General features: G+C 35.0%; 4 protein-coding genes and 1 pseudogene across 4 annotated transcripts; 2 read left to right on the top strand and 3 right to left on the bottom strand.

Moving 5' to 3' along the window:
- Window positions 1–4,045: 4,045 nt before the first annotated feature.
- Window positions 4,046–11,320, top strand: LOC131652348 (polycomb group protein EMF2B-like). Its single transcript, XM_058922191.1, has 15 exons — window positions 4,046–4,146; window positions 4,283–4,434; window positions 4,995–5,050; window positions 6,239–6,303; window positions 6,452–6,504; window positions 7,244–7,297; window positions 7,378–7,437; window positions 8,170–8,216; window positions 8,312–8,436; window positions 8,671–8,938; window positions 9,612–9,660; window positions 10,319–10,402; window positions 10,490–10,569; window positions 10,654–10,743; window positions 10,897–11,320. Exons 2-15 carry the CDS (start codon window positions 4,309–4,311, stop codon window positions 11,018–11,020), a joined length of 1,281 nt encoding a protein of 426 aa, XP_058778174.1. The 5' UTR covers window positions 4,046–4,146; window positions 4,283–4,308; the 3' UTR covers window positions 11,021–11,320.
- A 4,999-nt stretch (window positions 11,321–16,319) lies between these two features.
- LOC131652350 (uncharacterized) lies at window positions 16,320–18,437 on the top strand. Its single transcript, XM_058922193.1, has 5 exons — window positions 16,320–16,450; window positions 16,545–16,756; window positions 16,870–16,906; window positions 17,179–17,393; window positions 17,699–18,437. The coding sequence occupies exons 1-5, from the start codon at window positions 16,426–16,428 to the stop codon at window positions 18,359–18,361; spliced, it is 1,152 nt and encodes a 383-aa protein (XP_058778176.1). The 5' UTR covers window positions 16,320–16,425; the 3' UTR covers window positions 18,362–18,437.
- A 131-nt stretch (window positions 18,438–18,568) lies between these two features.
- LOC131652349 (G-type lectin S-receptor-like serine/threonine-protein kinase LECRK3) lies at window positions 18,569–21,259 on the bottom strand. The gene has a single exon (XM_058922192.1). It carries the CDS (start codon window positions 21,232–21,234, stop codon window positions 18,832–18,834), a length of 2,403 nt encoding a protein of 800 aa, XP_058778175.1. The 5' UTR covers window positions 21,235–21,259; the 3' UTR covers window positions 18,569–18,831.
- A 7,033-nt stretch (window positions 21,260–28,292) lies between these two features.
- LOC131652351 (ethylene-responsive transcription factor 1A-like) lies at window positions 28,293–29,629 on the bottom strand (annotated as a pseudogene).
- Window positions 29,630–61,478: 31,849 nt separating this feature from the next.
- Window positions 61,479–62,069, bottom strand: LOC131650247 (uncharacterized). The gene has a single exon (XM_058919968.1). The coding sequence runs from the start codon at window positions 62,067–62,069 to the stop codon at window positions 61,479–61,481; it is 591 nt and encodes a 196-aa protein (XP_058775951.1).
- Window positions 62,070–72,089: the final 10,020 nt, after the last annotated feature.

The following is a 72,089-nucleotide window of genomic DNA, read 5'->3' on the forward strand; positions in this document are numbered from 1 at the left end:
TTTGTTTGTTGAATGAAGGTAAGAAAATATTGAAACATTTATTTTTATTGTTCTTTTGAGTTTTGTGTTTGTCCTTTGAAAACCCTAATCTAAAAAATTGTTGCTGAAAACCTAATCTATCACTTTTGCTTTGTTATATTGTCAGTATCCTTATTTTATTTTCTATTGGTATTTGTTTTTAGTTTTGATCTTACCTACTTTTACCATTTCATTGTTAAAGTGGATCAATTATTTTTTAAAGTCTCGAAATTGTGTGAAAAATGTTTAAACTTAAAGTATTTACTAATTGTTAATCCTATGGTTATTGGTACTCACTTATGTTTTATTTTTCTTACTAGTTAAACCTTTTTTCCTCATATGCTTTTACCATCCCTCATTCACATTTTAAGTTTTCTTTCAACCTTCAATTTGTTACAAAATCCACCAATTTTTTTCTCTCCTTTGATTTTAACCTGATGCTTTCGTAGAATAATCAATTCTAAATTCTATAATAGTTTGCTAAGCTTTCATATTCTTGCACCTTAAATTGTATAGTTGGAAAGTTTGAGTATTAAAAAAATTTGAATCTTTCAACTAATTGTAGAAAGTTTTTATTTGCATAACACTTCGAGACCACGGTTAACTATAACAAATAAGATAGCTTTGTCAAGTAAATACTAGTATCAAACTAGATGAATTTGTTATATTTGGGTGAATGAATCGAACTATGCCAAATCATTTAATTATTTATGAAAAATAGTTTTATTTTAAATTTGACTTAATTTTGTATTTTGGTTATTTATTGGGTTTTGTATTTAGCTATTCTGTACTACTTTTCTTATAAGTGCATTTTGTTTCAACTTTAAAAAATAAATTTTTTCTTTTTTTTAAAAATAGATTTTTTAACAGTTTTACAAAAAAAATTACAAATTTTTTAAAATCTACTTTTTAAATTGAAATACTAATTTTGACATTTTATAACATAAACATACATAATTAAAGATCAAAACATAGTCAAAATCGTAATTTTTTTAAAAAATTGTATTTCAAAAATATCTTTTATGAAAATCTAATTGAAACAACTTCAAAATTAAGTGATTTTTTTGAAAATTTGATATCCAATTTTTTTTAATAAAACGATGAAATATCTAAAATAATATTTTAATAATAACTATTCAAATCAAATTTTCATTTGAAGCTTTTATGAAAAGTTTCTTTGTAAATTATTTTTACACAAAATTTTGTAACACTGTTTTTCAAAAAAATTACAAGTTTTTTATACTTTTTTTTTTCTAAATTAAAACATTAATGTTGACATTTTATAACATAAATATACATAATTGAAGATCAAAACATAGTCAAAATCGTAGATTTTTTAAGAAGTTGTATTTTAATTATGATTTGAGATAGCTTCAAAATTACGTGATTTTTTTTTAAATTTTGATGTATAAAAAAAAACTTAAGAATAACTATTCAAATCAAAATTTTATTTAAAGCTTTTATGAAAATTTTCTTTGTAAATTATGAAAAATAACTAATCAAATCAAATTTTTATAAAACTTCTTTGTAAATTTTTATTTAAAGCTTTTATGAAAATTTTTGTAACATTATAAAAATTATTTAAAAAAAAATTAAAATAAACGGGCCCTTTATATAAAAAAAACATGTTTCTTAATTTTGTATTTGGAATATAAATCATAAAATACGTCAAAATTAATCAAGCTTTAAAAGGATGAACAAGTCTAAATAATCCAGTTTTTTAAAATAAAAATAACTCAATATGATAATTCTAAAAAATAAAATTCTCTTTCAATTTTTATATGGACTAGAATTTTGAACAGTCCAATTAAACTCAACCAATAAAAAATAAAAAATAATAGAAAAAGTTATAAATTATGGATTTGGGTCTGAAAATTGAATTTATCCCAATTAATAACTCCACCTTCGCTTCTTATATCCGAACCCGATTTAATATGTACTCATGCAACAATAATATTTACATATAATTGTTATCTATTACTTAACATGCATCTCCATATATACTACACACAACAACATAAGAAAAATATTAAAAAAAAAAGAAAAGGCCAATAAATTTGATACATAATTTTTCAATATTATTTTAAAGAAATTTCTTTCAAATTTATCGATTTTAATTATTTTAAATTTAAGTATAATAAAATGGAGTCAAATTTATAAAAAATTTATAATATTACACACAAGTAAACTCTTATAAAGGGTAGTAAGTTGGTGGTGAATCAATAAACATTGATAGGTAAGGTGAAAAAAAATATAGAAAAGTAAATTTAAAGCAAAAAGTGTATAGTTGACATATTCATGTTTTTTCGAATAAAATTTTTAAATAACAATGTTTAAAAAAAAATTTACCAAAAAAACAAGTTTTTCAGAAAATTTACCAAAGTGTCTAGGTTTTGCAGGACCCCCTAGAGTATGCGCCAAACTATTTGGCGCATTAATACAAATTTTTTTAAAATAGTCAATTCATTTGACGTAAAAGTGTTAGTAAAAAGTAAAAAAAGAAAAAAAAGAAACATCAACATTGGCGCCAAATCATTTGGCGCATACACCTAATTTTTGTACTAATGCGCCAATTCATTTGGCGCATACTTCAGGGGGTCTTGCAAAACATAGACATTTTGGTAAATTTTCTGAAAAACTTGTTTTTTTTGTAATTATTTTTTTAAACCTTGTTATTTAAATTTTTTTTTCTGTTTTTTCAAGTCTTTAAGAGTTGGGATAAAAATAAGATGAACTATTTTAGAGAATTATTTCTACCATCCCAACACTTTAACCTAACACCCTCTAATTTTCGAAAATATCTATATTATCTATGATAAAATTTTAGTAAAAAGGACATATAAAAAATTAGGTATAACAAATAAAATATCTGCTATAAATAAATTTTTTTTTGTTGTTTATTAAAAGTCTGATATTGTGTTTCAAAAAATGGTGCGTGAAAAAATTTAATGATTTTTTTAAAAAACACTATCTTGTATTAGATTTTTACAAAACCTTGAAAAATATGGTAATGTGAAATTACCGGTTTATTTTAAAAACCTCCTTCATTTACCGAAATTTTAAAGGAGCTGCAAAAAATTTGGTACTGTATTTTTTAACGGTTGAGATTTTGTCGATAATTTTGTACGATTATGTTTGCACTAATAGTTGTATGTGGTGCAAAAATGAACTCAAACTTGTAAAAATAGGGATCGTGTGTTATTAAAAAGAACATCGTAAAACACCTCTCTATTCGTTAATGGCACGCGTGTACTTCAGCGGGTGAAACCTCTAAATAATTTTGGGCTCTTGGAAGACACCACATGCCTCGATCTACTGATAGCCAAATTGAATAATATGTCACCTGTCACTGAGAACAAAAAAGTGAGCAAGATCGAGTTTCGTGCACCATGGATTAATATTGATGAGAAGGTGAAATACAATCATATTTAGTCGAAGACTGATAAAGAATTGAAGGTTATGTGGAGAACAAATCACGGCAGGCTAACAAACGACCGATCGCGTTTGATGAGACAATTTTTAGATCTTCCAACGACATAATCAAGATGTTAAAACGTCCAAAATCATCTAGTAGTGTTTAACTTTTTTGTTATTTATTATATTAAGTTATGTAATTGTCTGTGTTAAATTAAGTTAATTATAATGTGTTTAGTTATGTTCATCTTACAATAATAAAAGTGACAAAACATTTTCTAACAAATTTTACGGTGCAAACATAATATACAAATAATTAAAAAACAATAATAATGTCAACTTTTTCACTTTCAGTTTTTTTTAAAAATTCGGTATGTTTGTTTGTATTTTTGAAAAATTCAGTAGTTGAAATTAAAAATCTGATATAAATAAGAAGTTTTTTAAAAATTCAAAATATCACAAATAAATAGTAAAATAGTATTAATTTGACAAGGTTAATATGATAAAATTATAAATATTTTTGGGGTGCCAGGTTAAAAGCTAAAATATGGGGGGTGGCAGTAAAAATTCTATCTATTTTGATTTTGGAACAAGCTAAGCCCAATAAGTATATACCACCCTTCCCTTAAAGCAAAAAAAAAAAAAAAAATCCCTTCTCCGTAGATCTCATCATCATCTCCGAAAAAGACCTCATTCTCGTTCTCTCTCACCTTCGTAAGCTTCTCTCACATCGATTACTCCATTTTCAGCTGCAAAAATCTTTATGATAAACCTTTCGTTTGACCTAACTGTGTTTGCGTGTAAGGTGTTGTAACAATGTGTAATTTGAGTTCGATTTCGTTTTTTGTAGGGTGAATTTCATCAGAGGCATTCAACATGTGCCGGCAAAATTCTCCGGTGCATAATTCCGCTGAAGATGAAATTGCAGCTGATGAGAGTCTTTTGATTTATTGCAAGCCTGTTGAATATTACAATATTATCTACCGTCGTTTTCTTCACAATGTAAATTATATCTTGCTCTTTTATATCTATATCTATTGATTTTGTGCTTTTATCTTAATCTTTACTTTTTGATTCTCATTAATTATGTGCCATAAACACCATTTATTGTTTCTGTGTTAATTTTTCCTCCGGTTATGGCACTTAAGATACTGAAAATGATTTGGTTTACTTAACGGGATTAGCTATTATGGTGAGCTGAGTTTGCTATCTATGTAACATTGACACCTCTGAAAAAAGACAAGTCAGGGTCGGTGTCCAAAACCAACACCAGCACTGACACTTACTTACATTTAATTTATTCTATTTTTCAAATTATTATTGGTGTCAGTGTCGGTGTCGTGTCTCCGGTGTCGGTAACTGAATGCCTAGATGAAATATAGCTGACTGATTTTATCTGATTGTTGAACATTTGAAGGGTCTTAAGCTTTTGTTCTAGGTTTGAATGTTGCTCTTAAAAATTGAAGTTAACATAGATGTGGAAATTTATTACTATTAGATTTGAATGAAAATCTATTGATTGATAGTTTGATACTCTTGGTTGGATTTCATTTCTCTTGCAGCCTAGTTTTCGGAAAAAATGTTTGAGCTATAAAATCAAAGCAAGGCGCAATAGGAGGTAAATCTTTCAACTATTATATACATGTATTAATTCATTTACTTTTAATTTCATCATTCCATTTGTCGAAGTACATTGCTCCTTCTACCATTTCTTTATTTACTGCTAATTTATTAACTCAACATAGTTTTTAAGAGTTGTACTGCTGGACTTTAAATATTTGGGGATTCTTGCAAGGCAACAAATCTCTGTCTTATTTTTTTTTTTTGAGAAAAAAGAATACCCATGGAGTAAAAGAGGAATTTAATTCGTGATGATTGGGAATTCTACTGTAAGAGAAACAAGAAGAATAATTATATAATTCATCAGTTCAAGAGAGAAACTAGCCCCCTTGCTTATAAAAAAAGAATCACAATTTTCAGTTATTTATCTTATGTAATATGCATTGTTTCATTAAGGAGCTGAAGGTGTTGAGGCAACAAAGTCATAAAAGCATATGGCTCACTGAAAAAAGGTGTTACTGTTAACATTAAGAGAAAGAGAAAAAGAAAACAAGACATTGTTTGGTTATTTTATTTTAATTTTTTACACAAACTAACTACTCAAGCATGTTATTCGTGGTAAAAATAAAACAATAAGATGGTCAATTTACAAAACCTTGGACTGCTTATTGCATTTTGTGCCTAGTCTCAAAGACATAATCAATTAGTTCTTTAACATGATGTCTTTTTAGCCCCTATTAGTATCACAAATAGAAAGCTAGATGGTTGTTTTTGAAGGAAATTTTACTGCTATCAATATGAGCATGGCACTAATGACATGCATCACTTGAATTAGAAGGGCATGCCTGATGTGTACCAGTGGCAAGCACCACACCGAGGGGTCAACTCCTTAACTAGTGAGATGCTGGTCGCTTGTGGTGCCCACTGCCCACTGTAGTGCCTTATTTGTTCCTTTTGGTGCCTTGGACTCCACTGACAAGGGATTTGTATAAGAAATTGTCTTTTTTATGAGCAACTAAGTCAAACTATAAAAGTAGATGGATAGGTTTTTTAGAGGGGCACAGGCTATGCTGATTAATATTTCAATACTATTGGCGGGTGGATTTATTCCTAGTTTAAGTAATCTGCACCTAATGTCTTTTTCAAAATTTACGTTCAATATCTGGTAATTCTTTTCCATGTTTGTTAGAGTAACGATTAACGAAATGAGTTGTTCTGCTATGCTTTATCCCTGTGTATCTTGAAGGTCGAGAACAGGAATTGTGATTTTCAACTATAGGGACTGTTACAACATGCTTCGAAAGACTGAAGGTACATTGTATTACCTATCTAATTATTATTCACTATGTTCAACAATGCATCTTAGTCTTACACTGCCTTCCTATGATGAGTGCATTTTTTGAGAGCAATCAAACTAGCCAACGTTACTGATACATTTGCTGTCTTCTTCCAAATGTAGTGACTGAAGACTTTTCTTGTCCATTTTGCTTAATGCAGTGTGCGAGCTCTAAGGTATATGCTGTGGTTTGTACTATACTAATTGCCTGTTTCATTCATAATTTAATAATTAGGGAGGTTGTTGTCCCTTTTTGCTTCGTTTGTACTATAGTAATTGCTTGTTTCATTCATAATTTAATAATTAGGGAGGTTGTTGTCCCTTTTTGCTTTGTATGTACTATAGTAATTGCTTGTTTCATTCATAATTTAATAATTAGGGAGGTTGTTGTCCCTTTTTGCTTTGTTAGAAGTTAACAGAAAAATTCAAAAAACTATTTTTTACAGGAAACAGATGAGTCTATATAGTTTGTGGTTGGTTCTACGATGTTGATAATTAATTTTTAATAAACTGGTTTTGTCATTTTTACTAGAGCTATATGACCTAGTCTGTTAAGGCTCCATTTACCTTGTGATATTTTTTTATTTATTTTAAATTTGTTCATTTTAGCTTGCCAATAAGAAGATGTGGGACTCTTAAAATGAACAATGTGATGGAAAGAAGATTGATGCAGTTTTGGAAACAAAAAAAAGATTCTTTTGGCATTTTCGTTGTTTTTTAAAAATGCATACAATTGATCGCTTTAAGAGTCTAGTATCTCTTTGTTAGCAAGTAAAGTTAACACAAAATTTAAGAAATGAAAATTGATTACGCTTTCACAAAGTAAATGGGGCCAAAGTTTCTCATTTTCTCAAAATCAATAGTTTGATTTTCCATTTTCTTTGCCAAATTATTAACCTCGGTTTATTTGTGCAGGGCTTGCGTTTACATCTTTGTGCATCACATGATCTGTTCAACTTTGAGTTCTGGGTTGGCAGCTGTACCTATAAAACCAACTATTAAATATTTGATTTATTCTAAATGGTTTTTAAACTAGTTCTATTTTATAGGTTACCGAGGATTACCAAGCAGTGAACGTCTCTGTGAAAATTGACATATTGAGATCTGAGGTCAGAACCTTCTGAAATTGGATTTGTGGTTAATGAATTATTTTGCTAAGGATTTTGTATTAAGTTGCCGTTGAATCTTGATTACTTTCAGAAGGAACTCATTGGTACTATTTAAAATCTAAGAGCTAGCTTAGTAATACATTGTTTTCCCTTTATGATTAACATCAATACATTCTCTTCCTGTTCCTAATGAAGTCATACAAGATATATCCCATAGAATCTTGTTTCTGTCGTGATTACCATAAAAATGCTGTGGGTAGTTTAGCTTTATTGGAGCTGTTTAGGTTTATGGGTGTATTGATGATGAAGTGATATAATGCGTTCTATAATTAAAGAACCTCTTTTTATGGTATCAATTCCACTGCCATTGGGTAGTGACTCTGACCTTAATATGGAACTATATCTCATGCCAGGATTAGATGCAGATCATGTTTATATTGTCCTTTTTTTTTTGCTACTGCTAAATGTGTCATTTGCCCGATGTATTGCTATAGGTGTGTTAAGCAAAGGCTGAACAGAGCATGCAGGTTTAAAGATGACCTAGTACTTGTCTGTCATGCCTGGAAACTTTCAACAGAACATTTGTCTCAAATGTGTCATCATGTTACTAAGATTGACTAATGGAACTTCCTTTTTGAAAGACTACTTGATTGGATTCTTCATTTAAAGTGTATGATTTGGTTTTGCTAACTTTTTAATTTGTTGACATGTATGACATTTATTCTCATGCAGAATGTTGCCGATGGAGTAACTCCACAATCAGAAACCTTCTTCTTCTGGTTAGTTGTTTATATTTAAAGCAGTCACTGATCAAATATTTTTTTTATAAATTTTTAAGATTATTGACTCTTAAGTTATTTAACAAACTGTACAGTTCAAGACCTCTAAAGCGCCGTAGAGAAAAAGACTCTGTTCAAAATGAGAAGCACGCCAATGTAAAGTTCCTGAAGTTGGATTCACCAGAAGGCACACCGAATGGGATACTGCAGAAAGACAATGGTATCAATCATATTTTGCCTGCTATAAGTATAAGAGAAACAATTTTAAAGACAATGTAACGACATTATTTTAGGGCCTAAAGCACATTAAATTGATATTCTTTTACTGTAGTAGATAGGGGAGGGACGAATACCCAAGCTTTTTTTTTCCAAGTGTGTTAATTAAGAGTAATGTTAAACAATTCATTGCCCATATATTATGTGGAATGGACTGAAATTCCAAAATTATTTGTAGGTGTCCTGTCCTACAAAGGGGAGAATATGTCTAGAGCATCTCACACTTTGCAAAATGAAGGAAATGGCGGGGTAAAATTTGGTCCTGATCATCCTAGCACCACAAATCACCTGGAACATGTAGATTCTAGTGTTAACAATACAGGTGTTTCAATTGCCATGCCCCAATCTTCTGAGGACCCTGAATGTGGGAAATCAATACATAGAAGTGATCCTGCTCTGCCAACTAAAGCAAAGAAATTAAATGCGGACCGTTCAGACTCAAAGAAGTATGTTGACTATGTTCACAAAACTTTGTTTCTTATCTTGGAATAATTTTAATTTTTATCTTGTATTTTTTGAAGATCTTAACTTCAGTTTTAAATGAATTTATCATATTTGACTATATTTTAAATTGTCTTTTATTGGATTTATTTACGTTATTGCTTAGTTGTTCATGTGATGAGATATAATTAGTTTCTACCAATCTTTTAATAACCGGACTGGGGATCGAACCTACAAAACCTTTGAGCTAGTTCAACCGGTTCAACCCCAAAACATACTTAGTTTCTACCAATCTTTACAAAAAACCCCGGTAAAACCAACTGTGGTTCAATCAAGTTCATTGATACTATTGTTCAAATGGCTGAGTTGATCGGGTTAGTACAGTTTTTAAACATTGGTTTCTGTGTCACAAACATATGTGTACGTGTGTAGTTGCTGATAGATGTGATAATTTTTTAAGCATCAAGTTGTATGGGTTTAAATTCTAAGAAATGTTCGATATTTGTTAATAGTACAAAGCCAAAAGCCTGTTTGAGTTGTACAATTCGTGTATTCTGTATTGAGTAGCCATGTTCTGTGATTGAAGTTTTATACTGTTGCATCATCATATTTTTTTTTAATCTTACAAAGTCCTGATATGAGCATTTTGTTTCATTTTTGTCAAAATTGTTTCTCCAGTCGTATCCTCCTGCAGAAGAGGCAGTTCTTTCACTCGCATAGAGTTCAGGTAATTAATTATCTTAGATCTCTGATTTTTATTCACTTAATGTGCCTCGTAACTTGGTTGGTGCATGGATTATTTTATGGAGAAGTTAATATAAGTGAATTACGGGTTCTTTTGATTTCTTAACTGTAGAGATCCCCCCTCCCTTTTTTTGTTCAATAGCTATCTAGCATACCTTATATGGATTCAATACTATGCTGGTTATCCTCATTTTGATTTCTTAACTGTAGAGATCCCCCCTCCCTTTTTTTGTTCAATAGCTATCTAGCATACCTTATATGGATTCAATACTATGCTGGTTATCCTCATTTTGATTTCTTAACTGTAGAGATCCCCCCTCCTTTTTTTTGTTCAATAGCTATCTAGCATACCTTATATGGATTCAATACTATGCTGGTTATCCTCATTTTGTAGTTACCAATTATTACTAGCTTTTAGAAATTCAATTTTATCTCTAACAAACAAGAGCGCGCGGGGTCAATGTTTACTGAAGGGCTACTTGTTTTCTATCTTGGGAATTAAATAGATTATATAAAATGTATGGATTAATCCATACAATTTGCATATTGTCTAGCTTTAACACTTTTTATATCGATTAATAAGATAATAAATTTGATTTGTTTCTAAGTCCATCTATTATTTTGTTGTGTGTTCATTGAAGCCCATGGCACCAGAACAAGTGGTATCAGATCGGGATAGTGAAGATGAAGTGGATGATGCAGTTGCTAACCTGGAAGATAGAAGGGTAGGCTTAAAATATATTTCAAAAACTTGTTTTTCCTCTTTTACATATTTCAAAACCGTTGTTTATTGTTGAACTGTAATGTTGCAGATGCTTGATGATTTTGTAGATGTTTCCAAAGATGAAAAGGAGTTCATGAATCTTTGGAACTCTTTTATGAAGAAACAAAGGTGTCCACTGATGACCACCATACCAAATGTTATGTATTATGCGTATGATTATTGTTGATATATCGTGTTTTTACTGTGGTGTAGGGTACTGGCTGATGGTCATATGCCGTGGGCTTGTGAGGCATTTTCCAAGCATCATGCAGAAGAGCTGATCTCTTCCCGAGCTTTACATTGGTACTCATTTTGTTTTTTTCTTCCACTATCAGTTATTTAAGTTCTGTAGTTTCCCTGCTAAAAGGATTTCTTCTAAAGGAGTTCTGGAGTATCTCATTTTTTTGTTTATTAAAAAAAAACTGTTTTTGAAATATTTTAAATATTCATATTCAGGTGTTGGTCATTATTCATGATCAAACTTTGGAATCATGGTCTTCTTGATGCGTGCACAATGAACAACTGCAGTTTAATATTAGAGCGCTTCAAAATCGGGGGATCCGATACTGTCACAAATTGAAGACAAACTGACTCAACCAAAACAATATACAGTTTTTGCTTGCCTTTTCTCTTATTAAATTGTACTACATTAGTCATATTAAGGTGTATGCAACTAAAATATGGGGGGTTGGGGGAGGTCTCTTAGGTATGTTTCTTACTGAATTACATATTCCCTAAGTTATATAACACCAAAAAAAAAATTTAAAATGAAGATAAACATGTATAAAGTACTCTAGTTTTATAATATCTGCTTAAAAAAATGTTTTATTACATTATACACAATTTTTCTGATTTTTACTGAGATTGAAATGTTATAATTTGGCCGTCTTCAAGTTGTTAGTTTTTTTTATTGGATTGGTTTGGGGTGATTAATGATATTCTAACAGAATATTTCCATTGCGAGTGTCTTATAGATTTTTATAAGTTGATGAATCCGTATTTTATCTTTTAGTTTATTGGAGTAATTTGATTTGGCAAAGCTGTAAGTATAATTTTTTGAAAGTATTTTAAAAGAGATGGTAGATTTTTACCATTAAAGTAAAAATGTATGAGTTGTTTAAGTATAATGTAGCATTTTTTTTTTGGGCTACTTAGTACTAGTAGTAGTCTGTGTAATTTAAAATGAACTCTTTAAATAATAATTATTGGAGATGCTCGTAAAAAATAAATCTATAAATTGTTACTAGAATTGTTTAGTAGATGATCTTTTTTATATAAATAAAAAAGAAATCTATAAAATGTTATGAATATTGTTTAGTAGATGTACATTTTTTCTATTTATAAATTTATTCCTAGCATGTTATCAAGTGATGACTTTAATGTTAGGATAGTTTTTTTTTTTCAATATCTTTTGACTAATTTAATTTATGATATCTCAAATTTTATTTTATTATTGTAAAAGGTCTAGATTAATTGGCTTAAACCGACATTTCTTCCGGCATGAAGTTGGTTGACTCGAGTAACAAATGACTTTGCTACTTGCAAAGAACTAGAGTAAAAGATAAAATGAGACTACCATAAAGTCAAAAAATGCAATGTGTTACATCCTTAGCTGTCTCATCAAAATAATCAACAATGAAATTTGTAAAGCTAGCTCGATTCGAGTTAAAACCTATCTTATCTTGCTTTTCGATAGTTGGGTCGAAAACTTCACCAGTTGGTCGAAGGCAAGTGATGAAAGCCACATCGAACAATGTTGGTTAATAATGCCTAAATGCAGTTTAAAGGTGCTCATCGAGTCTTCCCAAAAATGAGGCGCATCAAGTAGCATGTTTTGGTTGTAGGCCTACCCTAGATAATTGAATTAAGTCGAAAAGACTTTGGTCTTTCAAGATATGACTGTTTTTGGCTTATATCTTATTTAACTAGTTGATATAGTTCGACTGATCGGTGTGGGGGAAGAATGAAAGACGCGGAAGACATATAAGAGAAGTCTAAGGTTTTTTTTTTTACAGTCGCGAAAGGTTTAGTGTGTTCATAACAAGGAAAAATCTCCCTAGCTTTTTCCAAATTCACATTAAGACTAGTGAAAGGACCTAGAAAAGCACACGTAGTATCAAAAATGTTGAAAGAGATTAACACATGAGATTTTCAAATTGAGGTTTTTTCTTCTTCAAGTGGAGGTTCAAGAACGAATAGTTTCTTTCCAACAAGAATAGAGGTTCTAATGAATGCAACAAGAGAAATCTTCGGTTTTGAATTTGATTTGGACGCCATTTGAGTTGAAATGAGTGAAGTTTCGCAGAAGAAGATTGAAGTTTCTCTGGTTTTTTTGTTGAAGAAAGGAAGAGAAATGAGAGAAATAGAGAAGAAAACTATTTATAGCTTGAGGAAAAATGTCTTTCTTTTTTCCAAAGAAAATCTTAAAAGGTTTTGATAAGTGTCCCACGAAGAGTGAGAAAAAGGAGTTGAGATCGCGTGTGACCCACAACTTCCTAAGAAATTAGAACCATGATGGGTTCTTCTAATTTCGCACGTCTCAAAAATATGTTTTAGTAGGTAGCCATGATGATGGTGACATGAGAGCATAACTCAGAATAGTGATGGAACTTCAAAAATGCCACTTGTCTCTCAGATGAATTGAAAGTGGCATTTTTGGGGGACAATTTGTTAGCTAAGAAATTTCACTATGTAAACTCGATAAGAGGAAATGGTCGAAACTTCTGCATGAGCGTAAGACAAGATTGTATACGTTTTCAACATGGGAAATTTTAAGGCGAAATGCCAATAATCAACCTACTAAGAATGTGGTATGGGACTTAGCGAAATTTCCAAAGGATAAAAGATGACTAGTTCGACGGGTCGAAGGAGATTCGACTGAAGGAATTTCAAATCAAACCGAGTAAGTGTTTTTTGATCTTATCTGAATGCGCCATATGGTTTCATTCTAGTCCCATTATTTTTTTTCCACATATTCTAGTAGATCGGGGACCTCCTGCCTGATGTTGGAGGTAACTACCTCCATTCTTTGGTGACCCTGGTATGGATCTGAGTTTGGATCTAGAATGACCCATTTGTGAAATTTTTGTGGGAATTAGGAGTCAATTTCCACAAATGGGGCCACTGTTCTGCTGTGGAACCATAATTAGTAGTAAGTTAATGTTGAGGAATCTTGAACTGGTGGTGCTAATCTGTGATATGGAAACGCGGGCTGGACCTTTAAGGTTAACACTCCAAATTAGTTTAAGATTCAAGATGAGTGTAGTAAAAACTGGAGATTCGAAAAAATGTACCATGCATTTTGTGTGAGATAACTTTTATACCTCGAGTCATGTGAAGTAGATTGACATTAATTTGGGTCTAAGCTCCTAGGCCCGAAAAACTTATCATTATTGTGTTATTACTTTATTACTTTATGGTGTCATGTATCTTAACTATAAAAACATTTATAATTTTTTTGTGTAACTAGATGGATGACAACCTATATGAGAATTTGGATGAAAGTTTAGATGATAGTTTTTGTAAGAGTGTTACAACTTTATGAAAGGGACATTGAGGTCGAACATAATAATAGAAATCAATATCATATTGTAATGGTTGAGCTTTCTTTTATGGTTATAAACCATGTGTTGAAATAAAATGTCAAAGAAAAAGAAACTCTCTTCGACCACAAATGGTATACATAATTGATAACAAAAAACGATAACAAGTTTTTTGAGCAATTTCAAATGACGAAACAAAACAAGTCTTTCATTATTGGATATTCAAGTTAACCAATAATTTTGAATTAACACCTACTAAACATATTGGAGTAGAGGAAAGTGTTGGGATGTTCTTATACATGATAGGGCAACCTTTTTCATAGAGAAGTTCTCAAGAGCGATTTTAAGGTTCTGGTGAGACCATTCATAAACATTTCACTAAAGTTTTAAAAGTTGTATGCAAGTTGGGGGAAAACATCATTAAACTTATTTATTATATTAACTTTTCTTCTCAATACAATAGAAATGATAATTAATATTGGTCTTACATTAAAAAAACTGTACAGGGGCAATAGATGACCCACATATTAAAATACACACCACCAACATAGAAACAAAAACCTTTGTTTGATAGGAATTGACATATAAGTACTAATTTGACTGTTGTGTGTGATTTTAATATGTGTTTTACTTCTGCATTGAGCGGATGTAAAAGATCTGTTCATGATTCAAAGATTCTTACGAGTACTCTTTGTAAATGTAATTTGCAATTTCCTTATCCTCCTATTTTGGGTTAGTCAAAGACCCAATACAGGAAGATCCAAACATCCAACCAACCAGACACGACCCAATCAAAAGTCTCTAACATATATAATCAATGTACGTGAGACTTAAGAGACACTTGGACGTTGGACGTTGTAAGGGAGGAGAGGTTTGATTTTAAAGTCATAAGTAAGAATGCAACCAAGTCTGAGATTGCGCAGCTGGAAGTTTGTGTTGAACACAATGGCTCTTTTGATAAAAACATGAAGGTAAAACATATTTGGTTAGCAGTAAATGTACCTAAATTCTAACCATGTGTCTTTGTAAAACGGTAACAAACATTTATGCTCAATTCCACCTAGAAGTAGATAATTTAGTTAGTTGATGATATGGATGAATATTGCTTAGTTTGTCAAAGTTCAAAGAAAGTTTGATTAAGTTTTGACACAAACTTAATCAAATTACAAACAGTAAATGTAATTTGCGATTTCCTTATCCTCCTGATATTTGAATTTCATTTCACTCATCTCAGACTCTGTAAGTGATTTGGATGTTAGAGTGCTAACATTGCAGGTTCTCCACCGTGTCATCATATCTGAGATCCGCACCACCATATTTTGGAGTACATCATGATCAGTCAAGCATATTTTTTGTTCTAGTACGGAACACATGCAAAAAGTCATTTTTAGATACCTTCAAAATTTTGTATTCGCATAATAAATATTTTTATATTCTTGTCAAATATATTTTGTTTATACATAGGTAAATATTATCTAATAGATTTAGGATATCAGCCCCTTAAAGATTTCTTAGAATCATATTAGATTTTCGCATGGATTCAAATGAATAAATGAAACCTTTAATTATCATTATTCTAGTCTTAGAAGTGTGATTGAAAGAATTTTTGATGTAGTTAAAACAAACCTAAAATATTACAAAAAATTCCTAAATTTCAAACTTAAATCTCAAATGACTATTATATAGGTTTGTTTTACACTTCATAACTATTTTAGAAGAACAAAATCAACCGACTTAAATATTTTTAAAAGTTTAGAAGACATCAGTGACTTATAAGACAATGAATAGATTTGAAGATAAAAATAATGTACCTACTAATAGTGAATAACAAACTCCAATTCGAATTGATGTAAGATATACTAAAGAAATAAAAAATACATAGACCAATTGACAAAATTAATGACGCGAAAACGACATTAATTTTATTTTAGGTGAATTCTTATTTACCCAATTCAAAAAGTTGAGTAAAATTATCTTTAATATAAAATGTCTTCGAAACAACAAATAATTGTACTATTTTATAATTAATTAAATATATTAAAATTAAATGAAATCTTGTAATTGGCTGAAAGTACACTACCAAATTTTTTGTGATGGGTAGATAAGTATCCTCTTATTTTTATGTTTGCTAACTTAGTTTTTAATTAGACCTAAAAATGATGTAGTTTTATTTTTCTAAAATATCCTCAAAAATAAATTTTCCACCATTATATTTCTACAAATATTATTCCAAAAACCAGTCAATAGTCCAAAACTGTTGAGCCGTACCATAAACATTAGGCATATCCAAAAATGAAAGCCAAATTCGCGGAAAAAAAAGTAGCGCCAAATTTGGAGCGCGAAAATTTCAAAATTTCAACGAAGTTGATGAAAAGCTCCAATGGAAAATTGGTTTTAACCCTATACCCCTCATATCCCTTTCTTCCAGCTTCCAACTTTGTCAATGTCGTCGCTTTCGTGCCCTTCTGGTTTGTATCTATATCTTACTAGAATGAATAATTTTGAGGGTTCTAATTTGTAAACCAAAAAAGGGTTTCATTTTGATTTGTGTTTTATTTTCAGAGCCTCCTGATGTTGGAAATTGGTTCTCAAGCTATGAATACCAGTCTCCCAATCTCGATTCCAATTTCACTCTTCAAGATTCGTCTTTTGGAAAACGCAAATCTCCGCATATTGATGAAGAACATGAAGAGGTTGTTAGAGAGAAGCTAGTACATTGTAATGAAACTTGTGTTAAAGATGATAATCATAGCGAAGATCCGTGTTTGACCAAGGTGGATGAATATCTTACTCACCTTTTCATTTTTTAATCTGAAAAAACTGATAAATAGAAATTTTACAATTTTTTTCCTGATTATTAATTTGCTGCTTGAAATTTTTCTTGCAGAATATGGATTCTTATAGCTCATCCTCACTCTTCTCTGGTTTGTACATTTTATGCATCTTTTATAATTTCTTTTTTGTTAATATGATTTATAACTATGTAGCAGCGACACCTCTGAAAAAATGTGTGTCTGTGTTAGACACCTTCACCGATACTTGTGATTACATTTAATTTATTTATTTTGTTTCAGTGTCGGGGTGTCTGTGCTTCATAGATCTATAATTTGGCTGCTATAAACCTTTCTCTGCAATTTTTTATTAATTTCAACTACCTAACAGTGATTGCCTGTGTGTTTTGTCCCCTTAAATCAAGAGCCTCCAAATATCAGAAACTGGTTCTCAAGCTACAATTATGAGTCTCCGGCGTTTGATACATGTAGTCTTTTAAATGACGAAGTTTCTGATGGAAATAAGTGTGTGGAGGAGAGGTTTGATATTAAAGTCATAAATAAGGATGAAACCAAGTCTGAGATTGTGCAGCCGGAAGTTTGTGTTGGACACAATGGCTCTTTTGATAAAAACAGGAAGGTAAAACATAAATTCCTGATTTCTCTTGTAAAATCTATGTTGCGGAATTAATTGGGTAAATGATACATATTTGGTTAATAGTAAATGTACCTAAATTCTAACCATGTGTCTTTGTAAAAATGGTAACAAACATTTATGCTCCATTCCACCTAAAAGTAGATCATTTAGTTAGTTGATGATATGAATGGATATTGCTTAGTTTGTGTAAGTTCAAAGAAAGTTTGATTAAGTTATGACTCAAAATACATGAATGTTTCTCCTGGTCATTTGAGCTCATTTTTTTTCTTTGGTGTTGGCAATGACAGGGTGATGGTAGCGCCGGAATGAAGAAAAATATAACTAATGCCAGTACTTCCCATACGGAAACACTTTTGCAGCCATGTATGCAAGATAAGGCAGTGCAACATAGTCTTGGTTCAACCAAGTATAATGAGATGGTGAACCGGAATCATGGAGGTCCGGGTCTTAATGGAATAGCCCATTTAATGTCACTGGACACTCATGCAAGTGCGATAAGACCTCTAAATCCGGTACAAAAGCATAGTATGGAAGAAGCAAAATTAAAAGTTGAAGTCCAAGCTAAGAAACTTGACATTAACACAAGTTTATCTAAAAGCTTCTCGGAAGGAAGCTCAGCTTGTACAGGAAATAAAGAAAATGACGGTTTTGTTACAACCAGGAAGAAAAGTAGCGCCAGAGCAAATGATGAAAATTCTTGGAAGAAACCAGAAAAGACATTATTGCAGTGTTCAACAAGTACAGGAACAGTTCCACTGGGATGTGAAAAGCGCAATGTTGCAAAGAGAAAGGCGTTGACAGAAGCAACAAATCTTCAACAGTCCAATGCTTTTGAGATTACAGGGAAATGGCAATGCCCACAGAAACGTAAACCGGATAAAGGGCCTGCTTTGAAGCAACTTAGGCTTGAGCGATGGGTTCACAAGGTTGAAAAGGTCTCCCCTCAATGACAAAGTTGGCTCATTTCCCAAATGCTGTAGCATTTTGGTTGTCTATGAAAGCAGTAAGTTCTATATAACATTAGGGGTGTATTACACATACTATCTTGTATTACTCTTGCAATTTGGTTGAGAGGGTTATGTTATGTTGTTTGTTGAATAATTTTTCATTACTGATCAATACTTAATTAGTTTTGATCTGCAACTTGTTGGTTTATGCTCATGAACTATTAAAATTGGTAATCTGAAATTTCTAATTAAAAGAAATGATTCCAAATAAGGCAACACCTTGAATAACATCAAAGATTCAAAATAATGACAAAAATATTGGCTTAAGATGGTATTTGTTATGCAGGAACTATACAAATAAGAAATAAATCATAACAGAAAACAATCATTTACATTCTGTAAAGGAATTGATATTGGTATGTAAGGTCCTCCTTCTCCATTGGTTGGTTTTTTTAGGCTCGAAGGCATTGGAGTCAAGGAAATGAACTGAAGGAGAAAGGCGATGGCGGGTTAGGGACTTGAACAACACCTTCTAGCATTTGCATGACCATCCTCATTGTTGGCCTTGTTTCAGGATGCTCAAGAATGCACCAAATTGCTATCTTTATCCATTTTTCTAACCTTCCAATGTCATTCAAGGCCTCTTGATCATTCTCCACAAGAGCATCTATTCTCCCTTCCATATAGCAATTACAAGCCCAATCTGCCAAAATCGTCTTCTCTTCCTCCCCGGACTCCATCAGCACCACACTTTTTCTGCAGCAAACAATTTCCAATAACATGGAGCCAAAGCTATAAACATCCACTTTAGCCGTCACAGGAACATTCTTGAACCATTCAGGAGCCACATATCCCCGGGTTCCACGAATCATTGTATTCGTTCTACTCTGATCAGCCAACAACAACTTGGCCAGTCCAAAATCAGAGATCTTAGCTGTAAAGTACTCATCTATGAGTATATTTTGAGGCTTTATGTCACAGTGAATGATGGGAGTGTCACACTCTTCATGTAAATACACCAACCCTCTAGCAATCCCCAAAGCAAATCCAACCCTTTGATTCCACTTGGGTTTGGTTTGTCCAAACAAGATATCTGCAAGACTACCGTTGCTCATGAACTCATACACCAACATTCTATGGATTCCCTCATCACAAAATCCAATCAACCTTACCAAGTTTTTGTGGCAGGTTTTACCAATGGCACTCAACTCAGTCTGGAATTCCTTATCGCGGTCTTGTGCTAACCGATCCAATCTCTTAACAGCAACAACATTACAAGATGCTGCTGCTTTTAATTCACCTTTGTAAACAATTCCATAGGAACCTCTACCTAGTTCTTCACCAAAACCCTGCGTAGCTTCTTTTAACGCGTTGTAACTAATGGAACATAAATTTGTTTCTAAGAGAGTTGCACCTTGGACAACAACCCTTTTCGGCTTCAACAAAATCACGAAAACAATTGCAGCCAAGAGTATGCTATTGAAGACAGCTGAACCAATAAGTAGTCCTCGAAGAGTCGGCTTAACATTGTCTTTTGTCAAGTCAGTGGAAGGACCAGTACCTATTTTACCAAGAGGAGAGACTCTTGTTTTAATAAGTACTATATGGCCACCATTTTCTGTTCTTCCATTGACAAGAGGCGATTTTTTCTTCCAACAAGTTTGGTCATTGAAAACAGCAACATCACACATACAATCATGCAAACAAGATTCTTGACAGTCCTGTTGAGAATAAGGCTGCAGCCTTTCATAATCTGATAAAGGCCAATTTACACCTTTAAGTTCAGTAAACTCATATAAATCTTCTAGCTTCACATTCAATCCTTCACCATTATCAGCTCCACAACCAAGTGTGAAGTTCAGTTGACACCCACCAAATCGATTACTCGGATCTATCAGCGAGTAACCATAAGGACATTTACAAGTAGGTCTCTGATTGTCCATGGAGCAATAGCTATTATATCCACAAGAATCACCACCCATTTCATTGTCCACATCATTGCAAATGTTCTCAGGAACATACCTCACAATAGTCCATTCTTGTTTCGCCTTTGTGTCTCTTGGATGAGAATATTGAGTGAAAACTCCATAATAATCAAGTGTTGCTCTATAATAATACAACTTAGGATCAGAATCCAAATTCCCCCACTGTGCACCCTGTGGTTTCATTCTAGTCCCATTATTTGTTTCCACATAAACATCTCCTGATTCATTAAAAACCAATCTCGAAGAAGCCGAGTTAGGAACATCAATTGTATAGTAAGATTCGTAACGAAATTGACTAGGCCATGCAAGTGGACTTAACATGAGATTTTTATCAGCATCATTAAAATAAAGCTGGAAAATTCCACTTGTAAAGTTGTTCTCAGAGAATCTTGAAGTTAAGGTGTTACTTAACCCAAGAGATTGATTAGGCAAAAGGGTATCAGTAGTAAAATCGAAACTTTCCCAAACAGTCGAATTGTTGTTTACAAGAACAAAGTTTCCAGTGTCAAGCATGTTTCCATAGGAAACAACAGCGTTTGGCTGTGCTGTCCAAATGGTTACATCTTGTGGAGTAGTCAAAGTAAGTCCTCCTGATGTTAACTGAATCTTTGATCCTGTTGGTGCTTGTAAGAGATTGTTGTTGTTGTTTGAGTCTCTGGCAGTCCAAACAATGGTTTTATCAGGTATTTTGCTGTACCATATTGCAAGCATGAAAGGGTTTGTCGAGGTGTTGAGTTGGCGAAATCCGAAGGCGAATTCACCAGAAGGTGATAGCCATGAATTGTTATTGGTGGTGGTGGCTGTGAGTGATGAAATTGGAGCAATGTTTCCATGGACTAACGTAAGTTGAAGAAAGAGAATGAAAATCATGGGAAGGGTAGAGGAAGCCATTTCTGAGAAATGATAGATGGTGTTAGAAAATTGTGAAATATGTATATTAATGGTGCAAGTAATTGAATATTATATATGTGATGTCTTGTTATTATTTGTTAATTTCAGTGTAACTTCCAAATTGACCAAAGACATGCATAAAAAAATGTTTGCAATTGACGCGTTTAACTTACATGCATGATGCATGCATTAGAACTAAAATTTTGATGAAAATTCAAGTTGAGAATCATTCAATAATTCACATAGTCACAACTCCTCTTTTGCCTGTCAAAAAAGTAATCTCTTTTCTCTGTATATATTGTTGAATTATTGCTTAGACTGAGTATTTGCAAAGTTATCATATTAACAATTTGTCATCTGTTGCTTTCACAATAACAACGTGTATATATATTATAAGCTTGAATATATTTTTATTAGTGGAAACAATCTTCAAATGATATTAGAGTCTAATGTTAGGTGTGAGGGGTGTGTTTAGTCTAACATTTGACAACACATGGCTTGAATTTGATGTTATAAATTGAAACAATCTTTATTCCTTTAAATTGCATATAAGGCATGAATTTGATTCTATTGATTGGTATAAAGTTAATGAGATTATGATGGTTCCATATGAGACACCACCTAATCTTCAATGTTTTGTACGAAGTCTTGAAAAATCAAATTCCAAATTCTGCAATCCAAAAAAAATTGACTTTCAAAATCTTTTAAGAGCTTTGAATATCCCCCGATTATTGGACAACTCAACTTCCTTAAACTTCTATAATCTCAATTGAACTCCAATGAAAGCATGACCAATCTTTTTGAAAAAAGTTAAATAAGTATTGAGTAAAAAGGCTTTCCCCCAATCAATTTTTATTAGTGTTTAATTGACAGCCCAATTGACGCCATTAAAACACTACTCCCTCCATTTTTTTATTATAAGTCATTTTGGAAAAAAAATATGTATTTAAATATAAGTCGCTTTACAATTCCAATGAATAATTAATGTTACTTTTCCTATTATATCCTTAAAAATTTATTATTCTCTCTTTTCAATTATATCAATTTATCTTCCATATGTCATTAATAATTTTGTAAAAACCTTCATAATTTTCTTATTTTCATACAATAATTATTATTTTTCTTAAACTGTGTGAAAAGTATAAAACGATTTATAATAAAAAAACGGAGGGAGTATATCACTTATACAAAATTTTCTATCTAAATATGTTAGACAAAATTTTCTATCTAAATGTTTTAAAATATTTTAATGCCTCAATAAATATCTTAAGAGTTTTCAAAAAGAAAAGAAAGAAAAAAAATATTAAATAAAAGATCAAAATATTCAATTGAATATGATTAAAGAATATATGTAAGAAAAATAAATGAGAAAATGCATTAAGAAACAAATTTAAATAACATGATCCGAAATAACATTTAATTTTTTTTGGAGAGATTTGAACAATGTAGTTTTGAAATATTAAAAAAGAAGGTGTAATTCAAATCAGTAAAAAAAAACTCAAATTACAAGCAATTGAGACTAATCCAACTGAAATTCAAATAAATAAGACGTGCATTTTTAATGATAGGTAATGAAATGAGGTGATTCAAATCATAAATAAAATATATAATTTAATTTAAAAATATTGGAACAATTAGGGTTTTAGGAAGGAGAAGAAAGAAAAAGAAGAGATTATTGAGAAAAGAGATTTTATTAAAGTGAAGTTGCAATTAAACTGCACAACTATTTTGAATTACAACATCATATGTTTATTTATAGGCCACTAATGCCAACGCTCAACACATATAAAGTTGCCCTTTCAAGATAACAACTATATGATGTATTCAACTCTGTTGAATACAGCTGGCCCTCCATCTACTTTGACTAGGTTGCACGATCTTGTTGAATACAAACTACTTCATCAAACCATGAATTACATCTTCTAACACACCTCATAATTCATGTTTTTAATACTTCTATTCATCTCATCAAACTTGATTTTCTTTAGGGGCTTGGTGAGTATATCACCTAGTTGTAGTTCTGACTTGCAATGCTCAAGTTCAAGTTTTTCTCTATTTACTTGATCCCTTAGAAAATGACACCCCCTCTCTATGTGTTTACTTCGACCATGACACATAGGATGATTGACTAGGTCGATAGGTGACTTGTTATCAGCAAACAACTTTCTTTTCTTTGGTTCCATGATCTTAAGTTCTTCTAGCAGCATCTCTATCCATTCTGCCTGACATGTTGCATACGATGCAACCACGTACTCAACATCACATGATGATAAAGCCACATTGTTTTGCTTCCTTGATCTCCAAGATATTAGAGCGCATTTGATCATGAATATGAAGTCTGTAGTACTCTTCTTCTCGTCTTAGTCTCCACTAAAGTTTTAATTAGTGTAACCATGTATCTCTGCATCTGTGTTGGTCTTCTCTTGTCTTGGCATCCGCACACTGTGATCAATATTACCTTTAAATTATCGCAACACTCTCTTGACTGCAATAAGATGACATTCTTGGGGGCTCTCCATGAATCTGCTCAACAATTTGACACATTGAAAAATGTCTAGCCTTGTATTAAAAAGATACCCCAAGGATCCAATAATTTGTTTGTACAATGTTGCACTTAAAAACTCATCATTTGTATCCTTATTCAACTCTGCTCTAGTTTCTAATGGCGTGGTAGCTTTATTACAGTTGGTTATCTTTAACTTTTTAAGATATCTTGAACATACTTCTTTTGGTACAAGAACATTCATTCACTTGTGTCTTTGAACTCCATCCCTAAGAAATACGACAATTTCCCCAGGTTAAACATTTCAAACTCTTGCATCAGCTTTGACTTGACTATTCTTATCTCTGCTTCATCTACGCCTATGATCAACAAATCATCCACATACATGCATAAAATGATTCAGCTGATCCTATTTGCATCATTAACATATACTATTATGTTTTGAGGCACACTTTGTGAAACCTGCTTCGATCAGGAAGTTATCTATTCTCTTATTCCAAGCCCTTGAGGCTTGCTTCAAGCCATACAAAGCCTTCCTCAATTTGTACACCTTATATTCTTGCCTTTTGATTTCGAATCCTGATGGTTGAGTTACACATACCTCTTTTTCCAATGGTCCATTCAGAAATGTTGACATTACATCTAATTGATCTATCTTCCATCATTTGTATGTTGCTTTTGACACAACAATACTGATTGTTTCTAACCTTACAACAGGTGCATATAGTTCGTCAAAATCAATACCAGGTTTTTGTAGGAAACCTCTCGCCACTAGTCTTTCCTTATGCTTGGCAATTTCACCGTTTTGCCTTTTCCTCACCTTGTAGACCCACTTCACATCCATTGGCTTCTTGATAGATCTTTTGACAAGCTCCTAGGTCCTGTTCTTCTTGATTTACCTGAGTTATTCTTTCATGGTTGCCAACCAATTCACATCATTCATGGCTTAATCCAAGTTAATTGGTTCTAATTCATCCATCATAACTTCTTCTTCTATGAGATTACCATCTACATCAATTGCTTGATATGGAAATCTCTCATATCCAGCTATCCTTGTTGACTCAGTTCTTGTTCTAATCAATCTTCTAACATTCTGCTCTGGTGGTTCTTCATTCCGATTGGTTGTGACTTCAGTTTGTTGGTCTTTTTCTTCAAGCACAATTAAGACTGTCTCTTGCATATGTCGATATGACACTTGATTCCAATTGCACCCTTTGATTTCGTCCAGCCGAACATCTCTTTTGATCACTAGTTTATCATCATTTGGTGAATACAACTTGTATGCACCAGTCAAATGATACCTATGAGCACCATGATCTGACTTCAATCATCTAGCTTCTTCCTTAATTGCTTAAGTACACTCCTGAGATCCAAATACTCTAAGATGACTTACATTTGGATTTTGTGCTCTCTAAGCCTTATGAGGTGTCCTGTAGACCATCTTCTTAGTTAGAAACCTGTTAAGTATGTACTGCTATCAAAGCTGCTCCTCCCCAAAATCTGTTTGGCATTTCTTTAGCTTTTAATATATTTATGGCCATGTTCAATATAGTTCGATTCTTCCTCTCTGCTATACCATTATGTCGATGTGTATATAGTGCAATAACTTCATGCTTTATACCTTCCTAATTGTATAATTTGGCAGCTTATCTAGAGGTGTGTTCACCTCCACCATCAATTCTCAGTTTCTTTAATTTGCATTCACTCTACTTTTCAACATGCAATTTAAACTCCTTGAACTGGATGAATATCTCACTCTTCTTTTCGATCAGATAAATATGTAGATCTATGTGCTTGCATGTAACAACTAAGTTTTGATGTCAACAACACATCAACAAACATGAAGTACTCAAACTTAGGCCCCAAGAAATTTCTATAACTCCTAAACGATTGGCAACTAATCTATATCACACCGTGCCATTTTGAGAATCATAACAACCATATTCATTTAAAGTAATCTATTAGATTAATAGATTAAATAGTTAATGAGGCCCATGTATTATTTCTTTAATGATAAAAAATTATAATAGATTTCTCATGTCACAAGATATCTTCAATGTTAATAGCCTTATCGAAATCCACTTGAGCATTCTTTTCTTCTCTAAGCAAAACTTCAATTTCATCATCATTTTGAATTAGATCCTGAATGATTGACAATTCGGTTGCAGTACCCTTGACCCGACTATGAACATTCCCAAAGACCTTCTTGTTCCAAATTCTGAGCTTTGTTTTGTGAATTTGAATTTTGTTTAAAATGTACACGAGCATCCAACCAATTAGGTGTTTCAACCATTATTAATAAAACTATAGCAAGAATCATGTAAAGTCCATATTTTGTGAAATTTGTAGGAAGATATGGCTTTGGCACTAGTGAAATTAAATTCAAAAGAAATTTAGAAGTGATCAGACCTAATTCCAGGTAAAGTAGTGAAAGACATGGAAGCACAATCAACCAACAAAGATTGGTTGCAAGAGATCATATCAAGCCTTCTTTCCACCATGCCATTACCTGTTCTCCCATTGGACCATGTATAGAAAGTCCCATTTGCATCATATCTACCAAAATGTTTTGGCCAGTCCAATGTGACAAGTCCAAGATGGAGGTTATATTGGGGGGTGTCTACCTCTATTCTCATGAGCTCCCAAAATTGAGTTTAAGTCACCTAAAAAATACCAAAGGAAAGGATGAGAAGATTGCAACATAGAAAGGTCTTTCCAAATGTTTCTTATTTTAATATGACACATGAAGACATAAACTGCAACAATATAGAATTTATAGAGTTATGCTCAACCATCAAGGGAACTAACTGACCAGTTAGAAATATTATGTGAAGATTCATGATCTTGTCACAGATACACCTAAGATTAGGGGCCAAATCAGTTCTAGAGTCCAAGGCAAAAAGCTTTAAGCCTAATCTATCAAAGAATCTAAAAGGAAACTTGTCAAAAATCATCTGTGGTTCAGCTAAAAATACAAAAAATTTGTTTCTAAGCTAAAAGCATGGACTTTAAATCCAATCTTGTTGGGGAATTTTCTAAGCCCCTTGCAATTAAAAAATACTTCATGAGGGAGAATCAGTGAGAACCAAATTTAGATTTGGTTGCATACACTTCTAGGCTTTTTCTTTTGAGATATTGATAAGGCAAGTGAGTACTTGAGAAATTGTGTTTCCAAGCCCTTATTATCTTTATCTATATTATCAGTTGCATCCTGATCAACCAAAATGGACCAAGAATTTGCAAGGAAGGCATTGTTTTTATTGGTGTTGGGGTTCTCCTCATGGGTTACTATGCCATCTTCCACCTCATAGGAAGCATCAACAAAGTCTCAATCATCAGAACTTAAGACATTAGTGTCTTCCACTAGTTGGGGGTTTCAAGGTTAATCTCAACAATATGTGTTTGGCTAGTATCAACAAAAGGGGCTTTGTTAGTGTCATTAATAGGTGATTGGTGACTCAACATGACATTAATCCCATGCCAATCATATTTATCTTTGATTGTCTCACATTTCTTACTAGATTCAACAAACTCCATTGATTGTTTACCCTTGGAGGGAGAAGACATATAATTACTTGAATCACTCTTTCTAATCCCATCTCCAATTCTATTTGTCTTTTGAACAAATTATTTCTTTAGTTTCCATCGCTTTTTTAATAGTTGGTTGTTACTCATTATTCAAACTATTTTCCTCCTTAGTAGAAAGTTTGCAAATATCAAGATAGTGGCTTCTTTTCTTACATAATGTAAAATAGTGTGGAAAGTTTTCACATTCCAACTCATTGAAAAAACATAACCTTGTCTTTCAACAAAAATTGTGTACATAATATCACTAAAGACATCCATATCTACAAGGACTCTAACAAAATATTATTAAGGTTCTATATATCATAAATTTAGTAGATGCAATGTCAGGGCAAATAATCATGGGCAAATAATCATACGTATGTTACTAGCATTGACAAATACAATCTTTGACCTATAGTATTTTTGTGCCAAGTAGAGATGACAACGGGGCGGGTCGGGGGCGGTTATTACCCCTCACAAACCTAAACCCGAATTCTCAAACAATCTCCATTCCCCCTCTCAAACCCAAACGAAAATGGAGAATTAAAACCCAAACCCGACCTAAACGGGTTCGAGTTGGATTTCGGTATCTCCGTTCCGCCACCATCCATTTAGTAAAGAGTAATGCTATATAGTAAGAATCATTTGAGCAAGAAAGACAAGAATGTATATTTGTCATTATTTTAGAGGATAATTTTAAATTTATTTTAAATTTAATTTCCTTTTTAATATGAATCATGGGGTAGTGGTAGTAATGAATGGTTGAGATTTAATTCTTGTCTTTCTTACTTTCATACTTTCTTACTAACAATCATCTTCTTTTAGTAAAATATTTTAAATAGTAAATACAAAACAAAACATCAAAACATTGTCCACATATTTAATATTTTAAATTATCATAAATAATTAATAATATATATAATAAAAAACAGAAAGAGCTCAGGATAAGTACTAATGTCTTCCTTAATTTTTTAATGAAAAAGGGCGGACTGTTCACAAGGTTCCATTTTAGTGAGCTTGTGATACACATAAAATACAATAAATTTTTTAATGAACTTGCAAGAGCATGTCTTCCTTAATTGATAATGAAATACAATAATTTTTTCCCCTTAAATAAAATAAATATTAAACAAAAAAAAAACAACAAATCTCATATTCCCATACCAAACAAGCCCACCTCCTCCACTTCAATTTCTCTCAAGTGTTTTGTCCATTAAAGCTTTTTGCCTTTTTATCTTCTTTCGCTTTTGATAGTCCCACCACCTCCCAAATTTGTTGCCCTTGAGCTACTTAGAATTTAGAATCACATAATTACAGCAACAGTTTTTTTAATTAAAAAATTCGTAACAATATGTATTCCACGTCAGCATTACACTTCAACTGGCCAATACTTTATCTTCACGTGTGCAATGTGCCACTTGGCTTCCCACTTGCGCCATTTTTCAATCCAGCTTGAGCTGTCACCATTGGCTCCACCACCTTCTTCTTCCGTTTCACCGACGACCCACTCTCCGACGACGAAGAAGACAGCTCCGACGCCGAAAACCGTTTCGAAGGCACTCTAACCGGGTCTGGTTCACCCGAATTAACCCGAAGCGGAAAATTCAATATAGCCCGCGAGCCACGCATCTTGTACGCAGCTTGATCATAAGCCAAAGCTGCATCCTCAGCTGTTTCAAAAGTTCCAAGCCAAACCCGCGCCCCATTTTTAGCCGGATCACGAATCTCCGCCGCAAACTTCCCCCACGGCCGTCGCCTCACTCCCCGGTAATGCTTACCCTTCGCCGGAGCAGGAACAACATTCTCCGACGCACTCTTCACCACCGGAAAAACATCCGGCTCTGATTTCACTATCGCCGCCGGCATGAAACACGAGGAAAAACTCTCCGGTGAAGCTCCGTCGAGAGATGGAACCCACCCAACGTTAACAGCGTCGCGAAGTACACTGTAAAGTAGCATATCCTCTGAATCATCTTCTCTGAGAGGAAGTTCTCCCCAATTCTCACTCATGCATGGGTACAGTTTGTTGAAACTCGAGCTCCGACAATAACGTGGAACATTAGACGAATCTCCGAATGTAAGAACATCGGAATCTCCGAGTAAGTGAATCCTAATAGAATCTAAACTTTCTCTGTACATTTCGTGTTTTTTTTTTTTTATATTTTTTGTGTGTCTGTCAAATAAGTCTTGGGAAAATTTAGAATTTGATTTTTGAGAGAAAAAAATGGTAGTGAATTGAATATTTGAATTTGGAAGGAAAAAGGTATTTATAGGAGTGAAGATTCATGAATTTAGAAATTAGAATTGTCACCAAGACTTTGAAAATTATTGCCATTATGAAAAAAACAGTTTTGGATTTAAGTTTAATGAAAATTTAAGTAACTTTCTATGGTATTGGTCTCGTCCTTAGCTTCTTGGAAGGTTCTCATGTGCAAATTCTAGAGACTAATTGGTTAGATTTAATCACATGTTTAATTTTTGTAATAAAAGATTTTGTTTTTGTGACGTAGTTTGTATGACGAGAATAAGGGCGTGAGCAAGTTGCACGTCTGCTTGTCTTGTCTTAATTTTGCCTCATAGAAGAGTCATAGTATTAGTAGCCAAGAAAGTTCCTTCCACCCTCGCCAAGGTTAGTGTCTAGTGGTGGACTCAGAAGTCAGAACCAAGACTAAGGTAGAAACTATAGTTATTGTTAGATATTTTGTAAGGTACTATATACATTATTGAAGAATTAATTATTACTAACATATATTTACACTTTGGCAAAAATTTGAATTTGGACCTTCAACTCCTTTAAATCCTTAGCACAACTACACTTGAGCGACCTCTTCCTTCTTATTATTGATGAAATACTATGATCAAGACGCATGGTATTTAGTGTTTATTGAAAATTATGAGTGAATTTTGTTTGTTAATCATGAGACCATATTTGGTTCCACTTCGAATAGCTTCCCTGTATGCTTACTTCATTATGGTCGTTGTTGCAAAATCGATGTCAAGAATAAAGTATAATAATTTTTTTGGCAAAAAACCAACAAGGTTAAAAAAAAAAGTAGAAGAGCAATAAGAACAAAAAAAATTGGTTATAACTGTTAATTTTTTCTTTATCTTTCAATCAAGAGTACAAGTGATACACGAATAACAAATAACCCTCTTACCATAAATTAGGATTTGTAGTATGCAAAGAGACTCGTATGCTATTTATAATAAACCTAACATACTAAACTAATGGGCTTTTTTCACAAATATTCATTACAAGCTAACTTAAACAATTGGACATAACAAACATGTCCAATTCGAAATACTAACAACCCTAGCATTTCGACACCCACATACTAGAACACACATCGATTACAATATATAGGTCTTCGGCACCAGCATGTGAACATACTTTGACGACATGCATAAATCTTGTCGACCCAAAAGCTACTCTTTGACCCAATAGAGTTTGATCCAATTCTCACAAATCTCCACTTTGGAACAAAATCTATAACATCAAAGAACAAGCTAGCTTTCTTCGTGAAGCTTAATCAACTGCATTGTAATCTGTCGAAACCTTTAGCACTTGAACTTCTCCACGCTCGATTAACCCTATGACGAAATACAACTCACATCGATGTGTTTGGCTCGCTCATGATATATTGAGTTCTTCGACAGGTGTATAGCACTTTGACTATCACATTTAACAGTGATACCTCAACCTTGAAGTTTCAGCTCCTTAGCAAAACCTTCAAGCCACAATGTTTCTTTCACAACTTCAGTGAAGGCAATATATTTCGCTTCAGTGATTGATAAAGCAACAACCTCATGAAGTGTTGTTTTCCAACCAATTGTTGTGCCAAACATAGTGAAAACATGTCTAAAAATAGATTTTATGGAATCTATACAATCTGCACAATCAAAGTCGACATCTCCTTCGATTACTACTTTATTATCTTCACCCAAGGCTCCACCGTAAATTAGGACTCTATTTGTTAGAAATATCGGAGAGATCGAATGGATCCAGGCTGAATCGCGAACGGAATCACTTTCCTTAAAAGTATTTCAAGCACACTCTCGATTGTCTTAGAGTTGGAACGGCCTGAATACCCAGGATAATTCAGCCTTACTCGAGTCTGCACAAGACCGGTGAAGAAACTCGAATGCAAGGAAGCTGTCTGGAAAATATATTAGAGGATAATTTTTTTGTGTGTTGAATCCAAAATAGCAGACTTGTATTTATAGCCCATGCAAATGTCTGTTTCATAAGTTGCAACTAAGTGCTTAAGTGCCGTCTACAAGCCGCCACTAGCGCCTCTACGCCCACGCCCTCGGACCCGGAGCCGGTGTCGCCGGTGGCGACACCGGCGAGGGTGTTTTTGGTAGAGACAAGTGGCATAAGGCTTGGGACCACCACATATGACTATGTGACACTTTATCCTCTTTGGCTCTTTTTGGAATGTACATTGTTCCAAGTGCTTTATAAATGCTTTTAAAGTTTGCTCCACTTTCTATGTGGGACTATTTATGAAGCATTTATTGCCATTATCACTTTTGTCATTTTGGAACATAACTTGAAGAAATTAATGCTCATAATTTCCAACAATCCCCCACTTGCTCTAATAATGACAAATCTAATAATTCCAGAAATTTAATATAAAGAGTGTTAATACAATTAGGTATCTTTCGATTTAAAACTTAACCTTAGTGAGGACAACACAAAGTTTAATCGGAATATTAGGTAGCAAAGCTTTTAAACCATGAATCCATATGATTAGACCGGTGTCGCCTTACACACACTCTTTAAAGGTTCTTCCTCTGCATAACTCGCTTAGCACTTATTTATGGCCATGTGCTATCCTGTTTCATGAATTTTTCATGAGAGAAACTCCAACTCTCACTTTGAGACGGCACCATCTCAAAATTCACATAGGTGAAGTTCATATTGTGTCCTTTTCCACAAGACACGTACCCCTGGTATTGAACTTCATTAAGAGTTTTTAAAGTAAAACTCAACCCTCGTTTCAAAGTCAACATTATCACGAAATGTTCGACAATTATCCAAATCAACGACTTGTTGTTACCCATTGAAAATCTTGAAGTTAATGTTCTGTTAACATAAGATTGGGTTGCCGCCGTTGTCGGAACTCTTACTCAAGGAGTTTCAACCCCATGCCTCTCGAGGTTATTTTTACTAAGTCTCTGGCCAGTGGCTTAGTAAACGGATCAGCCAAATTATAGCTTGTTCGTATATACGTGAGTGAAATGATTCCATCCTTAATCAACTTTCTCACGAACGAATGTCTAAGTCCTATATGCCTAGACTTTCCATTATACACTTCGCTGAATGCTCTTGCTAGAGTGGCTTGGCTATCGCAGTGTATCATAACCTTTGAAACATTGTCCTTAGCCAATGGAACTTCTAAAAGAAGATCCCTCAACCATTCTGCTTCTTGACCAGCGGAAGCGAGAGCCACAAACTCTGATTCCATGGTCGAAAGAGTGATGCATGTTTGTTTCTTGCTCCTCCAAGAAATTGCTCCTCCAGCTAGTGTAAATATCCAACCAGTTGTAGATTTATGATCTCCAACATTTGATATCCAACTCGCATCCGTATATCCTTCTAATATGGCAGGAAACTTACCATAATGAAGGCCAAGATTTTTGGTTTTCAGTAAATAGCCAAAAATTCTCGTGATTGCCTTCCAATGTTCATTACTCGGATTGCTAGTAAATCTACTCATTTTACTAACTGCAAAAGATATGTCAGGTCTGGTACATTGCATTAAGTACATGAGACATCCGATTGCACTTGCATATTCTAGTTGAGCCACTGCTCTTCCATCATTCTTTTCAAGCTTGATTACATGATCAAATGGAGTGGTTACTTCCTTGAAATTTAGGGGTTTAAACTTATCAAGCATTTTCTCAATATAATGTGTTTGATTAAGTTCATAACCCCCACTATTTCGCTTGACTTTTATTCCTAAAATTGTGTCAACAAGTCCAAGATCTTTCATCTTGAAAGTGGAAGTTAGAAATTTCTTTGTTTCTAAAATTCCATTCATTTTGTTGCTAATTATTAGCATGTCATCAACATAGAGACACAAAAATATTACAGTGTCGTTGTGCACTTTTGTATATAAGCACTTGTCGCAAGAATTAGGAATAAATCCATTTGACAATATTGTAGAGTCAAATTTTTGATGCCATTGTTTTGGTGCTTGTTTTAATCCATATAAGGATTTGACTAGTTTGCACACCTTTAGTTCATTTCCAGGAAGTACGTAGCCTTCTGGTTGTTCCATATAGATTTCCTCATCGAGATCTCCGTTTAGGAACGCTGTTTTAACATCCATTTGATGAACTATAAGATCATTCAAAAAGGCTAAGGCAAACAACAATCGAATTGTGGTTGTCCTTGCTACTGGTGCATAGGTGTCAAAATAATCTATACCTTCCTTTTGTCTGAATCCTTTTGCCACTAATCTTGCTTTATAAGTGTTTAAGGTACCATCACTATGATATTTCCTTTTAAACACCCATTTGCATCCAATGGGCCTTGATCCCTTTGGTAAGTCAACAAGTTCCCAAGTGTGGTTGGACATAATTGAATCCATTTCATCTTTGATAGCATCCTTCCAAAAAGAGGAGTCCCTGGAAGTTATTGCTTCCTTATAAGTTTTAGGATCATCCCCTACTTGAAGTATGACCGGAATACTTTGAACGAATTTTGTACTATTTCCTTCGACCAGATAAAACGAAATGGATTGAGAATCAATTTCGTCTGGTCCTAAGTTCTTTGTTTTCCGGACTCTTTTGCTTATCCTTGGTTCGGGTTGTGATTCAATGATCTGAGGAGTGCCTTCAGGTTGTATTTCTACAATCCGAGAAGAACCTTCTTCACAAGATTCTTTATTTGTGGCCGACTCCGATTCTTTATCCTTAGTGATAAGATTTTCAAAGAATTCTACATCCCGGGATTCAACAATGATATTAGACTCTAAATTTAAAAGTCTACATGCTTTACTATTTTGTGCATATCCAACGAAAGCACATCTTATCCCTCGAGGACCCAACTTGGTTCTCTTAGGATCCATATTTTTGTAGTAAGCGACACACCCCCACACTTTGAAATAACCAATATTCGGTGCCATGTTTTTCCATACCTCATATGGAGAAATACCAGTTTTCTTTAAAGGAATTCTATTTATTATGTGACAAGCGGATAGTAACGCTTCGCCCCACAAATTGAAAGGTAATTCTGAATGCATTAACATAGCATTCATCATCTCTTGATATGTTCGGTTCTTTCTTTCGGCTATGCCATTTTGTTGCGGTGTTCTAGGCGCCGAACATTCATGTATTATGCCATGTTCTTCACAAAATGCATCAAATTCAGTAGAGAAGTATTCACCGCCCCTGTCACTTCTAAGGACTTTTATACTTCTACTTAATTAATTTTCTACTTCTGCTTTATAAATCTTAAAGGCATTAAAAGCTTCATCTTTATGCTTTAAGAGATATACATATGTGTATCTAGAAGCATCATCAATGAAAGTGATGAAATATCTGTTTCCCCCACGGGTTAACATGCCATTAAATTCGCACAAATCTGAATGTATAAGATCAAGTAGATTTGTCTTTCTTTCAACACTTTTGAAAGGCTTTTTAATCATCTTTGATTTAACGCATAATTCACATTTGTTAAAATCATTGATGTTACATGATATCATTCCAGATTTAATTAGTCTCTTCATTGAACTAATACCAGTATGTGCTAATCTATTATGCCATAAAGAAACAGAATCAAGCATGTAAGCAGAATTAGAAATTTCATTAATCATATTGTTGGTAATACATAGTTTGATCATTCCCTCAGCGGAATATCCTTTTCCAACAAATACACCATTACGGGTCAATATAAGTTTGCCCGATTCATAAACAGATTTAATACCAGGTTTTCCCAATAAATCCCCACTAACAAGATTCCTATTCATGTCTGGGACATGAAGCACATTGACAAGAGTAATTTTCTTTCCGGAAGTGAAGTTGAGTTCAACCGATCCAGTTCCAACAACCTTAGATCGTACTTCATTTCCCATTTGTACCTCTTGTCCATCATTTGTCTCAGAATAGGTTTTGAATGCAGCCCTGTCATAGGAGACATGCACCGTGGCACATGTATCGTACCACCAGCCTTGTACTTTGCCCTTGATTGCCATAATCTCGCTCACAGTAGCGATTATGTCATCATTTGAATGAACAGCATTGATCTCATTCTTTGATTTGTTGTGCTTGCAATCTCGAGCATAGTGTCCAGGTTTTCCACAAACAAAGCATCCGGTCTTTGGACCTTTTTGACCCCCAGAATTCTTGAACTTGTTGAGTTCCTTTTTTGGTCCTAGATGACGCTTGTTGCTATCATGCTTCTTTCTTTCTTTGTTGGTCACAGCATTGGCTTTGGAAAGACCTGCAGATTCTGATTTTTCCCTTGCCTTCGATTCCTCCTCGATTCGAAGGTGTTTCTGGATTTTCTCCAAGGAAAAATCCTCGGAACTGTGCAGCAATTTCTTTCTATAGCCTTTCCACGAAAGTGGCAATTTTGCAATGATTGCACCAACTTGAAAGGTTTCTGGGATGTCTATTTTCAATGCTTTGATTTTGTTCACCAGGACTTGCAATTCGTGCACCTGGGGAAGAATTGGTTTGCCGTCTATAAATTTAAAATCAAAGTATTTAGAAATTAAAAACTTTTTCGTACCTTCTTCTTCGGCCTTGAACTTAAACTCGAGGGCTTTCCATATCTCAACCGCGGAGGGATTGTTCGTATAGAGGTCGTAGAGACGATCAGATAATGTATTTAGGATATGTCCACGACACAATAATTCGTCCTCCTTACGTTTCTTGCGTTCTTTTTTGACTTCGTCAGAATCATCATCTGTTGGTTCTGGAATTGGTGGTAAGTCAGGATCTAAGACATATTGAATCTTCAGGGCAGTCAGAAGGAATGTCATCTTGTCTTGCCATCTGGTGTAATTTGTTCCATCAAAGCGATCCAATTTGACAAGATCCTGGTTCATAACTTTGATGCTTGAAACTGCAGCGTCGGAAGCCATTGAAGAACAAATACTTTTAAGATTGTTAGAAATATCGGAGAGATCGAATGGATCCAGGCTGAATCGCAAACGAAATCACTTTCCTTAAAAGTATTTCAAGCACACTCTCGATTGTCTTAGAGTTGGAACGGCCTGAATACCCAGGATAATTCAGCCTTACTCGAGTCTGCACAAGACCGGTGAAGAAACTCGAATGCAAGGAAGCTGTCTGGAAAATATATTAGAGGATAATTTTTTTGTGTGTTGAATCCGAAATAGCAGACTTGTATTTATAGCCCATGCAAATGTCTGTTTCATAAGTTGCAACTCTTCATGAAACAATATTATTTAAAATATATAATTGCAATGGTTCATAAAAATGAAGGATAGAAAAACACTTAGAAAGGGGGGGGTTTGAATAAGTGTAGCTTTAAAAACTTGTCAGATAAAAATAAATTGCACAGTTATTTTTATCCTGGTTCGTTGTTAACTAAACTACTCCAGTCCACCCCCGCAGAGATGATTTACCTCAACTGAGGATTTAATCCACTAATCGCACGGATTACAATGGTTCTCCACTTAGTCAGCAACTAAGTCTTCCAGAGTCTACTGATCACACACTGATCACTCCAGGAACAACTGCTTAGATACCCTCTAAGACTTTTCTAGAGTCTACTGATCCACACGATCACTCTAGTTACAATCTGCTTAGTTCACTCCTAAGACTTCCTAGAGTATTCTGATCCACACGATCACTCTAGTTCCTTACAACTTAATGTAATCAATCTAAGAGTATTACAAATGCTTCTTAAAAGCGATAATCACAACTGTGATATTTCTCTTAATCGTTTAAGCTTAATCTCACTAGAATATTACAACAGCAATGTAGTGAGCTTTGATGAAGATGAAGATTCTGAGTTTAGATTTGAACAGCGTTTCAGCAAGTTTGATATGAGTTGTTTTGGTGCAGAATTGTTAACCTTGCTTCTCATCAGAACTTCATATTTATAGGCGTTGGAGAAGATGACCGTTGAGTGCATTTAATGCTTTGCGTGTTCCGTACAGCATCGCATTTAATGTTATACGCTTTTGTCAACTACCTCGAGCCTTGTTCACGCTGTGTCTACTGACGTAGCCTTTAGTAGCTTTTAACGTTCCTTTTGTCAGTCAGCGTAGCCTGCCACTTGTACTTCCTTCTGATCTGATGTTTGTGAATACAACGTTTGAATATCATCAGAGTCAAACAGCTTGGTGCATAGCATCTTCTGATCTTCTGACCTTGAAGTGCTTCTGAGCGTGATACCATCAGAACTTCAGTGCTTCTGTTCTCTAGTTCTTCTGATGCTTCCATAGACCCATGTTCTGATTCTGCTTCGACCATCTTCTGATGTCTTGCCAGACCATGTTCTGATGTTGCATGCTGAACCCTTTGAGACAAAGCTTCTGAGCGCTGAATTATGCGTACTCTTTATATATTTCCTGAAAGGGAAATTGCATTGGATTAGAGTACCATATTATCTTAAGCAAAATTCATATTATTGTTATCATCAAAACTAAGATAATTGATCAGAACAAATCTTGTTCTAACAATCTCCCCCTTTTTGATGATGACAAAAACATATATAAATGATACGAATTTGCGATCAGAAAGAATAGACGGCAAAAGACAAATTACACAGCTATAGCATAAGCATATGAATATGTCTCCCCCTGAGATTAACAATCTCCCCCTGAGATAAATAATCTCCCCCTGAAATAAATACTCGAAGAACTTTAATAAAAGACTTCCCTGATTATTTCGGTAGAGACGATCATATAAGCTTTTGTCTTTAGAGAATTCATAGCTTCTGACTTCTGCTTCCATTGGACAGCTTCAGAACTAGAATTTCCTTAGATCCCTAGAACACTCACAGCTTCTGATTCCTGCTTCCATTCAGGACAGCTTCAGAACTTGAATTTCTTTGATTTTCTGAACATTCACAGCTTCTGATTTCTGCTTCCATTCAGGACAGCTTCAGAACTTGAATTTCTTTGATCTTCTGAACATTCACAGCTTCTGATTTCTGCTTCCATTTAGGACAGCTTCAGAACTTGAGTTTTCTGGATCTTTAGAACATTCGCAGCTTCTGATTTCTGCTTCCCTCGGATAGCTTCAGAGCTTGAATTTCTACCAACATCACTTCATGCTAGATTTGTATCAGAACATTGTTGAATGTACCAGAGCATCATCAGAGCATCTCTACATCCTGAAATGTTACAGAACAAACACTAAACGACAAAAGTCAGCATGAACGAGTCAGAACATAAAATGTAGCTTCTAACATATTATATGTATCAGAGCTATAACATTATATGTATCAGAGCCATATAGGCTGAAATAATGTATCAGAGCAAATAGAATTTTGTCAGATCAAAATAGACAAAATATGGATCAAATTCTATTATCAGTGCTTCTGATTTCTGAAGCTTGACAGCACTCGACTTGCTTCAGTTTCCATGGTTTTGCTTCTTGTGTTTGCTTTGAAGATTCTCTTCACTTCTTTATACCTGCAAAACACTTAAACCATATAGAACTTGCAGTTCTTGTTAGTGAATGCAACTGATTAAATCAAATCATTTATCATTTATCTTTCTCCCCCTTTTTGTCATAACATCAAAAAGCAAAAAAGATTCAGAGACAAACAAAACGAAACACACGGAGGAAGAAGTTGATTTCATTGAAGTTCAAACAGCAGGTACAGAAGTACATGAAGATAGGAAAGATCAGATGCACAAAGACAGATGCAACGAAAAGAAAGAAACAACACAGACTCAAACTAAGATGGCCCTAGTCTTGACAAGATCTTGGTCAGCATCTCTTGAACCATATTGTTGTGTCCTTCTTGCCTCACCATGAAAGCACTATACTGATCATTGAGTGAGCTTTGCTCATCCTGTCTCTTCTGAATTTCTTCTAGAGTCCTTGCAAGACGAGAAGATTCATCAGAAGAAGCTTCACCGCTTTCAACCACAGGAATAGCATGTTGATCTGCCGCTTCCATGGATAGATCATTTGCAGGAATTTCCTCAACAGGAACAGTTTTAGCAACATGATCTTCAGCATCTGCTTCTTGCATAGAAGCATCTCCATATTCTGCAGCAGGAATTTCCGAGTCTCCATTCTCAAGTGCCTGAAGAATGGCAGCTAGATTCCTTGGAGCAGAAGGACCTTCAACTTCTGGTGGGTCAACAACTTCTGGAATGACCAAGCTTGGGTCTTTCTCAGACGGGTTTTCCCTCAGATAGTCAAAGAGAGTCTTGAAGTCTCCGAGCAGAACAGGATGGTCAGGAATAAAGATAACCATATCCCTGCATGGATTTGCTTCCATTTCAGCAGCCAGTCTTAATTGTTCCATCTCATCCAGGAAGGGCTTCTCTTCCAAAAGATATCTTCCTTTGAGACGAGCAAACCAGAAGTCTTCGTAATTCCTCAGAATTCCACGAGGCCGTGGGGCAGCAGCTACACAGGCTTCCTGAAGTTCTAAAAACAGAGCATCTGATTCTCTGCGAAAGATCCTCCAGAAGTTCCGCATAGCAACATCATTCAACCCAGAACTTTCAGCAATTCTGAGAGTATCAAAGGTACTTCTGAGATTCCTCTTTATGTTTTCAAAAACTACACCAATAGGATATACAGGGCGGGATTTTATTTGGGTTTTTGAAAAGGCAGGATTGGAAGTGAAGTACGGATGAGGTTCTCTATCCAACCTATAAGAAGATTCTGCTTCAGTATCAGAATCTAACACTACCACTTCAGCTTCAGGACGAGGCTTGGGAGTGTAGTTGCAATCACGGAGCAGCTGCTCATGTGATGCAGAGGTTGGAAAAGGAGAATCACAAGGATTGTTTTGAGAGGTGGTGGGAGTATGTTCAAGAGTGGCATTGAGAGAAGGTTGAGATGGAAAGAGAGTTTGAAGGGGTGGTATATCCAGAACAGGATTTATGGTAGGTGGAGAGGAAGGAATGGTTAAAGGAGAAGATGGAGGTGTAAGAACATGGACAAAAACAGGTGATTCTGATGTGGCTTTTTCTGGTTCAGGTGTAGGGACAATCTCTATTGGTGCAGCTTCTGAACAAACAACAGGAACAGAATTAGGTTCAGAAATGCATATACCTTTGGAACCTCTCAGAAAGGCTTTGGCCACATCCTCAGTCTTCTTCTGCTTCTTACTCTTCGGCTCTTCAATAATCTTTGTCTTGCCGCTAGCGATTTCTTTTCTTCTGACATATGCCAGAACTTCTGGTTGATTCTCAGCCTCTTGAGAGATATTTTCTTCATCAGATTCTTGAAGAATCATCTTTCTTTTTCCGATTTTCTTCTTCTCAACAACTTCAACAATCTCAGCATTGTTATTAGACTTCTTCTTCTTTTTCTCAGCTTCTTTCTTTTTCTTCTCAAAGTCAGCAGAGACAGCCTTAGCAACCTTTGCAATGACTTCTTCTGGGACCACTTCTTTATTGGTGGTAGCAGCAGGATGATCAAACTTTCTTTTGGTCCTTTCTTCCTTCTTACGATTCACTTTAATAGGAGCACCTTTGTCTTGATCTTTAAGACTCTTATCCTCTTTTTGTGACTTCAGATACTTAGTTCTGACTTCAGGTACCTCACTATTGAAGAAGGTTTCAAAGTCAGCTAGTACTGGTTTTCTTCTGATTCTTGTTCCAGCTAGAGGTTGAGGAACTTTGAGGATAGTGTCAATAATTTTCATCTTCTTCAAAGAAAAAGCATTCAGACAGGCTCCAGAGGTGACAGCAAGGTTTTTGATAATACCTTCAGACTCTAGACTCTCAACAATCTTGGAATGCACCAGAAGGTTTGTAATAATTCTACCAAAAGGAATGATTGTTCCACCATTTTCTTTTCTGAAGGCGTTTCTGGAATCCTTTACTGCTTTCCACATATGGTTGAAGATAATGTAAATCGCATCAACCTTTTTCTGAGTGGCAATGCAATAAAGAATATACCTTTGATCATTACTGATGAAATCTGAGGCATGTGTTGATTTCCTATGGTAGAAACACCCAAGAAGGATCTTTGTCCAGATTCTGTAGACGTCTCTCAATTCCTTGACATATTTTGTTTTCTTGACATTTGGATAAAGAGTGGATAGAACATCTCCCATATCTGCCCTTTGATCCAACTCAAAAACCCCTTCAGGGTTTTTCAGGTCAAACATCATTCTTAGGATGTTTTCAGTAATAACGACAAACTTTCCATGAACGAAAGAAATTATAGATTTTGGAGCAACCACAGCATGTACCCAGAACTCCTTGACAAGATCCGGATAGACTGGACCAACAAACTCAGCGAACAACGAGGTCCATCCTTGAAAGATGATGTCTTCTTTAAGGTGAAATTGGTTTTCTTCAAGGTTGTCAAAGTCAACCATGAGTTCACACAGAACTTCCAATTCATCTTTAGGAATGGAGCATGCAACAACAGGAGTGAGTTGCAAAGTTTCTTCTTGGAGATGATGAGGAACAGATGACTCAGCATTTTGGGATGAGAAGGCAGCCATGGATGCAGAATGAACAAAAACGAACAAGAAAAGCGAACTGGGTTTTCGATTAGGGTTTTTAGAAAACGGCTAAGAACTTTTCAAACGAGAGAATGCAAGGAGAGAGAGAGAGACAAAGGAGCGAAAAAGATGTACGATATGATTTGAAAAGAATATATAGAGACGGATTTGAAAAGGAAAATAATAAGAAATATAAATTGAACAGTTCCAGAATCAAAGGAAATCAATTTTATTAAATGATGAGTGACGTGAGGAGAGAGAACGTGGTAAATGAGATGATTTAAAACAGTTACCTAGGTCGGCGTCTTTTCAACTGCACGCTTTGTACTAACCGTACAGACACGTGTTCACCATCAGATAATAGATGACAACTGTAAATTTCAGAATAGACTTTACGCCTTCAGATTCTGATCACTGCTTCTGATCTGATCAAGTTTCTCTTCTGGAAACATTCCTTCTGAAGTGTGTTGATATAAATCTGACTGATCTTCTGATCCATTACTTCTGATATACACAGCTTCTGGAGGTTCACTTCTTTGTTCTGCAGCTTCTGATAAGACAAAACTGTATCTGCGGAAATTCTTAAGCTCTTTGTTTCATCAGAAACAAGTTTATCATCAAAACAGATGTTTATTGATTCGTCCACAATCAATGTTTCAATGTTGTATATTTTTTCTGAAATCCTACAAACATAGTTTCTTCAACAGATTTAAGAACCAGAACTTGGAAGACAATCTTTCTTCCCTTCAAGTGATGAGACCAACTTGAGTCCAGATGACATGACATGTTGATTTTTATCTTCCTTGTCGCCAAGAGAATCTGCAAAAGAAATAGTCTTTTTCTTTGGTACCCACATTTTCTTGGGTCCTTTCTTGTTAGTTCTCCTTAAGTTCTGATTGAACTTAGGTTTAATATTGTAAGCAGAAGGAGGAACAGCATGATAATTTTTAATGTGAGTTTCATGATATTTCCTAGGTTGTGTCACATGCTTTTTGGTGTGTGTTATGTGAAAACTTTGAGCATGTGAAGTGTGCCTAATATCATGGGAGTGGCCATACTTGAACTGATCATACAATGGCTTGTATGTGAATTTCATTTCATCAACAAGTTCAAGTTTGTATGGGGTTTCACCCTCAAAACCAATGCCTACTCTTTTGTTTCCAGACACAGCATATATCATAGAAGCTAGCTGACTTCTGCCAATACTTCTAGATAAGAACTTCCTGAAACTTAAATCATATTCTTTCAGAATATGGTTTAAACTAGGAATGGATTTTTCTGAATCAGAAGGAGATCCAACAATACTGGATAATTTTAAAAGTTTTTCTTTTAATTCAGAATTCTCCAACTCAAGCTTCTTTGTTTCAAATTCAAACAGCTTTTTCAGCTTTTTGTATTTGAGACTAATCTGAGACTTGAGTTCCAGTAGTTCAGTTAGACCGGAAACTAACTCATCTCTAGTAAGTTCAGAAAATACCTCTTCAGAATCTGATTCTGATGTAGATTCTGATTCGTCATCTTCTGTCGCCATCAGCGCACAGTTGGCCTGCTCGTCTTCAGAGTCTGAATCATCTTCTGACTCATCCCAGGTTGCCATAAGACCTTTCTTCTTATGAAACTTCTTCTTGGGATTTTCCTTCTGAAGATTTGGACATTCATTCTTGAAGTGTCCAGGCTCATTGCATTCATAGCACATGACCTTCTTCTTGTCAAATCTTCTGTCATCAGAAGATTCTCCACGTTCAAATTTCTTTGAACTTCTGAAGCCTCTGAACTTCCTTTGCTTGGTCTTCCAGAGTTGATTTAGCCTTCTGGAGATCAAAGACAGTTCAACTTCTTCTTCAGATTCTGATTCTTCAGGATCTTCTTCTCTAGCCTGAAAAGCGTTAGTGCATTTCTTGATATTAGATTTTAATGCAATAGACTTACCTTTCTTTTGAGGCTCATTTGCATCCAGCTCTATTTCATGACTTCTCAAGGCACTGATGAGCTCTTCCAGAGAAACTTCATTCAGATTCTTTGCAATCTTGAATGCAGTCACCATAGGACCCCATCTTCTGGGTAAGCTTCTGATGATCTTCTTTACATGATCAGCCTTGGTGTATCCCTTGTCAAGAACTCTCAATCCAGCAGTAAGAGTTTGAAATCTTGAAAACATCTTTTCAATGTCTTCATCATCCTCCATCTTGAAGGCTTCATACTTCTGGATTAAAGCTAGAGCTTTAGTCTCCTTGACTTGAGCATTTCCTTCATGAGTCATTTTCAAGGACTCATATATGTCATAAGCCGTTTCCCTGTTAGATATCTTCTCATATTCAGCATGAGAGATAGCATTCAGCAAAACAGTTCTGCATTTATGATGATTCCTGAAAAGCTTTTTCTGATCATCATCCATTTCTTGCCTTGTCAGCTTTACGCCTCTGGCATTTACAGGATGTTTGTAACCATCCATCAGAAGATCCCATAGATCACCATCTAGACCCAGAAAGTAACTTTCCAGTTTATCTTTCCAGTATTCAAAGTTTTCACCATCAAATACCGGCGGTCTAGTATAACCATTGTTACCGTTGTATTGCTCAGCAGAGCCAGATGTAGATGCAGGTGTAGGTGTAGACTTTTCACTTTCATCAACCATCTTTTACTGAAGCGTTTTTCTCTTCCTGAATCTTTTCTAAACACGGTTAAGTGCTTGCACCTTAGAACCGGCGCTCTGATGCCAATTGAAGGATAGAAAAACACTTAGAAAGGGGGGGTTTGAATAAGTGTAGCTTTAAAAACTTGTCAGATAAAAATAAATTGCACAGTTATTTTTATCCTGGTTCGTTGTTAACTAAACTACTCCAGTCCACCCCCGCAGAGATGATTTACCTCAACTGAGGATTTAATCCACTAATCGCACGGATTACAATGGTTCTCCACTTAGTCAGCAACTAAGTCTTCCAGAGTCTACTGATCACACACTGATCACTCCAGGAACAACTGCTTAGATACCCTCTAAGACTTTTCTAGAGTCTACTGATCCACACGATCACTCTAGTTACAATCTGCTTAGTTCACTCCTAAGACTTCCTAGAGTATTCTGATCCACACGATCACTCTAGTTCCTTACAACTTAATGTAATCAATCTAAGAGTATTACAAATGCTTCTTAAAAGCGATAATCACAACTGTGATATTTCTCTTAATCGTTTAAGCTTAATCTCACTAAAATATTACAACAGCAATGTAGTGAGCTTTGATGAAGATGAAGATTCTGAGTTTAGATTTGAACAGCGTTTCAGCAAGTTTGATATGAGTTGTTTTGGTGCAGAATTGTTAACCTTGCTTCTCATCAGAACTTCATATTTATAGGCGTTGGAGAAGATGACCGTTGAGTGCATTTAATGCTTTGCGTGTTCCGTACAGCATCGCATTTAATGTTATACGCTTTTGTCAACTACCTCGAGCCTTGTTCACGCTGTGTCTACTGACGTAGCCTTTAGTAGCTTTTAACGTTCCTTTTGTCAGTCAGCGTAGCCTGCCACTTGTACTTCCTTCTGATCTGATGTTTGTGAATACAACGTTTGAATATCATCAGAGTCAAACAGCTTGGTGCATAGCATCTTCTGATCTTCTGACCTTGAAGTGCTTCTGAGCGTGATACCATCAGAACTTCAGTGCTTCTGTTCTCTAGTTCTTCTGATGCTTCCATAGACCCATGTTCTGATTCTGCTTCGACCATCTTCTGATGTCTTGCCAGACCATGTTCTGATGTTGCATGCTGAACCCTTTGAGACAAAGCTTCTGAGCGCTGAATTATGCGTACTCTTTATATATTTCCTGAAAGGGAAATTGCATTGGATTAGAGTACCATATTATCTTAAGCAAAATTCATATTATTGTTATCATCAAAACTAAGATAATTGATCAGAACAAATCTTGTTCTAACAAAAAATACAATGCACCACTTCATGAAATGTCATGTATTTCGAATTCAAATTCAAAAATCAAAATTTAGGCAATAATTAAAACATATTCGCAGTATGCCGGCCGAAGGCCGGGCCGCCCGCCGGAGGCGGCTGAAGCGCCACCGGCGCCGCCTCATTAACGCCGCGAATAGCCCGATCGCTCCGATGCGACGTGCCTAAGTGCTCAAGTGCCGTCTACAAGCCGCCACTAGCGCCTCTACGCCCACACCCTCGGACCCGGTCCCGGAGCCGGTGTCGCCGGTGGCGACACCGGCGAGGGTGTTTTTGGTAGAGACAAGTGGCATAAGGCTTGGGACCACCACATATGACTATGTGGCACTTTATCCTCTTTGGCTCTTTTTGGAATGTACATTGTTCCAAGTGCTTTATAAATGCTTTTAAAGTTTGCTCCACTTTCTATGTGGGACTATTTATGAAGCATTTATTGCCATTCTCACTTTTGTCATTTTGGAACATAACTTGAAGAAATTAATGCTCATAATTTCCAACACTATTCAGAGACCCATTTATGTACCTTAGAATCCACTTTAATGCTTGCAAGTGAGCCTTTCCAGGATTCGCCATGTACCTGCTTATAAGACTTACTGCATATCTTATGTCGGGTCTAGTGTAGACCATAACATACATCAAAGAATCTACTATATTACCATTGTATACCCTTGAGGCTGAAGTTGTAATTTGTTCGAAAAATGTTGCATCCACAAAATCTTTATCGAAGACAGATATTTGGCACATGAGATTGGGCCATGTCAGTGATATGGGTCTGATCGAATTAGGAAAAAACTGCTTGGTGGAGACAAAGTCGAAAAGCTGAAGTTTTGTGAACCCTGTGTACTAGGAAAATCTTACAGAGTGAAGTTCAATAAAGGCAAACAAAGAACACATGGATCCCTTGATTACATCCATGTTGATCTTTGGGGGGCGTGCAAGATGTCCATCATATTGAGGAGCATGGTATTTTCTATCCATAGTTGATGATTATTCCAAAAAGTTATGGATATTCATCCAGAAGACTAAGGATGAAACTTTTGAGAATTTCAAAAGTTGGAAGACTCTGGTCGAAAATCAGACTGACAGAAAGGTCAAGAGGTTGAGAACCGACAATGACCTTGAATTTTGCAATGAGGTATTCGACAATTTTTGTGCAGCCTCTAGTATTCCAAGGCACAACACTACAGCAAGTACTCCACAACAAAATGGTTTGGATGAAAGGTTTAATCGAACTATTTTGGAGAGATTTAGATACATGTTGGCTAGTGCTAGGTTAAAGAAGGTATTTTGGGCAGAGGCTGTTTCGACAATAACATATATGATAAACAGATATCCTTCAGAAAGGTATTTTTCTAGGTTAAAGAAGGTATTTTGTGTTAGTTATGAATACACCTAAAGAAGTTTGGTCGGGACATCCACCAGATCTCGACAAACTGAGAATATTTAGTTGCGTAGCTTATGCTCACTCTAAGCCAGACAAGGTCGAACCTAGAGCTCTGAGATGCATGTTCATGGGGCACCCTGAAGGAATCAAAGCTTATAGACTATGGTGCCTAGAGCCAGGTTACATGAGGTGTATTACCAGTCGAGATATAGTTTTCAATGAAGCTGAAATAGCTTTCAAGAAAATTGATGATGTTGGTCGAAGTGCATAAATATCTAACGAAGAGCTGGAATAGGGAGAGATTCTTGTTGAGGTGGAGAATGTTGATGTTGAATTGTGTATCCCAGATGAGGTCGAAGAAGAAGCACAAGATGCTGAAGAAGTTGAGGAAACTATCGATGACGACCTGTTAGCGAGAAACGGGTCAAGAAGAGTCACCAAACCACCTCAAAGACCTGGATATGTAGATCTTATAGCTTATGCCTTAATCTCTGCAAGTGAGGTTCTAGACGAAGAACCTAAAGACTATAAGGAAGTTACGAGGAGTCGAAATCAGACTGAATGGATGAAGGCCATGGATGATGAGATGAAATCTCTTCATGATAAAAATACTTAGGAACTGATCAAGAAACCTGTTGGAGCAAGGATAGTCACCTGCAAATGGATTTTCAAAGTTAAGGAAGGAATTGAAGGGGTGGCGTTAAAAAGATACAAGGCAAGGTTAGTCACAAGGGGCTTCACTCAGAAAGAAAGTGTCGACTTCAATAATGTCTTTTCTCCTGTTAGGAAGCACAAATCCATTTGAATGTTGCTTGCCATGGTGGCACAGTTCGATCTTGAACAGGAACAGATGGATGTGAAGAATGCGTTCTTGTATGGTGATCTAGACGAAACAATCCTGATGAGACAACCTGAAGGGTATGTTGAAAAGGGAAAGGAAGATTATGTGTGAAAGTTAAAAATATCGTGATATGGACTGAAACAATCTCCTCAATAGTGGAATAGGAGATTCAATAAGTTCATGGCACACATAAGTTTCGTTAGAAACCAGTTCGACCACTATGTTTACTTCCGATTTTAACCTAGTAATTCAATTGTTATTTTGTTGCTTTTATGTGGATGATATTCTCATAGCAAGCAATAATGTGAAGATGTAATGGGGGTGAAGGCTGAACTCAATAAGGAATTCGATATGAAGGATCTGGGAGTTGCATTTAATGCTTTTCTGAATATTTTGGATGTATTTTCGGAATCATTTTCTTTGCATCCAATGCTTTTCTAGATATCTTCAATATACTTCTGAGTTTGATTAATAGCTCGATCCAATTCTTTTTTGGATGCCTTCGAGTTTTTTTTCCTTTTCATCCAACGCTTTTTTGGATGTCTTCAATATAGTTCTAAGTTTGGATAACACTCCTTTCATTTAATGCTTTTCTGAATGTCCCCGAGTTTATTTTCCCTTCCATCTAATGCTTTTCTGGATGTTTACTCAAAATATTTGAATTGGTTTTCTTTCATCCAGTACTTTTCTAGACGTCTCTAACGTATTTTTGGGGTTTAGGTCTCCTTTTGCATTCAATGATTTTCTGAATGTCTCTGATATCTTATTAGAATGGGTTTCCTTGCCATCCAATGCTTGTCTGGATGTCTCCGATGTTTCCCCGGAGTTTGGATTCCTTTTCCATCCAATGATTTTCTGATGAAATTTTCAGAGCCGTTACATTTAATGCTTTCCTGAATGTCTCTAAAGTATCTTCAAATTTGGTCTCATTCCACATCTAATGCTTTTTTAGATGTTTTTGATGTATTTTCTAGAGTTGTAACATGCAATTATTTTTTGAATGTCTCTAATGTATCTTTAGATTGTTTCCTTTTTCCCAGTGAAGTCACTAATGCTTTTCAGGAGGCTCCCGATGTATTCCCTAGTAAAATTGTCATTCAACGTTGTTTTGAATGTCTTTGATGTATCTTCAGATTGAGTCTCATTTCACACACAATGTTTTTCTGGATGTCTACTTAAAATCTCTGAATTGGTTTCCTTTCATCAAATGCTTTTCTGGATGTCTTTGACATTTTTTCGGGGTTTAGGTCTCCTTTTGCATTCAAATCTTTTCTAAATGTCTCTAATATCTTTTCATAACGAGTTTCCTTTCCATCCAATGCTTTTCTAGATGTCTCTGATGTTTCCCCTAGAGTTTATACTCCTTTTCCATCCAATTCTTTTATAGATGTTTGTGATGTATTTTCCAGAGTTGTTGCGTTCAATGCTTTCCTGAATGTCTCTGATGTATCTTCATAATATTTTCTTGTTCATCCAATGCTTTCTGGATGTACGTATGATGTATTTTCCCGAGGTTGTCACATTCATTGCTTTCTTGGATATCTCTGATGTATCTTCAAATTGATTCCTTTTCCATCCAATACTTTTCTAGATATTTCTGATGTATTTCCCAGAGTTAATCCATTTAATGCTTTCCTGAATGTCTCTGATGTATCTTCAGATTGAATTCTTGTTCATCCAATGCTCTTCTGGATGTTTCTGATGCATTTTCCCAAGTTTTTCGTATTCAATTCTTTTCTGAATGTCTCTGATGTATCTTCAGATGGCTCATTTCCCTAGTGAAGTCGCTAATGCTTTTCTGGATGTTCCTGATTTATATTTAGATTTGGTATCATTCTACATCTAATGCTTTCTAGGGTTTGTCCCTTTTAATCAAAGTATTGCTGGATATTCATTGGTATTCTAACTAATTTCCAAGATATCTTGTCTTTCCCCAACAAGTCTTTTTACCTTACCTTATCCAGTCACCGATGAAATTTCTGTTGCGAGTCATTTTCATAATCTCCACATAATCTGTTTTTCATATCATATCCCTAGGAAAATAAATTCTCAATAAGTGCATATAGTTCACTATATTCATTGCATTACTTTGCATTTCATTCCATTTCTATCCAAGGGATAAAATTTGGGTCTTTTTGTATTTCATTACCTTTCCGTACAATAATATGAGGAATGATGTCACTTATACTATCTAGTTAAGGATAATTAAAGAGGGACAACTGTCATACCCAATTTTGCCTCAGGGTCATTCATTCATTGCATTTGTGCCATTAGTCGGTCATTCATGCATTAGATTGACCCAAAAGTCAACTTAGGTCAACATTTACATCGTTGAAAAGTAAAAAAAATAAACTAAGTCGCATTTCATGCATTTTTATTTACCGTCACCGCTTTATGCATAGTGCGAAATTGATCAAATTTCAATCAAAATGAATTTTTCGCTTCTACAGGCAGACCGATAAAAGCGATTTGACACTGTGCGTAAAATTAGTTGGTGAAATATTTTGAGTTTTGACCTGTACCAAACTGTTTTACAGAACTATGATGTGCATAGTTTATTTTGGTATGTTCATTTTATTCTTTCGACTCCGTTTGCATTCGTTTCTTGTATAGTCAGAGTTTGTTTAATCAAGTATTTTTAATTGTGATTTTGATATTTCTAATCTATTTAGTTAAACGTTGTTGCATGTAGATCATTTTAGTGCGTTTGTTTTCATTTTCCGGTTAAGCACACATTCAATTTTATTTGTTTTCAGTTCATTTTGATTTCCTTTTTATTTAAAAAAAATTAAGACAAAAATATTTTAGTAATGAGTTTATTTCTTCTTTTCATTTTTTCATTTAATTGTTTTAAAGTAGAATAATGAGGGTGTTTTGGTCTTTGAATGGTTTTAAAAACCCTAGCTTTTATGATATAGTGTGTGTGAAAGTGAGAAATTGAAAGACAATTTCTTTATCCACCCCCAACCTTCTTAGAAACCCGCGCGAAATTCCAAAAATGCCCCTTTATTTTTGAAGTGCATCTCCGAATTCACCTTTTTTCTGAAAAAAAGGTGATTTCGGATGTGCATTTCCGAAAATACCTTATTTTTTAGAAAAAAATGTGTCTTCGGAAATGCATCTCCGAAGACACATTTTTTCTCAAAAAAAGGTGTTTTCAGAGATGCATTTTTGATTTTTTTTTAAAGAATTGTCTGAATTAAAATCTTCCATACTCTGTAATTTTGACCACGCTCAATTTCTTCAAATTTGATTCTACTTCTTCTTCACTCAAATATTCTACCCTCTTTTTACCACACTTCATACAAAGACAAAAAATCTTCATCTCAGTTCTCCAATAAAAACAAAAATCAAATATAAGCAAACCCCTAAATTAAAAACCAGGTTCCCAATCAATTCTCAAGATTCAATACAATACACAACCAAACAACAAAATTAGAAGAACCGAACAGACAACACTACCGCAATAGAATCAACGTCTATGTTGTTAAAAATATAATCATATCCATGGCGCAACAGTATTCATCTTCGGAAATGGGGTTTCGAAAATGAATCTTCGAGAAAATAGGAAAAAAAGGTGACTTCGGAGATGCATCTCCGAAGTCAGGGGTATTATGGGGTTTCCAGCAGGGGTTCTCACCCCAGGGGTGATAAAGAAATTGTCAATTGAAAAGGGAGATCCGTAAACCCAATAGTGCAACCCTTCACTTTCTAAATATCTCTTGATAACCAACCAAATCCCTTTATTTCACTTCACAAGAAACAATAGAAAGAAAGGGAGAAAAAAACGTAAAAAAATAGAGGCCTTGTCTTCACGTAGCTACCACAAAACCGTTGTATCTTCTTCCTTGTTTTTGCATTGATCCAGTCATATACCTATATCACCTCATACACCGTGAAAAACTACTACAAAACTCCATTCTCATCTACAACTAATAACCTCTGAAACACATACAAACCAACCACCGTGCATACTCCATACCAACAACCATTCAATTCCTCCATACTCTCACTCTTGCGATCCAGCCAATAGTTGTCATGCCTTTGGATTTAACCCATGCGTATACCCGCTCAGAAGAAATATTCAGAGAAAAAATCAAATATCTGAAGCTTCTTCTTGACGGATTGACTACAAAACACACATCAAACAATTCCATACTCCTCCTTTCCACTTTTTTCCAACCACATAAGCCACCTTCCACCCAACCGAACGTCATCTCAGATCCGCCATCAAAACTGAACCCACTACGACATAACTTGATAGCTTCAACAAAGTGTTGGTGAGCTAGATTGGTCTCGGTTTAGATTGGCATTTTGTTTTTATTTTTGTGTGTGTTGATATTGTGTTAATTATGTCAGTTTCTGATTGTATCGTGTATATTTATCAGTTGCGTTAGTTTATGACTCTATGCTAGACTGTTGAATCATCGTAGTAATATACATATGCGTGTGTTGTGTTGTTGGATTTTTCATTACGTTGCGAATTTGGCTTCTTAATATCATTTTTTGCTCGAATTCTTAAAGAGTGATTCCTACATGAATACACTTTAAGTTAGTTTAGAGCTAAATTTAACACTCTAGGTTTCAGTTTATTTTTCAAGTTACTTTTTAGCATTGTAAATATTGTGTATATATTAAGTTGCTGGATTTATATCGCGTTATGCGTACATTACCATAGTTTATGGATATTTCAATTCGAGTGCAATGATCGCCTTTTGTGCGTAGCAACATGCTGAATTTCATTGTATTTATGTATGATATTTCGTTTCATTGTCGTTGTGTACCATTCGATTATGTTAAAAGCCTCACGTCACATTTCTTCACATTAAGGTTGCTTGGTTTGGTCTCTACAATATGGTATTGTTATCTTGTTTTTGAAACGTTACGATTCAGTTTAATTTGTTTCATTTTCAAGTTTACGTTTCATGCGAGGCTTTAGTTTCCACGATCGCGCCTTGCGCTAGCAACTTATGGTTCAATTCATGAGTGACACGAATTTTCAATTTCGTCACACATTTTAGATCTAAATCTTATAGACGGTTTTGAAATCACGACTTTGTGATATGTGAGTTTCATTCGTGTCCTTGCATCATGTGGATTTGATTTGTGTCCTTAGACGATAATTCGTGTATGACACTCTTTCTTTGCATTTTCATTGATACATGTGTTGCGATTCTATTTTATTTCATCATACCATGTAACAAAATGTATCCCTCTCCCTTACTTGTACTTTATTTCGTTTTTGATTCTCGTTTTAGGTTAGTTTAGTTTAGCTTGAATAGTCGAATAATACAATAACTAAAATCAACCATTTTTCCACAGTAAAAACGCTCGATCAACATCGGGCTATTTTCAACAAAAAAAACTTAAGTCTTTCTAGTTTGAATACCTTGATCAACATCTAGGGTGTTTTCTAAAACCAATAAGTCGACTGCTTTCGCATTCATCCACTTCACGAATAAATAGTTTTTTCATCATCATTTAAAACCTTTATCAAACTTGAGTCAATTTCTCAATTCAATTCAATAAACTCTTGGTCAACATCAAGCTTTTTCAAATCTTTTCATAATCAAATGTTCAAAACACATTGATCAAATGAACTTAGGTTCACCTTACAAATTTCCTAAAAAAGCTTTTGGAATGAAAAGGAACTGGTTGGACGTACTTGTCTCTCTAATTCTTGAGTACTTGGATTGCTAGCCGTACTTAGTTTGTGGTCCGATGCTTGTCTCCCACATGAAAATAATCTCTACTCACTTAAAACTTTTTCCTCTTGACTTTCAAATTCAAAACGTTTTCATAAAATGAAAGACGCTCCGTCCATTCCGCGACGATGCAAACAACGTCTCCACATGTGAATATCAAACGTTTTTAACTCGAATGCGATGATGGAAAGAATATATGCTGATCTAGATTTAGTCATTCATTCTTGAAGTGATGAAAATGTTTTCCGTTTGAATGCGACTTGAGAGTCTTTCGCTTAAACGAACCAAACCACAAACATTTGCTACCCAAAATTACGTAGCCTGGAATTCTCCATCGCACCTGTGGAGATATGTAAGAGCGAGACCCAAAGTCTAGTCAGGCACAATAATAAAAATCTTAAAACATTTTCTTTATTTCTCTTTTCTCACATAATAATTAGAAGACCGCAAGTAACATAAGCTAACATTCCTTTGCAAAACTAACTAAATGGGTCTCGTTGAGTACAACGAATATGCGGGGTGTTAATACCTTCCCATTGCATAATCGACTCCAGAACCCGTTCTTGGTTGCGACGACCATTTTATTTTCTTTAGTAGGTTTTATTGATATTTTCCTTTTTTTTGGAATAAATAAAGTTCGATGACGACTCTGTTGTATTTCGAGCGTGCGATGCGCTCGAGTATTTTTTCGTCACGACAAACTCATTATATAGTATTCTCATAATAGGTCAATTTAATATACTACTAATATTCATACATATATAAAGATTTAATATTTCATATCTATGAGTCGTGAAATATGTTCATCTAACAAAAGATAAATGAGACTAACAGATGCTTGAATGAGAGAAAACGCAAATATAACACTCAATTAAGAGATCAAAGAACAAAGACGGACACATATATGATATTGTGTGGGCATTGGCCCCCACTTATTATATACATAGATGCCTACTATTAATAATATAAATTAATAAAATCTCCTGTGTTTACTCAAAACAATATGCAAAACCCCACTAAATTAAAAGCTAACTGTATACAAGACCCCACTAAATTAAAATCTCCTATGTCTACATTTCTAAAAGTGACGGTTCCTCTTTCAAGGCTGGGAATTACCTTATTTAATTTTTCAAATGCAAAGTTCTTTGAAATCAATTAAATATTAAATCTCTTAATAACAAATTTAGTATAATTAAAAAAAGATAAATTAAAAAAAAAAAAGAGAGTTTCACATACTTATCTACTTTTAATATAATAAAGTAGATGACATAGTAAATTATTTCATTAACCATCTAATCATCAATTTAAGAATGAAAATTGGGGACTTAAAGGTAATTCCATCAAGCTTAATTATTCCTAATTTTTAAATAGGGTTGCATATCTACACTATTATTACTGCAGTATTTAATTCGGCCAATGGAAATAACGAATTTCTAGAGTCATTATTTTAGCCACCAAAACACTCTTTTTGAAAGAATCAATATGCAGCATGCGTCTTCATGAACCACCTTGGAACTTCAAAAAAAGATTTAGCTTCTTCACCATCTTAGCATTCTTCAAAACCCTTCAAATTCTACTATCATTAATCTATAAATTATGGCAAATGATTTCGACCCAGGTCCAAAGTTTTCTTCAACCATTCCTTCATTACGGTAATGCTGTTGTTCGTCGTGTTGTCCCTCCATCGAATTTTTTTCATGTTTTTCTTACTATGTGCAACTGCATACAATCGATCTTCTGCATCTTAAATTTTTGCAGCATGCTTGCACAATCGTAGCAAACTCAAAACTGGATCTGAAGCAAACTCAGCAAACAATTGTAGCAAAACCAGATCTGAAGCAAACTCGGAAAACAATCATTGCAAAACCAGATCTGAAGCAAACTCAACAAATAATCGTTTGGGATTCTCAGTTAGAAAGTTTAGATTTTTTCACATTTTCTTTAGTCAATAGATTCATTCACCATTTTGAAATTAGATTTTGATTATTCTAATGATGACTTTTGCTAATCACTACCTATTTTCAATCCGCGGTTTCTGAAAACATTTTAAGTCAGTAGCCATATTTGATTTGCGCATGTTGATCTTTTTGAATTTATTTTACCCTTATATTTATCGATTTAGATATTTTCATCATCAAAAAGGTTGAATTTTGATACATTTTCTTATGTCAATAGATTCATTCACCATTATGAAATTAGTTATTGATTCTTCTAATGATAACTTTCACTCATCACTACCGATTTTCAATCCATGATTTCTGAAAACGTTAAACACCGGTAATAGTATGATTTTCACATGATAATATTTCTGAATTTATTTTACCCTTCTATTAGGATTTTCACACGTTAATATTTTTGAAATTATTTTACCCTTCTATTTATTGTTTTATTTTACCCTTCTATTTATTGTTTCAGCTATTTCCATCACCAGTTTCCCTTAAATCCTAACTTTTTTAACATTTGATTTGTGAAATAAAGTTTAAATCAATAGCTAAATTATACTGTTATTTTTTCAATAAACACCACCTATTACAAAATTTCTGCAAGTATGAATATCAATAGTTAAGAATTTTAAAACGGGTTGTTATTAAATTTCTGCAATATTTTTTAACATTTTGTTATATGATTTTTTTATTGTAAAGTTGTATACTCAATTGAAGGAAAATGTCTCGCAAATTCGACTATATTAAGAATATCAATGAATCGATGGCGACATAACGTCTTGCTGCTCATATTCTTGATGTATGGATTGTCATTAATAGTAAAGGTGTTTAAAATGGGTGCAAATGTATCATACAGTTCATCATATTTTTTTTTTATCATTCATGACTTTTACAAATGTTTACTTATAAGTGTAATTGTGTATGACCATTGATATCCAAAATGCATGAATGTTTGTAAATCTCAGCTGTAAATGAGCACCTTTTGTTGGATTTATCAGAAAAATAGTTTTGTTTTCATTTTTATTGTACTAAAAAATATTAATATTTTTATTTTTAGAAGGTTTTAGTATTATTTTGTACCTTTTATGTTTATTTAATGTTTTATCATTAATTACGCAGATTTAATCTTTCCGAGGTGCAACATATGATGGAAATCCTAAAAATATATGAAGAAGCGTCAGGCCAGGAGGTTAATTTGAACAAATCAGAGGTGTTCTTTAGTAGAAACTTAAGTAACCCAGCTAAGGAGTATTTGGCCCGTATTATGGGTGTTCGTCATGTGCTTGGTACTGGTACTTACTTAGGCCTTCCATCAATGATTGGTAGAAGTAAGAAGGCTACTTTAGAGTTTATTAAAGACAGAATTTGGAAGAGAATTAACTCGTGGAAAGGGAGATCCTTATCTAAAGCAGGAAAAGAAGTCATGATAAAATCTGTTTTGCAATCTATTCCCTCTTATATCATGAGTGTTTTCATTATCCCTGACGGCGTGATTAATGATATTGAGAGAATGTTGAATTCTTTCTGGTGGGGGGAGGTAGTAATAACAAAGGCGTTAGGTGGATGGCGTGGGATAGATTAGCTTGCCCTAAGAAGGATGTTGGATTGGGTTTTCGTGATCTTCGAGCTTTTAATATGTCTATGGAAGCAAAACAGGGATGGAAATTGTTAACTTGTCCTCAGGCTCTTGTTTCGAGAATCTATAAAGCCAGGTATTTTCCAAAAACTTCCTTTTTTGAAGCGCCTATTGGTAACAATCCTAGTTTTGTTTGGAGAAGTATCTGGCAAGCTAGAACCGTGTTAACTCTTGGTTGCAGGTGGGGGATTGGAGATGGAAGTATGATACCGGTGATGGGTGAACCGTGGCTTCGAGGAAAAGTAGAGGGTTGTTTAAAGGGGCCTCAAAAGCAAGGTGTGTATGCACTTAAACTTAACCAATTGATGGTTCCTCACTTGAAACAATGGGATGTTCCTTTGATTCGTAGTTTGTTTGATCACACAGATTCTGAGGATATCATTCAAGTGACGTTGTTGGATAGAGTGGGAGAGGATCGTTGGATTTGGAAGGAAGAACAAAATGGCGTTTATAGTGTTCGATCGGGTTACAGATTATTGAGGAACAATCAAGAGAAGCTTGTGAATAAAAAGGTGATTGGGAATTGGGGGAATCTTTGGAGTATCAAAGCTCAGCCTAGAATCAAACATCTTTTATGGATAATATACAGGGATTGTTTGCCGACCCGTTCTAGGCTCCACCACCACCATGTTCAATATCCGCTAGAATGTCAATTGTGCGATAACGAGATGGAAGATGACTGGCATATCTTCTTTGGCTGTGGGGTTACTAATAGTTGTTGGAATATAGCAGGTTTGAATGATATTGTCCTACCCCGTCTCACCTTGTTCCATGATGTTAAATCTATTATTCTTGATATTTGTTCTAATGAGGATAGTCGAACGGCAGGTCGCTTTGCTACTATGCTTGATGTAATTTGGAATAATAGAAATAATGCTATTTGGAACAATGAAACTGACGTGGCATCGACGCTTGGTACACAGGCATTTCATAGGTGGAAAGATTGGTACTTAGCACAGGATTGGAAGGAAAGTGGAAATTCTGATCATCCTCCATCAGTTTGGGAACCGCCAGGCACCGGATGGTTAAAGTGTAACGTAGACGCGGGCTTCAGTAATAACCGTGGTACTACTAACAGAGGCTGGTGTGTGAGAGATAACCGTGGTAATTTTATCTTAGGGGGCACAGCTTGGGATTTGGATCTTCTTTCCGTTGCCGAAGCAAAGGCTTTGGCCTTGAAGGAGGCAATTCAAGGAGCTATAGCAAATCATTTGGATAAAGTTATTTTTGAAAGTGATGCACTAAAGATGGTTCAAGCGATTCATTCTCACCATTGTGGAAATTCTGAATTTAGTGTGCTTATCTTATCTATCCAAAGCTTGTTACAAATTTATTCCAACTTTGAGGTTAAGTTTGTTAAGCGCCAAGCGAATATGGTTGCCCACTCGTTAGCGAAGGCGGCCATTTCTTGGTCTAGGCGCAGTTATTTTAATGTACCTCCTTCTTGTACTGAGCATATTTTGATTAATGAAATGTGTTAAGTTTGTTTTGTTAAAAAAAATCCTAATCATTTCATTCCATATAAGTTTTCAGAGCTAAAAAAAAGTCTTTTTCGAGGTGTATAAATAAGTCACTTTAATTGCGTTTCCATTAACTTTATTTTATTGAAAATTAGTCATTTTAATTATGTTTTCATCACAAATATATTACAAATTTTTACATTATACATTAACACGATTTATCATTAAGTATCTAGGCATTGGCGTGAAATTTATGATCAAATTAATATATTATTTATTTTCTACAAATATAATTGATATGCATTATTGTAATAAATATATTTGTTGTAATAAATTCATTATATTGTAATAAATATAACAAATATATGGGTAATGGTAAATATATTTATTATAATAAATATATTTATTGTAATAAATTCATTATATTGTAATAATTTTATGGGTAATGGTAAATGAGGCCTAAATAAAGAAAATTTATCTTAAAAAAATGATAAAATAATTTATTTATGAAATAACTATCTTATTTGTAAAAAAAATATTCTAAAATATATATGAAAAGAGAGAGTCCATTTTTTAAAAACTTACTCTTTATTATAAAATAACTATTAAGAGAAATAATTATTTAATATAATATTAAATAATTTTTTTAATTATAATATTCATTTCAATTACATAAATTTTATTTTTTTTCCGAATTCAATTACAAATAAAAATATACTATGTCAACTAATAAATTACATGCAACGTGGATGTGGGGTTCAATACTATTCTTGGTACGACTAATGGAGGTTGGTGTGTTAGAGATAGTGGAGGAAGATTCATGGTGGCGGGTACTTTGTGGAATAGGGGAAATGTCTCTATTGTTGAAGCTGAAGCAATTGCTTTGAAGGAAGCCATCCAAGGTGCCATCAACTTACACTTGCAACGCATCATCTTGGAAAGTGATTCTCAAATTGTGGTTCAAGCTACTAAGGATCCTTCATTGGGTAATTTTGAATTTAGTTTGATTATTAATAGTATCCGTAATTTATTTAGTTCCCGTAACGACTTTGAGGTCAAGTTTGTTAAGCGTCAAGCTAATTGTGTTGCCCATAGTCTTGCTAAGGCGGCCAATTCTTGGTCTCGGCGCGCAGTTCTTTATTAGATTCCTCAGTGTATTGAACAATTTTTAATTAATGATATGAATTAAGTTTGTCTTTGTAAAAAAAAAATAGTATATTTATTTTCAAAGTAATCATTAAGAGGTAGTACTATGATTACCTATTATACGTTTTACTAAAAACCCTATTTTAATAATTTTATTTATTGCAGACCATTCATTAATAGATTGATAAAACCAAATTCATTATGACCTGTCTCCACAACTTCTTGGGAAACTTACACACCTCTTTTACTGTAATACCTTCAAATTCCAAAATGCTTCAACGATTTTTAATCTAACTGCATCGTGTTATGTTGCAAAAAAATTTTATATCCGACCCTTGGAGATAATTTTCCTATTTACAATACTTCACATCTCTTTCATCGTCGTTCTATATATGCAATCATATTAATCACCTTCCCTTCAATTGTTATTCAAAAATTGCTATACTCTTGCTTATCAAGCATCCATTCAGATATCAACCGATTATTATATGCAAGACAACCACAGTTAATAATTGTTTCATTTGGCCTACATTTATTCACTACAGTTTATTAGCTTTTTTATTATACTGTAGTTTCGGATGTTTATGATTGTTTTCTTTTGGGGCTTTATAGGTTCTAAATTGATTTATTTGATTTTGGTTTTTAGATTTGTTCTTATTTGGTTTTTTGTTGATGCAGGAAGAGTTTTTGTTAACGCAGGAATATTAGTGTTTTTTTAACACTGCAAAGCATGTCTCTGTTATTAGGTTTTTTGAACACGGTATTTTTCTAAATTCTAAATTGGTTTTTTAAAGTAGATTTAATTTTTAAGAATATAATTTTAAATCTTCTGATATTATCATAAGGTGTTGTCATCATATGGTTCTATTATACCTTTAATCCACTTCCATTTCCATTACCATTTGCATATGATTTATAACTCCAATCTATTTCCATATTCTTAATCTTTACAAAAAAAATTAAAATTAAAAAATAAATAAAAAATCAAAGGTAAGGCTGTGTCTATAATTTCAAAACACCCGAGAAATTCTATCAATTTGATAAGAAAAGTCTTATCTTCCAATATTAATCATTTAATTTTATTATTTTATCATAATCATTGTTGTTGTTTAATTATTTTTATTTGAAGTTATATCAAATGAAATAAATGTTTTTAATATTATTTATTTATTAACAAAATAACTAATTTTTTTAATAAAATATAAATTGTCTTTTTTAATTAGAATATATTTATCTCTACCTTACATACAGTACCTTGAGATAATTTATTTATTGGTTACCCAATGATCAATTGGAGACCTAGAAAATTATAGAATGAATAAAGTTTTATCGTCCAATATAATCATTTAATTTTTTTTGGAGTAAATAGACTATTATTATTAACATCCAAAAACAGTTTAGTACACACCGATCCGGAGATCCAGGCTACAAGATGAACAAATTAATAACAAGCAATCAACATCCTCTACCTAAGGCTCACAGCATTCCCAGAAACATGAGGCTTTAGTTTTCTATGTGGAAGGCATCGTTGCACCACTCTTTCCTGTATGACTCTAGTAATGTCACTTCTTGGCAGGCTGTTATTAAAGGCAGCCTCATTTCTACTCAGCCAGATTTGGTAAACCGTCTCCGCCAAAGTTACTTTGAGTATCTCCCTCCGCCAGCCTTTCTTTCCCATTTCTTGAATCAACCAAGTCTGCTCTTGTGGCCATTGTCGAATGTTTCTCGCATATCCATTCCATTCCAACATCTCTTTCCATATCCTATATGTCCATCTGCAGGCAAAAAACAGATGGTCCAAGGTTTCGGTTTGGTCGCAAAAACAGCAAGTTACATCATTAATAAATCCGAATCTTTCTAGTCTTTCCTTCGTGGGTAGTCTCCCTTTCAGGATTAACCAAAGAATGAATTTTGATCTCGGTCTAGCACGGTTTTGGAAGAATATCTTCTTCCAAGGTACATCCACTCTCTCACCCCTTAACTCTTTGTAGACGTTGGCGGCCTTGAAGACACCACACTGACATGCCATGTCCCAAGCTTCACAATTCTGAGTCATCTCTCGGCATTTTAAAATTCTGTTTAACATCCATGATCGAGTTTTGGTTACTTGCCATTGTAAAATTGGCGTTCCTTTCATAAAATACGAATCCAGCCATCTAATCCACAGTTTATCCCTCTTCTTATGGATATTCCATAGGAGCTTTATCATCATGGTCGTATTCCATAACTGTAAGTCTCTAATATGTAATCCTCCAGCATTCTTTGGCTCACACAGATTCTCCCAAGCCACATAAGCTTTCCTACCTTCTGCCTTTACCAACCAGAGAAATTTTTTACATATTGTCATACCCCAAATTTGTCCTACCCCTAACTTCTAACTGGCTTAGGCTTTGCATTCATATACATACATCACTTAGGTCATAATCCATACACATGCATTCATATCATAGGTGTTATTCAAGGGCTAGCAAGAAAAAGCTCCGTTGCAAAGAATTTCTGATCAGGGAATAAGGAGACTGAGGCATAATCATGTGGTTCTATGTTCAAGGAAGTACTCCTAGATTGGGGTCTCTCTCTATCTCAAGTCGAGGCGTTGGTTGAAGGGTACTGGCTTGCAAATCATCCGGTTCTTTAAATCAGGGTCTCTTTGACGAAAGTCAACCAGTTGACTTTCTGGTCGACATTTAATCAGAAATGGTTTCTATGTGTGAAAAGCTTCTTAGGCTGGCCTTGTGGAGGGGTTTGTTTGACTGGATTTGACTGGAAGAGATTTAATCGGGAATTTCATCAATAGTCGGAAAAATCAGAACGGTTGACTTTTGGGGTCAAAATTAGAAGAATTATTCAAATATTGACTGTTGGTGGAAAATTAATCAAGGAAAGTCGAAGGATGGATAAAATCGGGAGTTCGGCAAAAGGTTGGGGAAAAATAGAAAAAATAACAAAAAGACAAAATTCCAACACTTAGAAAATTTTTTTGATGCTTTGAAGCTTGATGATCAGTCAACTTCACAGCATAATTACACGTGGCAAATGACATTTTTTGGAGGAATTCCCAACATCAAAGTTGTTCCTCTCATGGAGGAGAACAACTTTGTAGTTGGATATTTTTTCGTTTGAAGCTTGGTTAGAGAAGTATTGAAGCATGAAGTTGCTGAAAATTCATTTGATCTAGGCACAATTCAGGTCATAAGCCAAGTCATGCCCAAGCATTTTACCAAACACTTGGTATGCCAAATGTCAAGCTAGTTATTGAGCTATACAAAAAGGCTATGAGTTTAGACCTGGTACTCTTCCATTCTTTGCCATATCCTCTACACAATGAAACAAGAATCAGGCCATTTGGACAAAGAATGAATCATTTGCAAAGCTCCAAAGTCACACGTTCACACTGGTCCAAGTTAGGCATCTGGCTGGGCTTGAATCCTAGTCACGCGTGAACCTTTCATCAAACACGTGGCGCGCTGAATTCGAAGCCAGTTTTAGGACTCTACAAATATCCATTTGGATCCATCTTGATATCAAATTGTTCCTTGCCATATGCTCTTCCCAACAAGTCATGGATGGAAATCATTGAATGTGTGTGGATCAAGATATGAAAGCCTAAAGTCATGACCTGACCAAGTCGTATCCTTGCAGTGAATCTAGGCCAAAGCTTGAGTCTGCGTGCGAGATAGGATCAGCCATGCCAAGTGATGTTTGGGTGCATTTTTTGAGCAAGTTCCAGACCTCATCTTTACAACTCTCAAACATCAAAACTCATCAATCATATGCCCTCTTCATGTTGCTTTCGAGTTTGAAATGAATGGGGTCTTATGGAGGAAGATATGAGCATACAAAGTGAGGCATACGCATAGTTTTATGGCTGCAACATACAAAGACTTTCCACACCATCATGTTACTACAAGGCCCATGCACAATACTATACTGCATTCACCCTCACCTTAATACCATACACACTCACGCATGCACTATATAAAGCCGTACCCTTCACAAACCCAGGGGAACTCACTTTCCTCAACCTTCACACTCACTCTCGTTCTCTTCACTCTCTCCTTCTCTCTCTCATCTCTCCCTCTCCATAACCGATTCCTAACTACCACCTCCAACCTCCACAACAACCTCTAACAAACCACCATACCTACCTTCATCACCACCAACTACCATAGCAACCGCCTTCATCCACCACCGTTCAAACACCACTCATCACTCTTTCCTCTCTATCATCTCCATATTCATCATCATTGAACCATCATTATCATTGAACCATCATTATGGTTTCAATCATCAATCATCATCATCATTAGTTCCATACAAAGAGGTCCAAGGTTCTAACTGGTCTGAGCTTCTTAGTCGCGCATGGAAATTCTTGGAACTGCCACATCCGAGCTATCAAGATCACACAAGAGCCGAGTTTGGTTCACAGCGGAGCGAGGGAGTCGTGAATCTAATCCTCATCGCCTTCAAACAAAGAAATCTGTAGTGTAGAGCCTTGCGAAGTTTTGCTCAAGATTCTAAAGGTAAGTTCTCTAAGATTCATTCATGAAGTCTCATGTGCTCAACTGTTTGCGTGCATTGGTGGGAAAATCATTGTGTTCTCGTATCGGATCCGCTTCACGCGAAGTGTTTGCAGTTTTGACGGCTAAGTATGGTTTATGAGTTCTGTGCATATTTGTGAATGTATCAGTATGTTTAGATTTCGTTTTCCATGGCGTTCTAGTCACGTTAGGGTTCGCAAAACGCTTTCAGTTAGGGCTTTAGAGGACGTATTAGAGAAAACGAAGCTCATTTTCGCACTCAGCATTGAAAATCGAGTGGGAAGGCACCGGTGTCATGAGTTTTTGGGCAGTTTTGGCGAAGCTCCGGCGGAGGTGAGTCGGAGAAGACGACCGGAACAATGTTCCGGCGTCTGGTTCAGGTTCATGGTTGTTATCATTCAGATGCCTGCGTGGCACGTCCCTATTCGATGATTTCCCAAGCTCTTGGTAATTTTGTTTTATTATAATCATTTGATGGTGAAGTGGCGTCGTGTGACTGGCCTATGCTAAGTTTTTGTCTTTTGCAACTTAAAAATATCCTTGACCAATTGATTGTATTTCTTACCACATTGCATGTCACGTTAAATATTCAACTATAGTCTAACTAATAATTACATGCTGAGATAAAAACAAATGCAATAATAAAGTGAAATAAAATGAGTAGAAGAGTGAGCGTTGGGCCTCACACATGGGTCTGGAATATTTTCTAAATTTGCGCCCTCCTCTTTACTGATACACCTATGGCCTTATGAACCTGGGCCTGAGCGCCCTCGCTCTTCACACCCCTGAACCAAGCCCAGTTTGCTGCTTTAACAGATTTTAGTTCATTAGAATTGCTATCACACCCCCCCTCAGTTTAGGTTTTATTCTCATTTTAATTTTGTTTTCTTTTAATTTTTGCTTCATAATTCCTTTTTAGCTCAAATATAAAATGTATAAAAAATGGTTTTAGGTACTTTAGAGTGTGTAAATAATAGTCACGTTTTTTTGTTAATTTTTCTTAATTGTTTTAGTCCTCTTAATGAAACTTTTTCTTTTCACTTCCTTGTAAATAATTCTCTAATAGACTTAGGAATTGATTTTTAGTCTCGATTTTTTGTATAGAATTAATGGATGTATGTGCGCTCGTGAATATCGTTTGTTTGCTATAGTTCTCAATTTTATTTGTCGCATATTGATTTCCCTTTGCTTATTCCATGTATAGTTTCTTTTAATAAATTGTATAGTTTATCATTTTAATTTCCTTGTATAGACAACTTAGACTAGAATTTAGGAATAGTTCTCTCATCATCTTCTTTTTCTTTTCAACTTTTAAAATACTTAATAAATATCGATGAAGATCATACCATTACTATATTCCATAGTAGGAAAGAAATGATTGGGGCGTAGGCCCCGATGTATGTTCTTTCCTACTTAGCGGAGAAGAAATGATTGAGGTGTGAAGCCTCGATGTATTTCTTAACCGTTATTCAGAGAAACGATTGTGGCGTAGGCCTCGATGTGCATTCTCTAAATATTCACAAAAGAACTCCTTTTGTATTTCCTTTACTTAGCGGAGAAGAAATGATTGAGGTGTGAAGCCTCGATGTATTTCTTAACCGTTATTTAGAGAAACGATTGTGGCGTAGGCCTCGATGTGCGTTCTCTAAATATTCAAAAAAAAACCCTTTTTGGTATGATCTAAGTCACAAACAAATCCCCTTTAAAAAACACCAACCAAAAACACTTAAAACACTAATAAATGGTCAGATTTAAAGCAAAGTAAGGAAGTGGTGCGAAGCCTTGTAGTAGGTTCTTGTCACCATGGAATTACCCTAAAAGACACAAACCAATCTCTCTTTTTCTTCTTTCTAAGGGCATGTTATCTCCGCTCTATTGCATCCTAGGCGATCCCTTATGCAAGAGCGCGAGCGTTAACTCCGCCCAACTAAAAAACACAAAAACAAACTGAAAATCTTTAGCCGAGCTACGGTAACTCTGATTCCTGAAAAGGATACGTAGGCAGCGGGGTAGGGCCCGTGCGAGTACAATTCTTTATTTTCCCTACATTTTGCATTCATTTCGCATTTAGACATAGACATAGTACACACCCTTTAGATAGAAACAAACATAGGTGGATACCATCGAGTACGATGGGCGCGAGGGGTGCTAATACCTTCCCCTTGCGTAACCGACTCCCGTACCTTGATTCTCTGGTCGCAAGACCCTGTTCCTTCCTTTGTTAGGTTTCCTGATATTCCTTTCCCTTATGGGATAAATATATTGGTGGCGACTCTGTTCTTTTTTTCGCGAGCGTGCGACAGCTGGCGACTCTGCTGGGGATGACCTAAGCAAGTCGATCCTAGCCTTTGTTTGTTTTATTGGGTGTTTATTTGCTTTATGTCTATATCTTGTATATATGTTTGCATGTTTATTTTCTGCTTGCATATCATGTTTATTTCTGCTTGCACATCATGCATATGGATTATATTCTGTGTTCCTTGGGGTCTTCTGTTCTGTTTTGCAGGTGGGGGGTTTTGTGAGGTAAAAGGCCCACTACCCAGGCCAGTGACACATAGGATTAGCGTGGATGCTCATGTTGACTCCCGTGGCCCTTGCTACGATCGAGTTCAACATGGGGTACCACAACTGGGCGGGGTTCTTTCATGGAACACTGTGTCTGGCACCCTTGCTGCCTCAAACACTTTGTACCCCATGGGAACTGTAGACCCTAGTGACCATTAGGGACCACTTGTCCGTGTCTAGACTTCATACCCGTGAGATTGGGGTGGGACAGGAAACCTTGACTCCTACATACCATTGCTTCTTCATAGTTGAGGTCGGACCTTTATTTGGTCTATTCTCCTGGTGCTTGATATTCTGGTATTCAAAAAGGGCGTCGAACCTTTGATCCTGTGACATTTGACCTGTACAGAGGTTCCACATCAGTTATTCAGAGGATTGCACAGTGGTTACTCAGATTATGTGGACCCTTGATCCCATGCTTTGCATTGCATAACATCATTCCTTCATCCACTTCATTTGTGGGGGATCCTAAAGTCAATTTCCAAAAAAAAAGAGAAAAAGAAAAAGGAAATAGAAAATCAGAAAAAAGAAAAGAAAAGATATTCTATACAAAAAAAAAAGCTTTGATTCCAAAAGAGAACAAAAAAGTGTGAAAGGACTTTAGGATCCCTTGGAAATGAAACATTGCATTCATACAATCATGCATTTCATGGTTCTCTCAGATACTTATGGGACCCTTTCTCTTCAGATTTCAAGATCAACAACAAATTTGACTTCTCACCGCCACGACTCCAAAATCAACTATGGAACAACTCCGTGAGGAAATGGATGAGATGAGGGAACAAATGGGTCATCTTATGTTGGAGATGCAAGACTTGGTCCATAATCAGGATGCACTAAAAGAAGAGAATAGTCAGTTGAAGACTCAGTTAAGCTTGGTTATGGAAATTCTAAAAACAGTACTAAGAAAGGAAGGGGATGGTGTTCCTACTGCTGCAACAGAAGTTGTTGATCCTTTCTCTTCAGTAGGATCCCTTCCCACTCATGGAATACCTCAGGAAGTGCCTCCTCAACTCCATGTGCCATTACCTCCATGCCAATCTGTTCTTCAAGGAGGCCAAATGTGTGGGAAAAAGCCTAAGATACCTCAGAGAATTCTCAATCCTATCCCGATGCCTTACGCTCAGTTACTTCCCCGTTTGCTGGAGCTTCAGTTGGTTGAGCTACGAGAATTAGCTACGCCTGAAAAGCTTCCCCCCAACTTTGATGCCAATGCTCGATGTGAGTTCCATTCTGGGGCACCTGGTCATGATATTGAGAATTGTAGGGCGCTGAAGCAGCAAATTCAAGATCTCATTGATTCAAAAGTGATTTTGTTCACCCCCGAGGGTATGTTTGTTCGAGGAAATGGGGTTCCAACTGCGGTGGAAGAAAAGGTTGATTCATACTTCTATGTCAGATCTACTTCAAATCAGAAGCATAATGCCCCATCTTGGGTTCCAGGTTTCCCACCTCATCAGTCTCCATTTGTTTCACAGCCAGATCAAAAGAGGAAGACACCTGAACAGAATGGGTACTGGAATCATTGCCATCAGCAGGGTCCACAAATGCCAAGGAGACCACCAAGAAGGATTGACCCAATTCCTATGACCTATAGTCAGCTGCTTTCTCATTTGCTCGAGGATTCTTTGGTCCAACTAAGGGAGTTTAAGCCCCCTCCAATACCAATTCCTCAAGGATATGACTTAAATGCAAGGTGTGAGTACCATTCTGGGACATCTGGACATTCAACTGAGGATTGTAATATTTTGAAACACAAAGTCCAAGATCTCATTGACTCCAAAGTAATATCATTCACTCCAAATGGCCTGCGCATAAAACGTAGAGTTCATGCATAAGTGGATGCCCAAAAAAAAAAAAAAAAAGAAGAATAAGCCCAAATGGAGTCAAGGCCCCTCAACATTGGCAATCATCATTTCATTTCCGTATTTTGTTGAAGACTACTTCCCTGTCTGAATTGGTTGGTATGATAATAATAAAAGCACCACAAATTCTCGAGCAACTTCGTCATAATCTTTTCCAAAAAAAAAAAGATCAAGATGTTATGAAGAAGCATCTCTCATTCTCAAGGTTCTTGTGCTCAGTTATATCTGCGGAGGTTGGTGTTTCAGTTGGTGTTTGAGCCCTCCTTGCAACAAGTAGCTTCTCTAAGTTTGGTGACCATGCAAGGTTCCTCCATGTTTGATGGCAAATAATTCTTCAATGACTATGCTTGGGGCTCCCGCACGAGGGATAAGCAAGACGTACTCTTATCTTGAGCATTGCGCCATTTGCATTGCTCGAATCCCTAAAAGCATTACAAATTCCTATGCGACTTCGTCAGAATCTTCTTCCGTGTGGTAATCAAGAGTGTTCTTCATAATGCTTCTCATCCTCAAGGTTCTACTTCATATCTCAGTTGCCTTTTCTCATGATTTCCTTCTCAGTGGCCCTTGCTTGTTAACAGAGAGAAAAATATAAGGAACAAACTGATGTGACTGCCTTGTGCCCATTTGCTTCCCCATTTGTCGGAATTTCAATTGGTTAAGATTCGTGTATTGGGTCTTCTTCACCACAAATAGATCTCCTCAATTTGATGACCATACAAGGTTCTTCCATTTACGATGGTGATTACTACTCCAACATCTATGCTTGGGGCTCCCGCACGAGGGATAAGCAAGACGTACTCTTATCTTGAGCATTGCATCACTCGCATTGCTCGAATCCCTAAAGCAAGGCAAAAGTTTACAACTCATGGGTGACTTTGTTGGAGTTCTCTTTTGAAGTAATCTGAAGTGTTTGGAAGGAACTGCAGAAAGTATTCAAGCTCAACAAGTCCAGACGGAGTCAAGTCTCCTCAACAACGACACCCATTTAGTTTCTTACTGCATTCTCATTGTAATTTTTCATTTGTGTGTTTAAGCATCAATAGCATGTAAAAACTTGTTAATTTCTGAATGAAAATCATAATACGTTGTCTATGTTTGTCTTGAAGTAATCCATTCGTTATCACTCATAAAATGTTTTTGGCATTACGATACCAACTTTACTAATTGCTTGCTTATGCAAAAAGCTGAGGGAGAATGATGAAAAATAAAAATGCAAAATCTCCAATTGTGTGCTTTTGAATAAAACCCTACTGAGGATGTACAGGCATTGTTTCAAATCCCCAAACACCGGAGATATAAGGGAGATAGACCCTCGTCAACCCCTTTGAGCCTTGAAGTAGGAGTTTCTTTTTCTAATCATAAAAAACCCTTATTTTAACCCTGGGGCAGGGTAGTGTTCATTTAACTTGATCGAGTGTTCAGAACTCACCAAAAAGGTATGAATCTAAGGATACAACAATGGTTATCCCTCCAAAGGTTGAGGAATGTCAAAACCGCAATGATTATCCTTATTCCATCAAGAGATCAAAAGATGACGATGCCACAATGGTTATCCCTCATCAATCAGAGAATGAGGCAGTCACAATATTTCAAACAAATCGAGAGCAACGCAAGGTCACACGACTTGTTCAAAAAGTGAATAAAAAAAGAAAGCCCGCTAAGTCAAAAACTTTAAACAATGACTTAGGCAAAAGTTAGGGCATCCCGCTGGACTCCAAAATAAAATTCAAGAGAATTTGTCCAGGCAAAAGTTAGGGAAAGCAGAAGCGAAAAAAAAGAATTACAAAATAAAAATCCTCATCAAAGGAACAAAGTCGTGTGATGATCAATCAAAAGAATAGGAAAGTGAGTGATTGCCATGTCCGAAAAACCTCATTGATTCCTCAACCATCCCAAATTCCTTGTGGGGAATGAACACTCATGTCGAGTTAATTGAACCTAGGAATGGAGAACATCACGAAGGGGGTGGGTACTGTTATACCCCAAAATTTGCCCACTTCTTTTTTCAGGAAAGTTTCAATATGAAAATTAAGAGTCTCATATAAACATGGATTTTTTCAAAATATCCTGACATATGAAGAACTTGGTTTTCAGAATTTTTCTTACACAGTAACTTGGCTTACAGTGGAATTTATTCTTACGCAAACGCCAAATACTGTTCTTTACTTCACAAATACTATTTATTTATTTTACAGATAAATAGTACTAACACAGTTCATGCAGGGTTAAATCTTTTTGCAGGCGCAAAAGCAGGAAACTCACACTGTACTGGTAACAATTGTTTTTGTTTTCCCACTAACTTTTGTGCTATATTCCATTATTTTCAAAATCTTTTCAAATCTATCCTTTCAAATTCAAATCTCAACTTTATTCTATCCATCTCTCTTTTCCCAACAATACCTTACACTTTCTTTCAAATCTCACTACCACTCAAATTTCCTTTTGTACGGAATCACATCATTCCCCAACGTCTCTATCATCTTTCCATTCTATAAATACCTCTCATTCTTCCCACAAATCTCACATCAAATTCTAAATCATCTTTCAAATTCCTACCTCATAATCCATCATTTCTTCTTCCCTAGCAAAAATGGCAAAATGGATAGAAACACTGCTTCTTACAGTCGTCACCATTGCTACGGTGATCACAACTTTCTTCTGCCTACACAGTCCTGAGAAGTGTGGACCTGCAATGGTTGCACTCCCACTCCTCTACATGTTATTAATCATAGCATGGTTCGTCAACCGTCATTTTTAAAATTTGTCGTGTTTCTTATTTTCTTAAACGTACCGTTTATTCGTCGTACTTTTCAATATAGTATGTAATATTTATACTGTCAGTATTAAATGTCGTACTAGTTGTCATAATATTGCTTAATTACTAAGATAATATTTTGTGTATTTTCTGCCAGTCAAATATTTCTATTTCTGTGCATTAAATAATTTTCAGGTTATTATCGGTAATTTTGCCCGCATACCGTAAATATCAGTTATTTATTATGTTTCTGTTTTCTAACAAGTCATGTAAATAAATTTTCATGCTTCACACCAAACAAAAACAAAAATAACAACAAAAAAAAAAGAAAATTAACTTTGACGGTTGAT

This window comes from Vicia villosa, linkage group LG2 (assembly GCF_029867415.1).
Source record: "Vicia villosa cultivar HV-30 ecotype Madison, WI linkage group LG2, Vvil1.0, whole genome shotgun sequence".
Classification (NCBI taxonomy): domain Eukaryota; kingdom Viridiplantae; phylum Streptophyta; class Magnoliopsida; order Fabales; family Fabaceae; genus Vicia; species Vicia villosa.

What these genes read in the sequence shown, in the direction of transcription:
- LOC131652348 (XM_058922191.1), top strand. Translation starts at nt 4,309, where the DNA reads ATGTGCCGGCAAAATTCTCCGGTGCATAATTCCGCTGAAGATGAAATT. An exon ending in AAAGCAAGGCGCAATAGGAG is followed by an intron (nt 5,051 to 6,238) that starts GTAAATCTTTCA and finishes TGTATCTTGAAG; the next exon opens with GTCGAGAACAGGAATTGTGA. An exon ending in TCTTTTATGAAGAAACAAAG is followed by an intron (nt 10,570 to 10,653) that starts GTGTCCACTGAT and finishes ACTGTGGTGTAG; the next exon opens with GGTACTGGCTGATGGTCATA.
- LOC131652350 (XM_058922193.1), top strand. Translation starts at nt 16,426, where the DNA reads ATGTCGTCGCTTTCGTGCCCTTCTG. An exon ending in AAGATCCGTGTTTGACCAAG is followed by an intron (nt 16,757 to 16,869) that starts GTGGATGAATAT and finishes TTTTTCTTGCAG; the next exon opens with AATATGGATTCTTATAGCTC. An exon ending in CTCATCCTCACTCTTCTCTG is followed by an intron (nt 16,907 to 17,178) that starts GTTTGTACATTT and finishes CCTTAAATCAAG; the next exon opens with AGCCTCCAAATATCAGAAAC.
- LOC131652349 (XM_058922192.1), bottom strand. Translation starts at nt 21,234, where the DNA reads ATGGCTTCCTCTACCCTTCCCATGATTTTCATTCTCTTTCTTCAACTT.
- LOC131650247 (XM_058919968.1), bottom strand. Translation starts at nt 62,069, where the DNA reads ATGACTCAGAATTGTGAAGCTTGGGACATGGCATGTCAGTGTGGTGTC.